We start from the raw sequence: 72,089 nt of genomic DNA, 5'->3' as shown, positions 1-72,089 counted from the left end.
AGCATTACATAGTCTGCATGATTCATAAAATTGTCAAATGTCATCTTAATCCAAATTCAAGACTTGTAATTGAAAATGCTAAAGACATACAAGTCAAAGCTCACTAATATGATTATCTTACAAGATAAGATGTAATGCAAATGCAACAACAATAAGGTAGAATATGTACAGAGACAACTCCCCCTCACACAATGCTATAGGGATGACACACTCTAAGCTCTCCCCTCAGAAAAGTAAATCTTGTTGCATCTAGAGGCTTGGCAAAGATATCGACAAGCTGGTGTTGGGTGTCTATGTATCTCAAATCAATGTCTCCCTTCTCATTGCATGACTTCCGGTCACTTTAGACTCTCTCACAGGAACTTTTATCTTAAGATGTGGAGCTCTCTTGGGTTGTAGTGTGGGTTTCTTCTTGATGGGTTATGGTGTGGCATTGATCTTGGACTTTTCAACTTCTGGGGTAGTAGGTGAGGTGAAAACAGTATTACCAATCCTATTATAAGCCACCCTCTTAAAACTCAACCCCAAAGCTAAACTCGCCTTATCTGCGCACATTTTGGTCTTGGCCAAAATTAAATTCATTTTGCCCTTGCCTTCTGAGCACTTCTCCACAAGAGAAAAGAGTTACTCATTCTCAGCCATGAGCTTCTGAACTTCCCTTCTAACCTAGCTGAGTTTGTCCTTAAGGATGATACAGGTGGAATAGTTTGACTGCACATCCTTAGAACTCTCAGCACTCTTTAATATAAACTCTAGCTCCTTAATGCGCTTGACTTTCACTTCAATATCATTTGTGAGCAAAGGGCGGTTCTTGCAAGAACATAAGAGAGTAGGTCTAGAATCCTCCTCAAGGAGCTTCTTCTCAGCAATTTCAAGATGACTGGTGACTTGAGCATGCAAAGTCTGAATCTTAGCAAGCTCACTCATGACCACAAAACAACTATCACATTCCTTATCCTTCGCCTAGACCTAAGCAACTCAAGCTCAGATAAAGAACATTCTAGCCTAGACTTGAGTTCCCTAACCTTAAGAACCACTTTCTTGAGTAATCTATCCCGATTAACAAGAGCATCATTTAAGGTATCAACTTGAGCAGAAAACTGGTCTTAGGAAGTTGATACCTCAAAAGGATCAAGCTTGAGGCCATTGTCATTGTCATCCCCCGTGAAGCAAAAGGCCGGTGAAGTCCTTGTTCTTCTTCTTATGCCTCACGGGTGGCTGCTCCTCTTTTGAGCTGTCATCCTCGCTTGAGGACGTGTCGACATTGCAGAGCACTGCAACAAAAGCTTGTGAAGCCGTCTTGGTCGCCTTCTTGGCCATCTTGTTGCGGTTCTTGAAGAAGGGCTTCTTGTTCTTATTCTTGTCTTTATTACGGTCGAGGTTGTGATCTTCCTTTTTCTTGAGTTTGGAGCAGCCTGTCTTGAAATGAGTGGTGTCACCATACTCATAACAAGCACAAGAAACACCTCTCCTCTGGTCTCATCGGTTGTTATAAAAGCAAGTGAACTTCTTCACAATCAAGCAAGATCCTCATCATCAAATACGTCCGCATGCTCTTCAGTGATAGAGACTAAAGAAGACAAAGCAAATCTGCTAGCTGAAGGGTTAGAACAAAAAAGAACAACTCCAGCATAACTACAACCACTAGATCCTAAAACGAACACCATATTCTGATACAGGGGGTTTTCTAGACCTATCCTAGCCGTGTTGGCTATCTTTGTGGATTTTAGCTTTCTAAAGAGTTCATCACAAGTCAATATGTCATGACTGGATGACTCCACAATGCTTTCAAATACTACAGCGAAGAGCATTGAGAAGCTTGATTGCTCTCTCATGATCAGAGTAAGGCAAAACCCTAGTGGATCTAAGATTACTAACAATTCCATCAAATCTTGCAAACATAGCATCCAAAGACTCTCTGGGGCTCTGCACAAACATCTGATATTCCTGATTTTACGTGCTCTGGCATCGAGCCTTGATCTGGTTGGTGCCCTCATTAAAGATACTAAGAGTGATTAGATCTCTTTAGCAGTACGAATGTGCAGAACTCTATCAAACTTATTATGACTTAGTCTGGTGAACAATATATTTCTAGCATTGTTATTGGCTTCATATTGTTCAATCTAGTTTGAGAAATCTCATAGTTAGAGTCTACAACCTTCCATATAGCACTTTCTTGGCCTAAGAGATAAGCATTCATGTGCACCTTCCAGTACGAAAAATGATAACTTTTAAATAAATGGATCTTCCCATATCTCTCCATTATCGCCTACGGATCATAAAGCCGATTAAGGTCAACAAGTGATCAAACCATCTCTGATACTAATTGTAGGACCGAGAATGACGACTAGAGAGGGGTGAATGAGAGCCTTATCAACTTCTTGGATGGCTTTTTCATAATCTTTCACCCAATGCACCTCAAAACAACATGCGAAAGCAAAAACTCAAGAGAAACACATTGAATCAAAAGATCTTCTAAGAAAGTATGGCTCTCATAGATGGAATTGAGAACTAGGTTCCATTGAAAACTAATCTATGAGTCATCGCACACAAAAGCTTACAATTTGATAAACAAACACTTAGATCTAAGGAGATAGTCACCGGGTAAAGAAACTCTTTAAATTGATGATTTAGAGGCAAATGAATTTAACACAAATCCTGAATGTGAATTTTATGCCTCTAGCAACTAGAAGAAACACTTCAACATGGTGAAAAATTTCAGCTCTCAAACCAAAACAAAAATCACAATAAAAACTAAAACACACTCAATGAAATAAGGGAGTCAATAGAGGGAAACTAGAAGGAGATGAACATAAGCATAAAAGGCAATATGAACTTCATTACTTGCAAAGGACAACCCTATTTTCGACAGATTATAAAGTCTTTTGCATAAAAAAGCTCTTACCTAATACATAGGCTAAGCACTCATCTTCCTCTCCTAGAATTCTACCACATGACTCTCAAATGGTTAGCTCAAGTAACTCCACCAACACTTCCCTTCTATTTATAGGCCTAGAGAGATTCCTTGATCCTTAAGTTTTCTTGTTCCCAAAATACCCTTCACTTTCAATACACTCCTACCTACCATCGGAGGTATTTTGATCCAATCTTTTCTCTCCATCGAACGGTTGTGACAACTTCATGACTTAACTTCACCTCGACACAAGCTTCATGATGATGCCATATGCATTCCATCCTTCCACGATTTTGAGGCCAAATCGTGAAACCGTCTCGCACGCTTCTCAAAGCATAACTCAATATTGGTTGCGTATACCTTAAGCAAGCGATCCGATGTCGATGCGTGTACTCCATTTTGTGATCTTGACCGCCGGCAAGTCTCTTCCGCTTCCAATCCCTCGAGCCACATTGTCACTTGCACCAGCATCCATTTCGTTTAACTTTGTCAACACGTCGTCTTCATCCGCATTCTCACACTTTGCTTGCTCTCTATGTGTACAATTAGGATCATCCTTGACTCCGTGTGACCTCCTTGATCGTCCAGCACCAAGCACCCCGCTAAGCCCCGATCATCCCGCCGTCAACCGCTAAGTTGCATCCATCACCTACACATCATAAGACAGGCAAATATGTATCTCCAACTCTATTATAGATTAGTCAAAATCAAAATCCTCAGTTGAAAGCACATCACAGAACAATCGTAAACACCAAATGATCTGACGTGTATTGCCCTTTGATCACCGAACCATCCAGTGTGTGTAATACTTCCTTCACTGACACACTCCTGGAAAACCCTTTGGTCTGCACACCTTTAATCGTCGGACCATCCGACGTGTATATCCTCACTAGACAAGTTTTGCATCCTCTTTGAAAAAATTAGTCCAGCGTGCACATTCTCTATCGTCGGACCATCTAGCGTATAGAATCACACTAGACACGCTTTGCAATCTCTCTGGAAAAATTAGTCCGACATGATGTGCTTCCTATTGCTGAAATATTCGGTGTTTCAATAAAAAAAATTCTACTGACTCAAAAACCATTCAACGTGAAATCTCCCTAAGCACCGAACCATCCGACATATTTATTTCACTGGATGCCAGAATATTCAGTAAGGCAATTTTTATTGAACTAAGAGTTGGAAATCCCAACTCTATTTTTTTTAACACCTTTGGTTAGTTATTATCATAATTATAATACATAGATATGCTCATACAATCTTAAAATCATCAAACCAAATTAATATATTATCAATTACTCATTATATATAAATTTAAATATATTTTAATTTGGTTTCTCAGTTAGGGATGAGAATGGCGCCTTTTGTGGTGCTGGTGCAGCTTGGTATGAGCATGCTATGAGTGCTCTATCGATGGAGATATCATGGAGGCGTTTGCATGTTGGGATGGCTTGCGGTTTGCCATTCAGAGAGGTGCTCGGCATATTATTCTAGAAACGGACAGCCAAATGCTGGGCGATCTATGGGGAAAGCCGATGTATCAACGCTCAGAAATTTCTTCAATCATCAACGATATCGGGGAGATTAGCGGGACGTGTTTATCTTCTGAACTTAGGTTTGTTAGTAACATTTGTAATAGGGTTGTGCACACTTGCGCAAAGGCTTCACATTCATTGGTTAGAGGTGAGTGGCTGTTTGAGGCAGCTCTACCTGTATGCGATTGTCTGAATTTAGATTGTAATCCTGCTACTATCTAATCAATGAAGCTCCTTGATCTAAAAAAACAGGCAGTTGGAAGGTAGCATGCTTCCACCTAATCTGACTCGTAGGCAAATCGGAGCTGTCAATTCGACCTACTCAAACCTTATTTCATGAATTCGAGCCCAAAATCAGAATTCCAAACGTAAATCCGACTCTCAACTAGAAATTTTGAAGTCTTTCAACAGAAATCCCTAGCTTTCAACCCCCAAAAAAATCAAATCAGTTTTCTCTTCATAAATCAAAATTTCAGTAGTAGGTCTGAACTTTTGAGTCATAATTTCAGAAACTTTCATAATGGAAAACCTAGCTTTCGACAAAAAAAACGAGGATATTTTCAAACCAATATGCAGAACTTTGACCTAGATTTTAAAGAGAGAAGGAAAAAAAAATGACAAAGCCCGCATGGCAAGGCAACAACTACTTCCATCGAAGTACACGCGGAGCCTTTATGCTCCCCGTGGGGTACATATACTCTTGCGTCATTTGCGTGCATACTTCAAGTAATTCAAGTAAAGTGAATTTATCACATATCTTACGATAAATCTTTAAATATGCAAAAATAATTATAAAATATATCAATTACAAATTAAACTAATATATTTTTAATTTACCCTCCTAAAGTCGAGTGGGTGGCTCAAATTAAAGGTGGTCAAGTGGGCCGAGCTAAATGGGCCAGTATGAGGTATGGCTATTTCGGCCTGATCTAGATACGGCATGACACGACGGCTAATAGGTCAGGCCGGTACGGCACGACGGGTTGGGCCGTGTCTGGGTCGGAGCTGCAGCATGACGGGTCGACACGATACAGCCAATTTAAATGTTTCTATTTTTTAATATCTTATATAATTTGTTTAGATCTAATACCATATAGGATATGTGGTGTAGTGGTAGTGTGTTTGGTTTTTAAGCAGAAGGTCATGTATTCAATTTCGGGTGAAAGTAAGTTTTTATGATTTTTTTAATTTTTCATGAGTTGACGGGCTGACAGGCCAAAAATATCATCGGGCCTACCGTGCCGTGGACCGATATAGCACGACACAATCTTAAGTGAGCTGTGGCTAGACTGAATCACTAGCATGATATATTTAACTAACAGATCTGAACAAACCATATCTTAAACTCATATCATACCAGATAGGATCATCCATTTAACCACCTCTGGCTCGAATTCAGGGGCGAGTGCCTCATGAGGCTTACATACTTTTTTTTGTTGAAACTGTGAGTACGAAAGTGCCTAATCTTTTTTCTTGTCCTCCGTTTTGAAGGCCCAAATTTCCCACTATTTTGTACACTTGTTATTAACCGCTGTAATTGAAATAGAAAGACACCAAAGTAGCCCAAGTTGCACAAAAGCATTTGTGGATCAACATCGTATTATTGTCACCAATTTCTTTCTCTTTCGGGCTTGTCACCAATTCTTGGTTCTTTCTCTATCGGATTTGACCGTGCCATCTTTATTCATGGTAGATAGTTTACTGGTTCAATAGTCACATATTTCACGAGAGGTTCTTTTAAATTACCCGTTTCTTTATTATCTATTTCTTCGATTGCAAGAAGACACACATGTATGCATCTTAAATTCCATACAAGATCTATCATCAACTTTTAATTTATATTATTTCCTAAAAAAAGATTTCTACTGTATAGAGTAGATGGACTCTAACGACGTACATCATTTCACTCAACTTTATCAGTCAAGGTCAACTCCTGTGGTCATGTGCTGGATAATCACAGTTCACAACGCGGTGATAATAAGATGTTCCACGAACCAAATTGTTCCCATGACTTTCTCAAGATCGATCTAAAAATTCTATCAGAACATTCATGTGCCAAAAATCGTTCAAACCAAAGTGGACAATCATAAACAAATCTATGTACAGTCGAACTGCAGAACACTCCGAAACAACGGGGATCAGCAGATCCGTGTACCGGTCCGAGCCGAGCCTGTCAGAAGGAAACGGATCGGGTCGAAGCAAAGACCCGCCTCGTCTTGTCAAGATTCGTGCCGCTCGCTAGCCTCCCCATCGCCGGCGCCATCGATGCCTTGGCTGCCGCCGTGGCGTCGACCCCGCCGACGTCTATGCGCACCTCCGGTTGTGCTTGTGCCTCCACGGCAGCGGCGGCGGCCGGGTCCGGTGCCTCGACGTCGGCGCGGCAGAGCGGGCACGTGGCGTTCCCCCGGAACCAGGCGTCGATGCACTCCACGTGGAAACGGTGCCCGCACCGCGGCAGCGCGCGCGCCTTCTCCCCGGGCTCGAGCTCCGCGAGGCAGACCGCGCAGTCCCCGTCCCCGGCGCCCGCGGTGACCACCGGCAGCGCGCGGAGCACCGCGGGCTCGAGCCCGCGGGGCGACGATGCCGCCGCGCCGCCGCCGTCCCGGCTGTCATCGCCAGCGCCGGCGATGGCCAGGCTCCGGAGCAGCCTGCGCCGGCCGCCGCTGAGGCGCCGGCGCCGTGAACTGTTGTAGAGGTGAAGCGCGATGAGCGCCAGGAGCACGCCCGAGAACATCCCCGCCGTGGCGAGCAGTATCTTGCCCGCGACGACGTAGCTCGACGGCTCGGTCACCTGCTGCCCGGCGACGTGCGGACGCTGCGGGATAAGATCCCAGTGAGCATGGAGGGGACCATCTTCGAGCGGGATCGGCGGGTCCTGTGCCTTGGGATGCGGGCGGTGGTTGTCGTCGGCGCCCATGGGTTGGCCGTACTGAGCTCTGCAAGGACCACTATTTCGTCGAAGGTTTGGAGTGTGGTGCATTTGGTCAGTGCGGTTACTTATACGTGAACTTAGGACTAAATTGCCCTGCTAATAGAGGGAAAACCAGAGCAAAATGGAAGGGCAGTCGCGGGGTTTCACCATTGACTGGCCGTGACCGTGAGGGGCACGCTCGAGAGGCAGAAGTCCGTGCCCCAGCTGACTCGCTGACCTACGTCGACGGAAGACAGATGGACGGCCCTGATGCGTCGGTCAAGGTTGGAGTTGACTGCTACTCTACCAGCGTCCAGCGTTAGTGCTTAGCAGTAGCGGCGCATCCTCTCGTTGGAAGACGACTCCCACCACCATTGGAACGTGGGAATCGTTGCTGCCGCGACTTGGACCAGGGAAATTTTCGCGGGGCCGGACGGGGACAGGCAGCGCGTCGATGCGTGAATCAACCAGCGAAAGTTGGCGGAAACAACGCGCCCGTCGTCGTTACGCCAGGCACGGCGGCACCGGTGCCCTGTTCTAACCGAAGAAGCAGCGGAACTTCCCTTGATCCTATCCGAGGCTGACAGGCTTACGAGGAAATTGAGACCGAATCAAACGATGCGAGCTGCTGACGAGAGTAGGATTTTTTTTTTAGCCTATTTAAAATTAATATTTTATTAATAATACGTGAGAAACTAAATTTTTAAAAACTATTCTTTTAATCATACCAAAGAGATTGCCTATTTAAAACTAATATTTTCCTAACAGCATGTGGAAAACTAATTTTTCAAAACTAATCTTTTTATCACGCCAAATCTCATATGTGTCACGCCAATCTCTTTAATGTGATTAGGACGTCACGCTAGCATGGTGCCACGATAGCCAGCTGATATGGCAGCCTTGAGTCATGTCAGGAGTATTGGTGTGACTCAGGTGCAACGCCAATCCCCTTAACATGACTGAGGTGTACACAAAGGGTTGCATCGGTCTTTCCCTACCGCGCACTGTTTTTCTTCTTCGAGGTTCCTTTCTCACGTCTTCCCTCTCCTCCAAATCTTTCAACAAATTCAGCAATTTCGGATTCAAATCAAAAAAGATTTTACTAGAGAATACTCATCGAACGTAAATACTCCATTCAATTTTTATTTTTCCTGTACTTTTTGTTAGTATTGGGTACCTAGGGTTTGGAGATTAGGCGATGTGAAAATTAAAATTGGTAAGATTAACTATTGTTTGTTTGTTGTTATTTAATATTTAATGTAGCATGTTTATTATTCTTGTATAGGCACTATTTCACTCTTGTATACAGTGATACGAAATTTACCGTTCCTAATATAGTGTGTAGGATTAGGTAGTATTGAATGTATATTTTCTTTTTGGTGCCTATTGAAATAGTAATGATTTTGTATTCGTGCAGTTGTATGGTATGACTTTCAATTTATAGCGTAAGCAAAAGTTAGCACATATCGGCAAAAAGTATCTCGATGTTAGTTGCAATGATGCTTCCATTCCTCCTGCTCTCCCCCTCATATCGAGGAGAATCATTCACATGATTATTCTCTGACGTCAACTCCATAACAACATAGTGAGCTTTATCACCTCAGCCGGCATCAAAACTTTCACGTATGGTTACATCACTTATATCCACATCAATATACATAATTGACCAAATACGAGCAACAATTTTATCGAAACAAGACATGTTCCCAAATTTCAACACAGGCTCCCTCATCTTAACAAACTCTCCATTTGCATTAACCGTGTCACCACAAAATACACGAACAATCTGATCCATCTGCACAAACCATCCAAACATTTCACATATGCAAATTCTAGATATAATCAATTTTAATCCCTACGCCTCATCATTTTATCATAATAATGCAAAATTACTCATACATATAGAAGAACATGTATTGTTCATACACTAAAATATTTTTCGTTTATTAACAAGATTTTATTATCAATAAAATCAAGAAAGGTTTAGGGTTTTCTCTGAACTCCTTTCTCCCTTTCCCTGTTGCTACCATCACCACTCGCGGGTACTGTTCATGGACATGAGCATAACCATAAACGGTACCACACGTCTTCACCAGCATAGCCGCTGCCACCTCCTCCTGTGTCCTAACCCTAGCACGATCTCAATCCCCTCCCACAAGTTAGCGCCCACTACGGATATGCTATTCTATTTCTCTTGGCATCAACTGCCATCCCATTCTCCTGTCGCCTATCTCAGGTGGACACATCTCATCCTCTCCTCCACTGCGAGTGTCACCATCTTATGAAGCATGTGGACAGTAAAGGTAACAGCAAGTAGGTGTGGAAACGGATCGAATACGCATAGAATCGAATTCGGATAGTACGATTTACCATATTTTAATCCAAATATGAATACGGATCCAGATACTCTCGGATGCGAATACAAAATGGATAGTCCGAATTCGAATTCGCACTCGGATATCTACTCAATCTTCGAAATTCATGTCTGGAATTTAAATTTTTGATAAAATTTGAATGAAATTTGGTAAAACTTGACTAAAATTTGTTCTAATTTGATTGGGATAGAATTTTAGAAATTTGGTTCGAAATTCATGTCGAAATTTTAAACTTTTGGCCAAATTTGACTGAAAAATTTGACTAAAATTTGATCAAATATGACTGAAATTTGTTCCAATTTGATTGGGCCGGAATTTCGCTTACCTCTAAAATTTCTAAAACTTTAGTAAAATTTGGTTCCCTGGTTGGCAGATACGGATACGAATCGGATATATCTCGAATTCGGATATCCACGTTTGCATCTAAATCTCGAAAACGAATTTGGATGTATCCATTTTAGTATCCATTTCAGAAACGAATACGGATACGGATATCCATATTCATGTTTTAATGGATACGGATATCGGATAATTCGGATACACATCCTTACGGTGACTATGAGATTCTGCGGTGATTGGAGTTAGCTGACACATCCTTCTTCTCTCACTCACTTCGCAGATTGAAGTGCCTAGAAAACACAGAAGGCCAGCCAACACTGCTCCTACTTGAGAGATTCTGATGGAATAAACTAGGTGTACTTTGCCAATGGTGATAGATAAGTTTTTTTAAAAATAAAATTGTTTCTATTTATATTTAATACAGCTTTTCAAGCTGGACAAACAATTTAGCTCTTGTTAAGTTCTTTTTTGTGAAATTGAGTATTTTGTTGTTCCAGGTGTTATGATGCAGAACAACAACTTGAAGAGAGGCAGAGGCACCCAAGTAACAGTGCACACACACATACGCTCCAACCGGTATCTAAACCCTTTTTATTTTCAGTATAGAACAGAGCAAATATTTGCTAACATATAACCTGATTGTCGCTATTTAGGTTGATATTGTCGGGGTGCCCAAAGATACAAAAGATAGAGATTTGCTAACATATAACCTAGAAAGTGAGCTTTTTGACACCAGGCAGGCATTCCTCAGTCTTTGTCGAGGAAACCAATATCAATTTGACACCCTTCGTCGTGCAAAGCATTCATCAATGATGGTTTTGTACCACCTACATAATCCATCTGCACCAGCATTTGTCTCTACATGCAGTTTCTGCTATCATGACATTGAAACTGGTCATGGTTGGCAGTGCCAAGTTTGCTCAGATTTCGACGTATGCAATGCTTGTTACCAAAATGGAACAGTTAATCATCCTCATAAGTTAACAAACCATCCATCAGCTGCAAATCGTGATGCCCAAAGCATGGAAGCTCGGCAATTACGTCTACAACAAGTAAGCATTCTTTTTTCAGTTGTTACCACTAGTAATTTGCTCTTGTTCCACCATTGTTGAAAGGTGGGACTTTCCTATTTAGTTGAATAAGAAAATGTGCATGTTAAAGCTTATGTTATGGAAACATAGGGTTTAACATGCATATTTTAGACCCTATGTTAAGTTGTATGATACACTGTCATGAGAAACTTTCCAAGTTATGGTGAAACTATCTCATAATATCTTGTGCCTCAAGGATGCATAAACAATTCCCCTAAAAAAAGGATGCATAAACAAGGTAACCTCCTCCCAGACTCGCTTCTGGAAACGGCAAATTTTATTAGTCACAGCGATCCTAGCCAATGACCTGTAGCGGCCAGTTTCCCACCACACCTGTTAGGTCCAGTTTTAAATGGAACCCTGACCTGCATCAGATGATTCGATCCATTTGTTCTCAAATAGGCAGGCGTTAAGTTACTGCATTTTATTTTCGGCGCTGCTAGCGTCCGGATGTCCGATGGGAAAACCTTCCATCGGACACTCCAACGGTCTTTTGCAATATCAAAAAATAACGTATGCAATATCTAGAGTAAACATCGGAAACATACATAAAAAATAGCACAATGCAAGCATAGGAAGGATTAATTAAGCAGGAAAATTCCCACCGCAACATCATGACATATTTCACGCAATATTTTTCATATGAAAACTCATGTTACAAATGCAACATTGAAAAATAATGTATGCAACATCGGAAGTCAACATCGAAAACACACACCAAAAAATAGCACACTGCAAGCATCAGAAGAATTAATTAAGGAGAAAAAATTTCACCGCAATATCACGATATGTTGCACGCAATATTTTTCATATGAAAGCTCATGTTACAAATACAACATCAAAAAATAATGTATGCAACATCGAAAGTCAACATCTACAACATCGGGAGACAATGCTTGCAACATCGAAAACATACACCAAAATAGTCAAATTTGGAGAATTTTCATTTAAAATTGTAAGAGATTTTTAGTGGGAACCGGTTAAAATGGATTCTCTGTTATTTATTTTATTAGTAAAAAATCGGTGTGATTTTAAGAGCTATAAAGTCACTTTTTAGATTTATAAAAGAGGAGAGAAGAAATAAATTTTTAAAGCAAAAGCTAATTAAGCTGCCAGCGAAGTGAAGCTTCAGGGTGAGGCGTCCGATATCCAAGCCGCTTCGGACGCCCGTACGCGAGCATTATCGTTTTATTTAAGCTGGAACTGGAAAACACGAGCAATTTCGTGGGATTCGGTACTCTCAAACATTCAACATAAAACCATGTGCTAATAACGATCAAATGATCAGATGATGCACAATAGTGGAGGCATAAGGAAACTTGTGAACTATTATTTTTTTAGGCTACTAAGCGTAAATTAGTTCTTGTATGACCTAGCTTATGAAGACTAGGGTTTCAGTCAGCAGCCTTTTGTGGAGGGAAAAAAACTGTCCATATGCTCCACTTGCTAGAATCCCTTCAGTAAATAGTATGATCCTAATGTGCCTTTTTCTTTAATGATGACGCAGAAGGAAATGCTTGATCTTCTGTTACATGCCTCGACATGCCACTCTGCTAGTTGTCAGTATCCTGACTGCCGGAAATTCAAGAGACTATTTCATCATGGTATGCAGTGCCAAACACGAGCTGCAGGATGGTGTGCCTTTTGCAAAGGAATGTGGCACATGCTTCAACTCCATGCCCGAGCTTGCAAAGATTCAGATTTTAACGTGCCGAGGTGCAGGTGTGTTGGCGCGTGGCTCTTAGCTTTGTTATATCGCCTTGGCTTTCTTGTGCATAGGCATACCATTTCCATGCTCATGCATAGCATTACCATCTCTGGAATTAACACCTGATTACCTGTGGAAACCATACAGGGATCTCAAAGAGCATCTTAGAGGGTTGCAACAGCAGTCTGATTCCAGGAGGAGGGCTGCCGTAATTGAAATGATGAGGCAAAGAGGAATCGAAGTCCCTGCAAATGACTTAGAAGCTGTTTGGTTGGGGCGTTTTTGGACGTATTTACATTGTTAAAAAAACCATTTCCGTGAGATGTTTTATTGGGGGGTGGACACAGGGTAGTTGGGGCGAAGTGGAGCTGGCGAGGGTGGAGGGAGGCAGGAGTGACGACACCAATGGGGCAACGAGTATGACTTTCTGTTTGAGAAGACTAGACGGCTGTTGAAATGTGGGTGCCCGCGCGGATTGGCATTTTTGTTGTTTATTTTCGTCACGTTTCATGTATTACCTCCACGAGGATTGTTGGATGCGTATAATACCTATAGCTGATTAATTGCTATTTGATCTAGAAGCATACGTGAATGAAACTGCTTATGGCTGCTATGTTATCCAGCAATTAAAACGTAACTCGGCCCTCGGCCGTCGCATCAATGCATTCAGCTTGCTCATGGAGCAATGGAGGCGAGATATCCTGTCGTGTCCATCTCATATCAGACGAAGTTCCTCCCATTGCCGCATTCACCGTCAGCCACCTTCTCCACCACCTTGTCCTGGAGGTTCAGTGCGAACGTCCCGTTATGTTCGCTGCTCTCTCCCGTAGTGAAGAAGATGAGGCCACTCTTTTCGCAGACCCACTCTGTAATGCCGTTTGAATAACTATTTGCATAACTAGTATTTTTCGTCAAACGAATGTACAATATTATTATCGTGTACAAAAGTTATATTAGTTCTCCCTCACTGCAGCAAGAACATACCCGAATTAAAAAACTATTCCTAGATTACCTAACAGGTACAAAAATACCCTCGGCTTTGAACCTGGCTAGGACTCGAAACCCCACGAGGACCCACAAGTGCCAATGCGGTAGGAGATGGGGGCGTCAAGGGGGGCAGAACGGCGAGTGACGGTGCGGGGCAGCGGCGGCCGGGGGCGCCGAGACAGACGGGACCGCAGGACGGAGATAGAGAGGATTGAAAGAGATAGCCAAGAGGGAGAGGGCTAAAGTGAGGGAGAGATAACATATAGGAGATAATCTTCTTGATTAATCGATTATAATGGATGTTGTGTATTTCTTTATATAGACGATGATTCTAACAATCTAAACTAATAAATTTTATCTCTAAGGCTAATTTATAAATTTTATCTCTAACTAATCTGATCTGATCCTTACCAAATTGTTAGGGTAAACACCATCAAGAGGATAGTCAATGATGATGACTACTAAGATAAGGATTAGACTATAGATTAAAGGGTTGTCTGATAGAACCGAGAGATAGAGAGAGGACTAAGAGAGATAGCCGAGAGGTAGAGGGCTAAGTGAGGGAGAAAATGCATATAGAGGATAATCTTCTTGATTGATCGATTATAATGGATATTGTGCCCTCCTTTATATAGGAGTCAATTCTAACAATCTAAACTAACAAATATTATCTCTAAAATTAACTAATAGATCTTACCTCTAACTAATCTAATCTGATATGATTATTAACAGTCAATCTAACTAATCTTATCTCTAACCAATTTGATATCATGCTACAGTGATACAGTTTATTGTTCATACGAGTGAACTGAGCCTACCATTTAATCTCTCCTCCCAAGGCATCTTATCCTCGAGCTATAGTGACAGCTATGATGGTAGCCTTTGATCGCCTAGGTTGTCCTAACCTTTGAACTTGTCAGAAGGGTGGAGTGCTGCTACAACCACATTAGACATCGTCATAGCACCCAATGTACAGTCTTTTGTAGATGGGACCACCCCATGCGACACCACGACCAATAAGAACACCGTCCCCTGCTCACGGTTCAAAAAATCGACGGTAACCACTCAAAAACTACGATAACTGATCTTCTTGGTCCAGTCCGATTTCAGGAACCGAACGGTAACCGAATTTAAATTAAAAAAAATCAAAAAATAAAAAAATTCAAAAAAATCTTTTAAAAAACTAGATACAATTCTAAGACCTTCTGTGAAAAAAAAATTCAAAAATAATATCGTTTGCATCATATTCTATAGGGAGGAAGTTTGAAAAAAATTGAAGCGTGCGACTCAGTTATTAACTCATGTTAAGAAAAAGTTCTTGTGTAAACCGTATTTTAAGAGAATCTTTAAAATTGATTTCACTTTATTTTAGAGTTTTATTGATTTCTCTATAATTTTTACACAGTTCACAAGCATAAAGTGAATATGTTAAGAAACAACACTGTAATTAATTTTTTCATGTCTACTATTATTTTTCCTACGTAAATCATAGTATAAATAAGCTAATGAAAGTGGTTTCACTAATTTTTTAGGTGTGATGGGTCAGTTATGAATTAATCTAGTCGTAACACATTTACACAATCATGCATGTTACAATAACTAATTCATGAGTTTATGTATTTTTAAAAGACGTAGGATCATGTAAGAAGACTAACAAAATTAGTTTCATGATTTTTGGATTAGCAAAAAGTAAACTATGCATTTAACTTGGTTTAACAAATAAAATTTCTCACAGAAAATTTTGAACTTTTTATGAGTATAAATACTTTTATCGTGTAGATCATGTTACAAGGAAGCCAACAAAATTTGTTTCACTTGATTTGAAGCTCAGATAAATTAGTTATTGAATTTACAAGATTGAGATAATTTTTGAATTTTTTGTTGAACTTCACTGAAAATCGAGAAAACCGCTTGATAAATCGAGAAAACCGAGCGGTTACCAAGAAAACCGAGCGGTTACCGATAATGCGGAAAATTCGAGAAAACCGCTCGATAAATCGCAAAAACCGCTCGGTAACCGGTCCACCGAACGGCTAAAATCGCGATTTTTTTCCAAATTTCAAATTTTCCCAAATAAATTTTCTCCGAATTTTTTTAAATTTTTAACCGGTAACCACGGTTATCGCCGATTTTCAGTTACCGCCGGAGCTCGGTAAGATCGAAACAGTTGCTAACACCGCCTCCTTACATAACAGTTTGTGTCACACAATCATAATCTAAAGTGAACATACCCTCATTTAAATTATTACTGAAAGTTCAGTACAAGTTACTTCTCTCTTGAGCTGTACAGCTTATGGAGCACTATAAACGAGTACAACTGAAACGATATCAGGTTGATATGCAGTGGATATCTCTCTCAAAAAAAGAGAAAATGTCCTGATTAGAAAAGGCACTATAAACAAGTGGCATTCTCCTTCTCCAACATTACGATGCTTCGTGGTTCCTCGTTTGTTAATTGAAAAGTCAGAAATATATATAGGTTAAATAGTAATACTATACACAAATATACCAGCATTTATTTTCCTTTGTGATTCTTGCGGACCCGGATTCTCTGCATTAATACATCATTAACTCAGAGGAACACTGTGTTGTACAGTAAAACGAGTCTGGTGCTACAGTGATACGATTTGGTTAATTATCTACTTCTGTAGCAACAGTAATTGGTTCCATGCACAGGCATTCCGGTACTGTAGCACGGTACTGTAGATACATTGTAGCATACGAATCTGATGCATCCGTCATGAAATCAACGGCTCAGATCAATCCTAAATGCATTTTACTGTACCTATAGTAGCAACTGCAGAGGATCCCTATCCGATTCTTGCTGCATTTTGGCAAACAGATGGCTGCAGTCGCCTCTTTGCTTGCAATACGAGGCGGAAAACCGGCCCAAAATGAACATCGTCCTCAAGGCTTTGCGCCCGTTACTGCACAGGACGTCAAGCAATGTCCCCACCCCCACTCCCCAACGCCGGTGAAGCATCTGGAGCATGAGGCGTCGTCTTCTGTAATACCACAAATGCATTGTTGTTAATAATATGCGCAAAATTCTAATTCCAGATTCTATACAAAGATATATTTTATAAACTATAACAGATGAATAAATTTCTAACCCTAGCAGCAAGCAACAGTAAAAAAATCCATCAAACTCATCAAGAACTCAGAGTCGGGTTGATGAAAGGATGAAATTGACGATGTGTCGATACGCTACCATACAAATCGTAGATAAAGCAGTGCAGAGCGGTCGCGCAGGTTCGCTGCCCAGAAACCTTATTGCCATCCCTCGTGCGGGCTTCACGACGGCAGAGGCTCGGAGATACTGCTCACCCTCCAACCTTGTGCACGCCAAGGAGAAGGGCCGGCGAGATCCGGCAGCACAGCACACAAAACAGTGATTTGGATGGATGAAGAAGAAAATGTGGAGCAGAGAGTTGTCTTCCCCTAAAAGCCTGGACGTTTTCAGGATTTATATGGAATTGGCTGCCCTCTTAGAGCCGTTTTCTTTCATAAATTTTCCACTAATTGGCTACCTTCATAACTGATCAATTACTCTCAGAATTAAGGCATTGATCGTGATTAAAATAATTAATTATGATATTGATCATAATTAAAAGGGAGAGCAGCAAAAAGACTTGCTATTTTGTGCTACCACGCCACGCCACGATCACGCTAAGTATATTCTCTCTTTCCCATTTTCTCTATTCCAAAAAAAGAGAGAACTCAAATATTTAAATTGATCTGTATCTCTTTACCTTGACAATATGATACTAAATCTTTTTGCTTTGTATTCTCATAAATAGGTTTTATATAGGCCACATTTCAACATGCATGTGGTGTGATCTTTTCAAATATTGTGTGTTGTAGCGAGTTCCAGTGTTTCACGTGGGCAACCTAGTGCTTATCGTAAGTTTTTCATCGCCATCCTTCGTCTGGCTTGTGCCATATTAGTTTCAATTCCTGTTTGTATGCGCCGGGCGACTCTTTAAAGTGAACTATGGCCTAGGGGTGGCTGTGAACGCATCTTGTTCAGTCACTCTTTTTTTTTTTTTTTGCAACGGGCGGGGAGCTTCTCCCGCACTCTTAAGAAAGGAGTGCCGACCTAGGCTCAAACGCGGGCGAGCGGGCGTACTGGTACATGCAACCAGCCAGCTTTGCCAACCAAGCTACGCTCGGTTCTCTCAATCACTCATGTAACGCACAATTTGACATGTGAGTTGCCGGTGAAACCATGTCCATTGCATTTTGTAAGTAGCAAATCATAATACCAGAGATCATCAAATGAGTTACTCGGACTGACCGGGTACGGGTCTGGCTCTGTACGGTCTGAATGACTCAACTACTGTAACAGGTTGTGCCGTGTCGATCCGCGTGTCTCCTCTCGACCCACGGCACGGCTCATCGATTATCGTGTTGTACCGGACGTGTTCAGGTATGATTGCGGTCTGGTGGGCATGATAGATACGACGGGCACAACGCCACGGGCGGCCTAACGGCACACGTACAGCCCGTCGGCACAGCCGACCTGATAAAATAAAAAATTGCTACAAAATTTAAAAAAATATATAAAATAGATACAAAATAGATAAAAATTTAAAAATATATAGAAAATAGAAAATAGTCAGACCCACACGTGTCGAGCCGGATCGTACTTAGACTAGATCATGACCGTGCCGACCCGACTTAACCGGCCCAATAAACAGGAACCATTTAAACATCTCTACATCGTACTATTTCCAGTTTGTTGTCCATCTCGGCGGAAGATTGCGCTGAGTGTCAGGGTTTTTTTTTTTTCTTTCCAATTCATCATCTCTCACTCAGAAGCACTATTTCCTTCTTGCAGTTGCAGACCTGTAGCCTTTTTTGTTGTTTCCTTGTCACGCATATGCTACCTGTGGGTATGCTAATCCCATTATCATCCTGACAGGACGGTCCTGTACTTTGTAAGGTTAAAGGCTTTGAATGAAAATCCTGGAGGTTGAAGGTCAGAAGCTCTTCAATCTTAAGGGCATGGATGTAAAAAAGCGAAGGTTTTTAATTGAAACATTGGACTCCCCTTCCTGCCTTGCTGGGCTGGAAATCTCGACTGGGCCTAAACCTTAAGGTTACTACCAACAAAACAGACTGTGTCAAAGAATAAAGGCTATCTTTTTTTTCCTTTTCTTTTTTGAGGATTTTTTTTCCATTTTCGAGGGGAGTAAAAATGTATGTACAGCTATAATGTGTAATTTAGTCCACGGAATACAGAAAATCTGTTGACCCTCTATACACCGTTGCAATTACTCAGCCCACTGCAGAGCTGACATATGGATGAAGGAGCTATAACACCAGAAGGTGATAAAGGAAAACGACCATGATATCTAAATACGCTATGTATGTAAATACGCTAAGTGACAATGATTATTGCGTAAGCTAAAACGTAAGTACTAGAAGGAAGGGCTACAATATGATCAAACCAAAGAGATTTTCATTAAATTTGTACACAACCCTTTACAAAATTGACGCGTCACATCACTGTGATTATATGTTTCACACGAGAGGATATCATCTATACATCACTGTGGTGCAGGAAACGAGTTGACACTCTTGCATTACCACTGTGTAGGACCTGTTTAGAACCAGGGAGGAAGCCCAATGAGACCACCCTGGTACACTAGTTTTTTACTAGCCGTAGGTTTATATCTAACCCTTTATGCATCTTCTTGCATAATCATCATTGTATCATGTTTTATGTGGTTGATTTTAATTCAAGAGTTGAACCCATTTCAAAAATGATGCTCCCTCCGTTTTTTAATAACCGGCAATTTTGATTTTTGATTTCATGCTTTGACCATTGATTTCTAGCAAATACATATGCAAATAGCTCTAAGAATGTAATATCCATAAAGTACTTCTGCTGACAAATCTAACAATACCATATCCATTTTACTTCAGTAAATATTTTGTAACTAATTGTTAGTCAAAGTATGATCATAAAAGTCAAAATTGTTAGTTATTAAATAACAGACGGAGTATGTTACTAATCAATGCGCGTTTTCACTATACAGGTATATTTATATCTATGAGTGAAAATATTTTAGAGGTAGTTAGAAAGACCCTAAAATCATTTGAGAAACAAGAAGAAAAAAGAAAAGGAAGAAACACGAAAAATATACTGCCCGCAGTCTGATCATCAGAACTCAGAGCGTCATTTAAAACCACCGACTAATGCTCGTTAATTTATTAGACTTGTGATACAGTACATATAATATATGATGCATCGTATAAGAACAGACATACCCTTCAAATTTCCTTTATCCTCAAAGACAAAGCAAACCCAAAGGTTTGTTTAAAATAAGAACCTAACGGAGAAACAATCCTGGCGCAGTACAGAGACTTGTTTCGATTCCCTTCACGTAAAGCCAACATCACCCATTCAAGCAGCAGATTGGGGCAAATCATTGGCTCGAGACGCAGGCCCGCATCTTGCCTCAGATCGTGGTATCTTGCAAGGAATGATCTCCGCACCAAATTTCGGATATTCGTGCACTCCTTCATGAGATCCCCTAATCCCATCTGTCCACATCGTCATCAATATTGTAATCGAGTGTTCAAATTTAAATCAACTTGTCTTACGCTTCTCAACTTACGCCATCCTCAGAAAGCTGAAAGGAACTTCAGGCCGATTAACAAAGACGGACGCAATTTCTGTTTGTATTTGTGACGGTAATAGCCTTCCGATCCCGTCGGCGCTGCTTAGATAAGTAAGAGGGTTTAAAACTTTTTACGTCGTTTTCTGGAATGAAGCATCTTTTAAAGAGTTATCTAGCTTAGGAATGTCCAAAATCTAAAATTAGATAATACATGTGACCGTATTTATTGAAATAGATATCACATTATTGTATTTATAATTTTAGCATCCGTATTCGACAACTTATTTATCAAAAACTGACTTTCGGTATACCGTATGTCCAAAAATACGGGTCTGACCATATTCGACATCTCATATGTCGAAAATTAGGTGTATTCGGCACATGAGATGTCGAATATGGACTACAGTACCGTATTCGGCACCTCACCTGATTTTCGGCATATGAGGTGCCGAATATGCGCTACTGTCATATTTGTCACCTTGTGTACCGAATACATATGATTTTTTGACATATGAAGTACCGAATATAGGCTATAGTGCTACATTTAGCACATCGATCTTATGCTAAATATGGCTGGGTTCACGTTTTTTTGGCGTATAGTGTACCGAAAGTCAGCTTATTTGGTAAATAAGGTGCCGAATATGGATACTAAAATTGTAAATATGATAATATGTTATCTATTTTGATAAATACGATCACGTATGTTATATAATTTAGATTTTAACCGTTTAGAGACCACTATTCAAATCCTATCAAAACGTATGATATAGAAAAGGGAAGTTTCCTGTTATAGTCCCTCGTGGAAAAAAAACAATAGTTTGCTCTCATACCACCTCTCTTCCTTTTTTTTTCCATAGATCATCGAAGCACTAAGTAGTAAACATAGCTCTGCAGCGTTATGTATATTTTGTTCCTACAACTAGGAGCAGACCATCCATATAAGCAAGATGGGTGGCCGCCCCAGCTACTGACAGGTAGAGTACCCCTAAGAAGAAATGCAAGCGTGACTGGGCAACGAGTAAAAGATGAAAGGTGAGCGTGAGTGAAGGTGGAGTTTTTTTTATATATTTTTTCAAGTTTAAATTTAAATAAATAGATTCCCGGCGAAAAGATTTGCAAAAGTAGGCGTCCACCGCCCTCTCAGAGGGCTGCAGCCCTCTCAGAGGGCGGGTACGGGTGCTAACCGCCCCCTGAGAGGGCGGTTAGGCCCTGGGGGGGCGGTTAGCCCCTATCTGCCCTCTGAGAGGGCGGTTAGGGGCTTTTTTTCATGTAAAATTAATTTTTTTCATTTTATCCTATAAAAATGTATTATTTTTCAATTGAAGGAAAAAAAAGAAGGGGTGTAAGGAAATTAAGAAATTAAATTTGGAGTAGGTTATGTAATAACGGGAGGAAAAAATCAGTAATTAGTAGTTGCAGCATTTTACGTGGGTATGGGGTGCGAACGAGGACAAACATAGTATTGAACACATGGTGAAAACATTACAATACACTGTAACCGCGACGACACGATGAGGAAACAAAGGTGGCATATACGGTTCGCACTAAGACATTATTAATGCGCCGATCCTAATCATAACATGCATTAGGGAAGGAAAGTATGTCGGGTTACATTAGGTACTCTCTACTGCGTGCATCTAGGATACTTTCCCTTTCGGAGGGCATCGGGACCTGCCGCCTTAGCACGGCGGGCTCTCTTCCGCTTCCTTTCCCTCTCAGCCTTTCGAGCCTGAGCCACGGTACGGTCGTGCGCCGCCTTCCTCATGCGCTCTTCTTCCTCCCGCTTGAGACGAAGTTCCTCTTGCTGTTGCTCGTACTCCCGACGTACGTACGCTTCCCTTCTCCACCTCATGTTCATGTCGACCCACAGCTTCTGTGAGTCATTTTGCTCATTGTCGAGCCACTGAATAAAATCACAGAGCGGTGGAGGGGACTGAACAAATGGAACAAGATGAGCGGTTAGTAAAAGAGGGTGGGTAATCGGAAGAGATGAGGCGGACATCTGTTACCGTACCGGTCGATAACCAGTTGTTGCATTGCGAGACTTGTCATACTCGTAGTTGGCACACATGAAGAAGCGTAGTCCATAGGTGTATGAGATGTCCTGCGACTCGCGGAGCTTACAAAGGTCACCACAGAAGCACATTGGTGGTTAGAGATCTTCAGGTACGGTAGTCCCCCAATGTTTTTTTGGTGGGCTCGATGGAGCTGAGGAAGACATTGCACTTGAGATATTTGAGAAATGAGCGATGCTTCTCCGTAAGGAGGTTTGGCTACTTATAGTTGGGGGAGGCAGGAGCATTGGATTCGCTCTTAAAGAAAGGAATTAGAGCATGGGCGTAGCTGGCGGGAGGAGCATCGGATTCCATCTTGAAGAATAGGACAGTTTTGTCGTTGCCCATAGTCAGAGATTCCACGTTTATTGGTACCCGTGTTGTCATTTACTGATTTGAAAACGATGGGTAGTGTTGTCACATCTTGTTTAAAGCCTGCGGCAGGAGGCATGTGTTGTCAAGTCATGATTAAAGTTTAGTGGTGTGGTCACTTGTTCATTGAACGTGTCTGAATATGAAATGCATTTACGAAATGCTAAGTCGACCATACAAAGTGAACGTGTCTTAATACATATGAGCACATCACGAAGCGAATACGCATATGTTAGTTACAAAAAATGTAAAATACTACTCATGCCTCCCTCGTTGCCGTCGTCCGTGCGCCCCATCGTGGTCCCGATGCCGTTGGTTAACCCTCACGTGACCCCTGAAGTAGGTGAGGGGGTCAGGTGGGCCGACGTGTCTGCTAGGCCTAGTAGGGACCACCGGTGTCGAGGGCTCGTCATGCGTGGGCTGGGTCCGAAGCGGTGCACTGGAAACCTGGGACCGCTGAAGGACGTCGTAGTCAAGTGTGCCCCCGAAGAAGTCACGGACGATGTCGTATGCGGTGTCGGGTCCAGGCTCATCCTCCTGACTAGGGTAGGAGGACTGTGAAGGCTCGGCAGGCGTCCATGTATACTGGCTGGAGGGGCCTGTGAACAAATAATCACGTTAGATACGAACAATATGGTATTGAAAGTAGTAGTAAAAAATGTATAATTGTACCTGCGTGGTACGACGGTGCAGCAGAAGAAGGCCACGCTGACGTGCCGTAGTACGTTGCCGGGGGGGTAGGGTGTGGGGCCGCCGAACACGGACCGGCCTCGTCACCGAAGTAATCTGAGCACAGTTGTAACTTATTTTGCTGAAAGTACTAGAAATTAGGAAGAAGGGTTCTCGGAGTACCTGACTGTGGATGTACAGGGCTCAATCTGCGAGGCTGCGTCGAGACTTGTGCAGACGGACCTAATGAATGTTTAATAACAATAAGTAAAGGATATTGATCAATAATTTTCAAAAGTATAATTCGTACCATGTTGCTCGGACCCTCCAAGACGTGATAGAAGGGGTCGTGTGGGTGCCGACACTGAAGAACGTCGGTGCACGTCTGACGGCCGAGACGACTCGGTGTGTGCACCACTCGTCCTGGGAGGCGGCCCTGCTACATCTGTGGTAGATCGGCAGGAGGTGAGTTTCAGGGCGCGCGTCGTCTTGCAGAAAACCCGTCTAATGAAGCTCGCAACATCCGACGCACTTAGGTGATGCCCTTGCCAGACGCGGTCCATGGCAGCAGCTGCATCCCTATTTACATCATAAATGATATCTGTCTGCGAATACGAACAATAGTGAACAATTAAAGTATACGGTCATGTTCATTCAATATGTAATACGGACTTCAAAAAATGACTTACTGCTAAAGCGGCGTCCTCCTCCCAATGCACCGGGTATGTCTCCGTTGTCGATGCGACGTGGCCCCGGACATCATCAGGGGTGTAGGTGACACGAGTCCGCGTACGAGGTACGTACCACCGTAGGTACTCCCTAAAGTTTCCCTCGGTGTGGGGACGCGCCTCATCAACGACGTCCTGTAGCGCTTGGGCCCATGTTGCCACGTAAGGGGCCAAGCGGTCCGCCCAGAGGTGGCCAGCTGGCTGGCCTTTCAGCGTGTACCTGCATTGAAACCACGGTAAATGTAAGGCAAACTGAAACGAAGGTTGCTCAAACTAAAATTTATCAAATGTACCTGTGGACGTGCAAGGGGACTGTACGGATGGGGACGAGCGGGAATGCCTGGTGATGGCCAAACTGCCGCATGATGCGCTGCGGTGAGTACTCTTCGACGTAGATGTCGAAGATAAGGGGCGCCTTGGTGAGCCAGTACTCCTCGTCACGGGTGCACAAGGGTGACAATCCCGACCCTGCACATGTATGAACGGCCCGAACGTTGTATGGCTCCCATACCACATCGTTAGGACGTAGCCTGTCAAACTGGGTACGAAAATGCTCGTACGCGCTGCGAGGCTGCTCGTGGGCCTAGTGTGGCTGAGTGACAAACATCAATACAGATATTTAGAGAGTAACGTAGTACGAACAAAGCTGTTAATGTAAATTACGTACCCGTCGACGACACCACAGCGAGGCCATTGTCGGCGCGTCCTCTTCCATCTCGCCGTACCACTCCTTTGGGTACGGGGAGCGATCCACCACCGGCCTACCTATGGCGAAATGCTTGTACGACCATAGCTGAAGAAGAAGTGGACACCCGGCAAAAGTGGCTAGCGCCTCCTTCTTCATGCATGCGTCGCAGAGCGCCCGATACGTCGCAGCAAGTACAGCTGATGCCCAGCTGAACTGCGGTACATCCTCTGCATGCGCGTCCGCTATCGATCGGGCGTACGGCACAAGGGTCCTCGTAACCAGGTGGCCTTGGCTACTAGTGAACATCACCCACCCAAACAACCAAAGGAGGTAGGCCTCCAAATGTCTCGAGACCGCGTATGCGTTGGCTTGTGGGTGGATGTACGTCGGCTGCATATATGACTGGTGTCAGAAATAATCATTACGACATAATTTGTTAGAAATCGATAGGTTGCATGTTACCATATCTGGAACTGTAGGATCCACTTCTTCGTTGGCCCTCGTGCATCGGCTAAGAACTTAGGCACGTACGGGGGTGCATCCGCCTTTCGCTCCACCGGCCCAAATCGCTGATGCATGTCGTTCATCCAGTCAGCCTGCATATCGATCACCCCAACCGCAGCTTCCGCGCAAGGAAGGCCTAAGAGGTAGGAGACGTCCTGCAGGGTCGGGGTCATCTCTCCGCACGGTAGGTGGAACGTATGTGTCTCCGGCCTCCAACGGTCGACCAGTGCTGCTATCAGCGACCGATCGAAGTAGAAACGACGGGCCGCAACCTCGGGGTCCTCCGTCGTTCGGGCCTCGACCAACCGGCAAAGCGGTAGGAGTCCGGCCGCTCCCAACCTATAAGTATTGCAATACATCAATAATATGTAACAACAGCAGCGAAATGATATGTAACACCATCAGCTTTTCTAAGTACCTGTGGGTCCAGCGCTCGTCTACCGTCAGCAGCTCTCTAGGGCCTCGTGGGCGAAACACTCCTAGGTCCATTTGGTGCTCGGCGGATAAGAAGCTGCGATGCTTCTTGTCCACGGCAGGGTCCAAAAGCTCTGGGGTCGAAGGCTGAGCCATCTCTGCATTTGAAAGACATGTACATTAGTACATTGAGAAATAAATACAAGAACAACAAACTTCGAATGCAAATTAACCGTACGCGAAATTAACACATATTAATACAAAGTACAAAACTAGCTGACCTAGACAACAGGTGCATCACCGCCTGCACTTTTGGGACAATATTTGTAAGTGTGACCTACTTCATTGCACTGACTGCATCGCTGCATCCTAGGGCCAGCCTCGGATTCATCCATATCGTTACGAATTCGCCGAGATTGTCTTCGGCCCGGTGCGTTCTTTATCTTTCCCAAATCAGGCACATATATTCTTGAAGGCCCTAGGTTACTTGTAAAAGTGTCAACAATGCCGTAACCATACAGCTCCTGGTTCCAGGTGTTCAGTACTTGATCTTTCATGAAATATTGTGACACATATTGCCTTGGAAGCATATGGTGCTCCGCGCACGCAGCTATGACATGTGTACAAGGTTTGTGGAGTAATTGTGGCTTCTGACAACTACATATGCATGTCCCACTCTTTAGCACACACTCTTGAACATGCCGCTCACGTCTACCCCCCCTCCGACCCTTATCCCGACACAGGACACTGAACCTGTGCTCTGCTGTGCCCTCTTGATTTGCGCGATGCATGTGGGCCTTCCTATTTGCCTTCTCCATGTACTCACATAGCATCCGGCCATAAAGCATACGATTGTCCTCCATTACAACCTTAGCAGCTGCAAACCGATCAATGAAGTACTTGCAGGTGCCATGCAAAATGCCTTCTACAATTCCAACTAGTGGTAGGGACCTCATTCCTCGCATGACCCAGTTATAAACCTCTGCAAGGTTTGTAGTCATTACTCCATACCTGGCACCACCACTGTCGTACAGCAGAGCCCATTTTTCATTGGGCTCATTGCGTATCCACTGTGAAAAGCTCCTAATAGATGAGCCAGATCTCCGTACAATCTGCGGAGTATCGGTTGGGAGCCGACCGAGAGCTATTAGTTCCTCACGGTTAGGTGCGGCCTCCGCAGTTTGTTTAAGAGTCAGTTCATCAAGTCTTGCCCATAATGCATTGAACTTACGTTGTTGGTTCTGACTGCACAACTTCTTGAAGAGCTTCATTAACTCTTTGTTTTTAAACTGTCTGTAGAAGTTCGCACCCATATGTCGCATGCACCACCTGCTTTTGAGATCTGGCCACTGTACTGGTACACCCCGTCGCACGCTACCGTGTTGCATATCCAGCAAAGCCTGCAACAATCCTGCATGTCTATCATGAATGAGACACACACCTGGTCGGTCAAGAACAATTGCATGCTTCACCCGCTCTAGGAACCAATACCAGCTGTCCCCATTCTCACTCTCCACGAACGCAAACCCTAGTGGCAGCACTTGGTTGTTACCGTCGACCCCTATTGCAGACAATATTTGCCCTTTGTACTTCCCAGTTAGGAATGTTCCATCTAGGCATATGATGGGTCGGTAATATCTAAATGCTTTGATAGTTGCACCGAATGCAAAGAAAGCACGCTGCAACACTCTTTTTCCGTTGTACTCCATATCAGTAGAGGAGTAATGCTTGATATCATAGTAGCTGCCTGGATTTCTTGCACAAATTATGGCTAATTGACGAGGTAGATTGTGATACGAATCTTCATATGTACCGAACCTAATCTCAATAGCCTTTTGTTTCGCCCTCCATGCCTTCGCATAATTTATTGTGTACTAGAACCTTTGCTCAATAGCACGGATTATTGATCGTGGCTCATACCTTAGGTTGTCCACAATCTCTCCGTACATAATATTTGCAATGAAAGTAGAAGACAGGTTCCGATGGGCGAACTCTATTTCCTCAATATGACAATTATGTTCCTTAACTATTGAGCATTGCCAGTAGTCTGCCCATTTCCCTCTAAATGCGTGCACCCGCCAAGGGCACTCAGGAACCAAGCACTTCACATCGTACTCTCTTTTACTCGATTTAACAACCTTGAATTGCCTACGAAGAGACAACGACCAGAATTTCACAGCATCGATAACTGCCTCTTTTGTAGGGTACATAGCACCTTGTGACACCTCATTCTCATGGTATGGCCACGGTGTCTGGTCAGCCTCGCTAACCACCAACTTCGAAAATTCTTGATCCCGCCACTCCGCAGGAACTGCAGCATTACCCTCCTCATCAGAAGAATCCCCATCGGCAAGGCCTTCCTCCAACTCTTCATCCTCCAAATCCATATCTTCAATGATGCTAGGGATGTGCTCCCCTTCATCAGCTACACCCATCGGCTCCAGGTCTGGAACATCACCAACCTCCTCTCTGGACCCTATATTAGCCGCCTCTGACTCATCTTCCACTGCCTCACTTGGTCCTGCTACTGCTTCTTCAGAGTTCACCTCATTTTGATCTTTCAGGTACGCCGCAGCTAATAAAACAAGCGGCATGCCACGTTCACAGCATATATCTACATACTGCTTCCAAGTTGATGTGGCTTCGATGGGAACAAGCTCACTAAAGTATCCATGACTAGCACGGCTCAGAACACCTTTCAACTTCAGCTCATATTGCTGCGGATCCAGTTGGAAAAACCGCATGAGCCATTTGCACACCCCCACAATAGTCCTCTCATTAGCCTTACTAAGCCCCTTCATAACATGGCGAAATCCAGAGAGATCTACACCGTTGGGACCGTACATAATTTCACCCTCACCATAATATATCTGAAAAATTAATTTATCTCCCATTCCTGGAAACACCCGCAAACATAACACATGTTAAGACAACAAACTATATTTCTGATTATCGGATAAAATAGTTTTTAAATGCTACCCTAGGTTCGCAAATTATCATCTACTGTTGACTCATACGTCTGCATGTACAAGTAATATACTATAAACTATATACTACAAACAACATGCTAAAAATAATATACTACAAATAATATACTACAGGTAACAAATTGAAAATAATGTACTAAAAATAATATTCTATATTCAACTATTATCGTGCAATTTTCTAACTAAATTTTACAATTTTCTAAACCCTAGATCTAACTATCTAAAATCTATGTCATATACTACTACTGCACTAATTAACAACAATAAAAAGGATAAAAAGATTGACCTGAAATTTTTTTCCAAATCTGCAGCCCAAATGCAGCAGGGCTTCGCCGATCTCTCTTCCTCCCCTCTCCTCTCCTCTCTTCTCCTCTCTCTTCTCAACTTTTCTTGTTTTCCGATTTTTCTGGTTTTTTCTCCAATTTTTGGGGTTTTTATAGACTCAGGGCGCAGGGGGCCGGCGCGGGGCGGTGGGTGGGAGGAGCCCTTACCGCCCTCTCAGGGGGCGGTAAGCTGTGGGGCCCGGGCGGTTAGGCCTACCGCCCTCTCAGGGGGCGGTTAGCACCCGTACCCGCCCTCTGAGAGGGCTGCAGCCCTCTGAGAGGGCGGTGGGCGCATACTTTTGCAAATCTTTTCGCCGGGAATCTATTTATTTAAATTTAAACTTGAAAAAATATATAAATAAAAAAACTCAGTGAAGGTGTATGGCCATATGGGCTTGGTGGGCCGGAGAAAATAGAAGTAGGTAAATGGGCTAGATCATCCCCCGAAATCGATTATTGATCCCCTCTGTTCTCTCATCTCACCGCTCGCTCGGTGTTGCCTAGTCTGAAAGCTGTGCTTATGCGCTCGTCTGCTTTGCTCTAGCACCCTATCACCTATCAGCGGCCCCAAATCGACATACTGGTGCCGCACCACAGGCGTGTAGTGGTGTCCTGCCTTCCCAATGCGATTACGCCTTTTGACTCTTGATGGAGTGGGAGTGGGATGAGATCTTCAGAGGCACCATACTTGTTGACGGTGCTATCGGGTGTGGCCAGGGCCACTTGTAGCGGTTCCATGGCTGCTTTAGCTCTAGCGGAAGTCGGCATCAGTCAAGGCTGAGGTGCCACTAGAACCACCCCTATTGGGAGCAGCAACAGAGAGATTGGCAGGGTAGTGGGGATTGGTAAGAAGAAAACAAAAACAAACAGTATTGTTTCTATGTTTGTGCAAACATCAATATTTAATTGAAAATCTTAGCAATTTAGCATTCAACAGAGTGTAACAATTACTTTTTTAAAAGATTTGAAGAACTATTTTACAACTTTTGATGTATTTTGAATTATGTGCTGCAAAAATTGTTTTTTACTCGTAATATGAGAGGTGTCATCTTAAATCTTCTTTTATATCATTCATTTTGCGTTTACACTCTAATCTATACGATTGCAATATGGATATAGTGCATATGTTGTATGTTCGTACTTTTGATTTAGTTTGTCTCTCGAGTCCGTCATACCTAAAATTTCTATCTGGATCTGCCACCGCCTACAACCTCACCTCCCTCGCTTCACCTTCTTCATGGATCCTCTTTCTCCTTAACCCTCTCCACCCTGCAGCAGCAAATCCACTTAGGGCTAGCTCCTTATCCCTGCCCCTCAAACATACTTGAGAGCCACCCAAGTCCTCCTCTCCTTATAGTCTTAAGGAAGAAGACGAGAAGAAAAAAATGAAGAAGAAGAGAGAAAAAAAAGGGAAAGGAGAAGAATATAGAAAAAACTCTGTACCTCTTGACTTTAGATCGTCACTGTATCCTCCGTCGCCTCTTCTCCGCTACCATGGTTGTGGGATTATAAGATCTTTATCCTACATCACTAGTGCCAAACTACGAATACTGTCCTTGGCTTTCTTATTTGGTTATTTAGATAATCATAACAGAGTTGTCTTCTAGTTCTATCCAATCACCTCTAAGTATCCATGCCAGTCTACTTCAATAGCCTCTAAGTTAATAGTGAATATTGAGAACACGCGTGGTGTTGTGCACGTTTCTGGTTTAGATTTGATTCTTGATCGGATCTGAGTGTTTTATTTGGATTTTTTTAGTAAGGTATATATATATATATATATATGCGTGTATAATGGTACTGTGTGAGAATACGCATTGGAGATCTTAAACTTTCCGATTCTTTCTCAGTGTGTAGATACGTATGCATGTGTGATTTGTGTGGAGTACGTACCCTTAAAAAAAAAACAAAGGTGAATACCGCACTCCATGAACATGGAGAGAGGGGCAAGATAGTCCAAAAGGTTGCGTAAAATCCTACAGGGGTTGAGCACAACGATGTGGCCACGACACTTGCCACGTCACACCGCGTGGCCCACAAACTCCAACAAGCACGTCTATCTGTCAGTCTACGCGCCCCCTAGTCCGGACTCCTGAGCCTACCTTGCCATCAACACACAAATCCGACTTCAGATCAGAGAGAAACAAATCCAAGCGAAAAAAGAAGAAGAGAGAAAACGAACCAAATTTGGCAGGCGCACGCCTCGATCTCCTTCCCCTTCCTTCCACGGTGCCGTTGCCACCCACCGGTCATCGGGAACTCACCGTCCTTTCCTCAAACCACCCCTCCCCTTCCGAACCATTCATGTAAACTACCCCGAAGAACCTATGACCGGGGAGCGATTCGGGGACGACGAGCAACACGGGGACCGGTACGTCAGGATGCCGCCGGAGCCGGAGGAGGGACCCGCGTCGTCGGCGTCGTTCCGGCTGCCGGAGTCGGCGCGGGTGTTCGACGAGCTGCCGCGGGCCAGGATCGTCGGGGTCTCGCGCCCCGACGCCGGGGACATCACGCCCATGCTACTCTCCTACACCATTGAGGTCCACTACAAGCAGGTCCGTCCGCGGACGCCTCCTCCTCCTCCTCCCCCCCCCCCCCCCGGCAAAAAAAATCCGGATTCGTCTGGCCTCGCTCCTCTAGTTGGCCGGCCATGAATGCGTGATCCGGCTCTCTGCGTTTGGTTGGGCGGCGCCTGCACTAGTGCTTAGCATTTGGCGCCTTGGCAGTTGAGAATTGCTGCGTGAATTGAGCGTTTGGGTGATTTTTTTTTTCTCCGACGGGCTCCGATTAGTTTTGCTAGTTGGTCTCGGAAGGTTCGATTTTCCCCTTATGGGTGTCGGGAATTGAGTTGCTCGTTCGATTTGGACGTTCTGTGAGAAATTTTTGTGGTTGAATTCGTGGTGTTCCGATGTAATGCGAATGTCGAAGTTTATTAAGTAATACTTTGCAGGTCATACTCCCTTCCCTGAAAGAACTTATGCGGCTTATGGTTGGGAGAAAAGTGTCTTTGTGTTTAGGGACAGCAGTGGTGTGAGGGGGTGACTCAATGATTGCATGAATTTGGTTTATGGCGCTATGTTTACCTGATTGGTGGGTCTGAATTTTTGGCACCTGGGGGTTTCCATTTGATGCAAAATGCTGGAAAACTCCGCGTTGCTGTTTAGATTCCACGTCTGTTGGTGTTAAGGTGTTTTTTATGTCCTTCAGCCAATTTGAAGTTCATGTCTAGGTCCATTTTCTCGGCTATTTTAATGCAGTAAAAGAGGTTGGGTGGTCGTCTTATGCCATTTAATACTTAATTAATAGGATACTAGGTATTTGTATGGCCCACTGACATTAAAAACATTTCTTAGGTTTGGTGCTTTTTGTCTCAGTTTTTCTAGACCATTTGGTGTTGCTTTCGCTAACCTTCATCTATTTCCTTTCATTCTTTTAAGCCCTGCAATTCCCCAAGATATGAACTTTAAAATCCATGAGATAATATTCACTAGTTCTTCTATCAGTTTAGGTGGCTTCTACATAAGAAGGCCTCAGAAGTGCTATATCTACATTTTGCATTGAAGAGGCGTGCATTTCTTGAAGAATTCCATGAGAAGCAGGAACAGGTTGGTTACATAATCATCACGATTTTTTAAAGCTGTATTTAACATGTGTACTTTATGGTTAAGCTCTAAATGCTAATTGGTGCACATTTCAAATATCTGTCACAGCTGAAGAACTCATGCACCTTTTTTCTTTTCACAAAAGTATTTAATTTATAACCATCTTAGAATCGCTTCTGGTATTTGTTTGCATTTCACCAGGTTTCTGTCATTTTCACTTGCTTGGGCCAACACATGCAGATTCGTTACTGAGCTGTATAGTATTCTATGCCTTACAATACCGTAGCCATGCAAGTATGCCTTCTAAATGAAGGTTTTTACTGATCAATCTGATTCTATCTCTTTATTTGACTGTCAATTTTACTTGTCACGATACCATCGTTTTGTGCGGAAGCTTCATTTTTAAGCATGAACCACGAAACTAATCTCCATTTTTTTAATTAAAGGTCAAAGAATGGCTTCAAAATTTGGGAATTGGGGAGCATATGCCTGTTGTACACGATGATGATGAAGCAGATGATGTGCATGTTCCATCACAACATGATGAACACTCTATAAAAAATAGGTAAAGTGGTGTCCTTATTAAAGATATTCACCTCTTTGAGCTAAAAGAAAAAAAATGGAAGCTTCAGCAATGAAATCTTGTAAACAATTTATTGATGCACCTGGAGCAGTTGAGTGACTTCCCATATGTTTTCACATGCATCTAGTAAGAAACTTACTTAAACTGTTTTTGCAGAAATGTTCCTTCAAGTGCTGTTTTGCCTGTTATTCGACCAGCTCTTGGCCGTCAGCAGTCTGTTTCTGATCGTGCAAAGGTTGCCATGCAAGAATACCTGAACCATTTCTTGGGGAACTTGGATATTGTCAACTCAAGAGAGGTAACAAAGGTCCTTTTTCTATATAAAACATCATGCTAGCTTGATACTAATATGTAAACATCACCAAACATTGTGTATGTCAATTAGAATGGATCATCCTGTTGCTCATCATTTTATTTTGGACTGTGACATCTGTTAAAGTGCAGGTGTGCAAATTTTTGGAAGTCTCGCTGTTATCATTTATGCTGGAGTATGGGCCAAAGCTAAAGGAAGATTATGTTACAGTAAGGCACTTGCCAAAAATTGAAATGGACAGTAAAGAGAGATGCTGTTCATCCAGCTGTTTTAGTTTCTGCAATAGTAACTGGCAAAAGGTACTGAGCAATATTCAATGATTTTATTTTGTCTTATTAACGTGATGCCCTTGTTTATGAACTGTGAAATCGATCACTTCTTGATAGGTTTGGGCTGTACTGAAGCCAGGATTCTTGGCTTTACTCCAAGATCCCTTTGATCCTAAGCTGTTGGACATAGTTATCTTTGATGTGTCACCTTACACTGATATAAATGGAGAAGGACAAATCACTCTAGCAAAGGAGATCAAGGAACGTAATCCATTGCATTTTGGATTTGAGGTATTTCTTTTCCTTATATGACTTGCTTGCTCTAGCAGGTTGACACATCACTCCAACCAAACAAGTAAAAAAATTCTGAGTGCCTCCCCATTGAACTCGAGAATTAATAGACTAAATGGGTTCTTTAGCCTAACTTATTACCTTTTGCTAAGCTCAAGTTCAATCAAAACAATATATTGTCAGTTGGGTTTAGTTGCTTACATAAGAAGTGTCTGTTCTTTCATGGAAAAAATTCTGTAGAAACCACCTCTTTGGTGGAATCGTGAAAGCCCCTCACAAAAGGTTGTCTAGAAGTTTTAACAAATCATACATGCAGAGTAGGTGGTGTTACACAAGCATGCAAAATTTCAAGGTCAAACTCAACTCTGTTTGGATGATATGAAATTGACAAACAAAATGAATAGTGATCAAATAGTACAAATCCTTTTTTTCTGTCTATTTCTTCACACAGTTTATTAATTTCATATGCATGTCTGAGTTCTTCACACAGTTTATTAATTTCATATTTCTTCACACAGTTTATTAATTTCATATGCAAGGTCTTCAAATTTTGCATGCTTGTGTAAGATTACCTACACTACATGTGTGACTTCTATATTGTTTTTAGGAGGAGTTTTTATGATTCCACCAAAGAGGTGGTTTCCACTGAATATTTACCCAAGTTAATGGTACAAAGATCTTGGATCTTATAACACACTTTAACCCAAGCTGCCCTTTACGACTTCCATAAGTTTGATTATTTGTTTTCTACAATAACTAAGACTGATTCTTAATAATGGTGCGTTTGGTAGGGATTCAGATTCTTCTATAAACGTTTTAGTTCCAGATTCTCTTGGAAATGTTTTCTGGTGAATCAGAATCACCTCTGGAACTCGTTTGGCTAGCTGTCTGGATTCAGTTTCTTGAAAGAGAGGAATGTTGTGCAATTGACTATTTTGCCCTTGTGCTGATATGGTGTTTGTTTGCTTTATTTGTAATAACAACATTAGAAATGAGTGGTCACAAAATACATGGTTTCAATACAATATTATAAATACACAGTTCCAATATAATATTACAAAATACAGGGTTCTAATACAATATTATAAATACATGGTTCCAATACAATATTACAATATGACAATCGAGCTATCTTCTAGATTGTATTATTGCTCTTGCAAGATTGTCACGGAACCTATCCATATTAATGTCACTTGGATCGGATGTCGACGCATCGGACGCATTATGAGATGGTGCATGCTATGCATATATTTGTGGTATCGTAGGCATATAGTCGGGATCGTCATCACATCGTCGAAAATCTACGTCAAGTAATGAATGATTTTCACGAATGAAATTATGGAGGCACATGGTAGCAGCCACAATCCCCTTTTGCTTGGGCATTGGATAACTCGGCATCTTGAGAAGAATTCTCCACTTCATCTTCCATACACCAAAGGTGCGCTCAACGACATTACGAAGACTTGAGTGCAAATAGTTGAATAGCTCTTGCTCACCACTTGGAGCAGAACCCCTTCTCCAATCAGGAACATGGTACCTTTGACCCTTGTATGATGATAAGTAGCCTGGTCTGTTTGGGTAACCGGCATCGACAACGTAATATTTTCCTATTGGAGGATGTGGGAAAGCTTGGGTATCATGTTGAATAGCATGAAAGAGCACACTTGTGTCGTGCATGGACCCAGACTGACCAATAGAAGTATAGGTGAAACACATGTCAAAATCAACCACTGCCATCACATTTTGGGTTGGACTTCCTGTTCTTCCAATGTATCTAACATAATCTCGTGCTGGTGGTATAGCTAAGACGTGTGTTCCGTCAATGGCTCCAATACAGTCCATAAAATGTGGCCACATCCTTTGATCCCTAGTAATCCTACTGTGCACATTATTGAAGTTACGATCTTGAGGTCGTATGTAATCCTTAGCCATCCTAACCATGCACTGCAATACCTCATCAAACTTTCTACTTATTGTCTCCCCTGAGTGCTTGAATGTATTTTGAACAGAACTGTTTGATCTATTTTGACCACAAATACATAGAAAGATAGCAAGTGCTTCCATAGAACTAATATGGATGGTTGATTGTAGTCCATAATTTCTCACCAAAATGTCATGCAATGTATGAAACAACCAATCATTCATCCTGAACATCCTATGACTTTCTCCCGGTGTGTTCAATGTTTCCATAAGCCATGCATATCCACTCAATTGTGAGGTTCTTGGTGGATTCTTGTCATGATAGGTCATGTAATAATTGTGCATGAAAGTAACAACATGAAACAAATTGGATTGTATCTCTTGGTAATGACGTATTACCTCTAAAGCATTAACATCTTCATCATCAGAGTCATTCCCACTCCTTTCACTTCCAGAACCAGACATCTGTATAATATCACACATTTAACAAGTTAATGGCTAAGGTACAACATACATAAATCACAACACAAGATTCAACATTACAAATGCAAGCCTAAGGTACGATAAACATAAGTCACAACACAAGGTTCAACATTACAAGTGCAAGCCTAAGGTACGACAAACATAAAGATACAATCTTCATGCTACAATAGCATGTATCACATGTTGCCATACTTGACAAAGTGCTTCATCGAGAGCCACTGAAAACGGTCTAATGGGGCGTCTATAGTCATAAACATCCCCCTTTCAGCTCTCTTGGTGAATAGCTCTGTAGCAATGAAGAACTCCTTTGTACCAGGAGATGCACCACACTCCTTCACAAGGGCCATGACATCCTTGATGGAACACCTCGAGCTTTCATCCCTTTTTGCCAGTGACTCAACAGACACTGCGGACTTCTCATTCAAAGACACAATTTTAGTAATTTGCTCTTGTATCCACTGTCCACCACTTGTCCTAGGTCTTTTTCCCTTGTCCATGGCACCACAAGCTCTCTTTCCTTTGGCCTTCACAAGGGGTGTTATTTCTTCTGCCTCGCTGTCATCATCAGACTCTGCAAGCTCATCACCACCATCTGATCCATCTTGAGGCATAACACCGGATGAAGCACAAAAATGGTCATCACCAATATTTCTAAGATCCTAAAACATAACCTTTAGCTCTTCTTCATTTTGAAGTGGCTTATCTTTGAACTTCCCGCTACCTGGAATTTCCTATCAACATAAATGGTAAATTTTAGACAATGAAATGTGGGTTGAAGCATGCTAAGAACAATGAAATTACAATTTGCAAACTTACTTTTCTAATCTTCTTCCACCATTCCTCACTCATTTTCACCGTTCCCTTGTTCTCATCCCAACCTAATCCAGTTTGTGTCAACAGTTTCTTCCAGGCACCATACTCCCGTTTCAGTTTAGCCCATTTGTTCTTAAATTGGGATCTTTTGTATAAAAGACTGGTCCTCTTTTGAAACTTTTCAATCACATTGTTGTACCCAACATTGTTCAAATGGGTACTCGAATGATTCCCACACCTCACTTGTTCAGCAAACAACTCACAAACAATCATAGTGTTCTCATCAGACCATTCTGCCATCTACTCGAAAGAAGAAAAAATTCAGAAAGTACTTGAAAGTATGCACAAGTGAACACTGTCCAAATCATTCAGAGATGCACAAAGTGAATGAGAGCAGCAAAATGAGAGCAATGCACAAGTGAATGAGAGCAGCAAATTGAGAGCAATGCACAAGTGAATACTGAACAATTATACTGAACTGCACACACAAACCGGTTGCAATAATCAGACCCCCTGAACTGCACATCATTGCCATTGCATTTCTGCTCTCTTTCGAATGCGCTAGATGTAAGGAAGGGAGGAACAACAAGGACGGCTCACCTTTACGACGCGAGTGATAGCACCGACGGCGGTGGCACAAGCAGCAGGCTGGTGTCAGCGTGGTCCACGGCCTCCTGGCGAACTGGACGGCATTGCCGGCTACCTGGCACACATTGCAAATCGGTATGAACGTAGATCTAATGATTCACGGGTAGGGAGTCCTACAACATCTAATGATTCACAAGGAAGGACAGTGAGAACGGCTCACGGACCTTGAAGCGCGGCGACGATGGCTGTGGTGCGGGCGGCGAGTGGGCGTCAGCGGACTCGAGGAGATGGACGGCGCAGCCTTAGGCACGGGCGACAGACGACGCAACCTTGGGCACGAGCTGCGGGTGGCATGGGCGGCGGTGGTGCCAGTGACGGCCAGACGAGTGGGCGGCGGCGACCAGGCGGATGGGGATCAGAGTGAGATTCGTTCGGGGCGAGGAGGGAGCGGTAGGGAACGGGCAAAGATGCACGGGCGTTTTGGACCGTTGGCCGGTGGCATTTGTGCGTAAATTGGCTTGAAGTCCAAGGGGCTGTTCAAACTTGTCCAGTTGGAAACGGTGAGAAACGGCCTCCCAACCATTTCGGCGTTTCAGCGTGGTTCCATGGAATGTTTTAGCCAGAAACGTTTCCAATGCTACCGTTTGGCTTGCTCTTCTCCCGATTCTGCCGTGAATCCGGATCGATCCGCGGAGCCAAACGGGGCCTAAGTCTAAGCCACTCAAAGCAAGCACCAAGGTTCAGTTAACTCAATGTTCTGTTCTATAGGGCATTTTGTGAAGCACCACAATAGATGCGAAAGTCCACAATTGTCGAAGTAATACCTTGTTTGTGAGAGATATTACATTTTGGCTAGTATGAGAATCTTCTTGCAGTATGTGAAGTGTGTAAAATGTTTTAGACTAATAATTAGTTACGCTATTGTAAATCTTTCTTTTTCTGAGCTGTCATGAAAAATTCAGCCAGCAGATTCCAATCACCCTTTTTGGGTAAAAGTTCATTAATATAATATGCTATAAATTAGCATTAAAGACTTTGGTTAACCTATCGGCACTTCAGAACAAGCTAATCTATTTTCTCCTTTGTCATGATTGAAGAAGGCTTGCCCTCGAGCATTATTGTCTGCGACTATGTTGTATCTAAGTCCAATGCTTAGAAGCTTTGAGTTTTAATCCCCTTTTCTTTTTTAATGTGACAAATACATTAATTAATAGTAATTAGACCAGGAGGCTATATTACCCCCATGTACTTCATCTGTATCATCATAAATTCCTTTAAAGAATATACAACTGACAAATTGTGGTGTTGTCTTGTGAGAAACCTTCTCTATAGTTTAGACTGAACCAGTTCCAGAGTTTCATTGGTACTTGGTAGGATGCCGAGCTATCTTCACGGAGATGAATCTTTATGAACCATTGTAGACTTGTCTTTACTTCTTGAGAAACTAATTTTGCAATAGGTTGATTTCTCGCTTTTTTTTCTGTGTGCTCACCATTTTTTCTCTTGTTCCACTTTCCTTCCATGCACAGTTTATCTACACATTCTCCCTATTCAACAGCTAAAGGCCATGTTGCAAATAACCTGTCCATAGTTCTGTCCTAAGAAAAAAATATGACTAACACATTTATGTAGCTCAATTAGAAAAGATGATGAAAATTAACACCTGCTCTTAAATAGTGCTGGCCTTGATTTTTCCATGGGCAAGCAACATGGTAATACAATAGATATGACATTGGAGTTTTTGTTCTGATATTCTAAACGCTGTTGCTTGTGGAAGGTATCTTCTGGGGGGCGGACAATAAAGTTGCAAACAAGAAGTTCTGCTAAGGTAAAAGATTGGGTTACTGCAATAAATGCTGCTCGACGACCCCCAGAGGGCTGGTGTTGCCCCCACCGTTTTGGTTCATTTGCACCGCCTAGGGGCTTGAGTGAAGATGGTAGTGTGGTACAGTGGTTCATAGATGGGCGAGCTGCATTTGATGCTATTGCTTCTTCCATTGAAGAAGCCAAATCAGAGGTTAGTGTACTTCAAGAAGTGAGAATCTTTCTGCCGTTAAAGTCATTGCCATGTCATGGAAATAATTAAATGTTTAATGCAGATATTTATTACTGACTGGTGGCTCTGCCCAGAATTGTATCTTCGACGCCCTTTCCACTATCATGGATCCTCTAGGCTTGATATTCTTCTCGAATCAAAGGCAAAGCAAGGTGTACAGGTATTTAATTTTTATTTTTAATCAGAGAAACTGTCAGAACCTTGTTTGATTGTGAACTTCATGGTTGTTTGGATGAGCTTTCTTGTGGTGTTCTTTTTATACATCTCTTTTTTACATTCTACAGTTAATATTTTGCTGGACATGAACCTAGTAGCAATGCAAACGAGGAGCACTGAGCCATGAATTTGTGTGAGCTTGAGTACTTGTCTGAGGCAATTTGATTAGCACTAGAGTCTCCAATTATGCTCCCAAATGTTTTAGATACAGAATTGGCCATGGGTAGAAGCATAATTCTTTAAAGGAAGTGATGATATATTTCATTGCTCTACTAGAAACTGAACAGTTTGCTTATCATGAATGATCTTTTGTGAATAACATATTAGAATCAATCAGATCCTTAATGATCAGTAGTTAGTTACATCAACTGTAAGTCTAAGACAACTAAGAAATGTGATATTGTTTTGCAGATTTACATTCTTTTGTACAAGGAAGTTTCTCTCGCGTTGAAGATTAACAGCATGTACAGTAAACGAAAGCTACTTAACATTCATGAGAATGTTAAAGTTCTGCGCTACCCAGATCATTTCTCAACTGGCATATACTTATGGTACAATGGAACTTCTTTTTTCTCTATTACTAGCTGTAAGTTCTTGTAACTCACTCTTTGTCATGGCTTGAAGGTCTCACCATGAAAAAATTGTTGTCATTGATAATCAAGTATGCTATATTGGAGGCCTTGATTTGTGCTTTGGTCGCTATGATTCTCCTGAGCATAAAGTTGAGGATTTTCCTGCTTCAACATGGCCAGGAAAGGATTACTACAATCCTAGGTAGTTTTGTTGTTCAGTTTTTTTTTTCCAGATTTCCGACATACATGGTTCCGGTTAACTCTGTAGTTTGCATGCTGATCTTATTGTTGTTTTTTTTACCTTGTGTCAGGGAATCTGAGCCAAATTCTTGGGAGGACACAATGAAAGATGAGCTTGATCGTACTAAATATCCTCGCATGCCTTGGCATGATGTTCAGTGTGCACTTTATGGTCCAGCATGTAGAGATGTCGCAAGGCATTTTGTACAGAGATGGAACTATGCAAAGGTCAGTTTACTGGCTTTAGGAGTATATTTCATGTGTATCATTGCTCAAGTTGACAATCTTACGTATTGCAGAGGAATAAAGCACCAAATGAGCAAGCAATTCCATTATTAATGCCTCATCATCACATGGTAATTCCTCATTACATGGGTACAAGCAAAGAAACAAATGGGGAGACAGAGAGTAAACAGAACTATGATAAGGGTACTAAAGTTAATAGGCTAAACTCCTTGACAACACCAGCATCATGCCAGGACATTCCATTGCTTCTACCGCACGATCCTGACCACCATGCATTGCCGAATGGAGATTTAGGTCTGAATGGTATGGACATCAATAATGGTCTTTCAGATCACTCAAATAAAACCAATTGGAACCAACCACTGTCCAACCGGAAGGCCAAACAAGATCTTTCAGTACAAGATTTGCAGATGAAAGGATTTGTGGACAATGTTGGTTCCCCTGAGGTTTCACTGTCTACACACTATGACACCTCAAAACCAAATATACGACACATAGATAAGGAGTGGTGGGAGACACAAGAACGAGGAGATCAAGTTGCCTCTGTGCTTGATGTTGGAGAAGTTGGTCCCCGAGCAACATGTCGTTGCCAGGTCAGTTCGTTCCATGCACTGGTGATTAAACTGATAGAATAATGTCTTGATTCCTATATTGTTTGCTTATGGTATCCGACGGTTTACGACTCAGCCATCCAAGAGTTCGTGTTGTACTTGTACCACATGCAGCTCAGAGCAATTCATTATTACACACGTCACCCTAAGCAATGGCGGTTCAAGGAAACTTGAATCCTTTATCTGAAGATAGATATAGCATAAGAAATCCCCTATTTGAAGAGAACAAAGTTACGCTCGTCAAAATCAAAACTCAAGCTGAATTCAACATTGTAACTTGTTTGTTTGACGAACAGATAAACACAGTAATCAAGACATTTATGGACATATCTTTGTCAATGCATGTTGCAATTTTTGTTTCATGGTGCCATCTCACCATGAACATCTTGATGAAAAATCTCGAACTAACCTGATTTGTTTATGGAGATCATTTGCTTGTGCTCTGTTACATATAATTTTTGCATGCGAAAATTGGAGGCTTTTTTGCTCAAATAATTGGTGGCATATAATCCTCAAAACTTCATAAATGATCAGATTTCAAGTTTCATTGAATAATGGAAATAGCATGAGCATCTATTCGATAATGGAGGTAACTGGAGCATCTTGAAGTTCCATTTGCACTTCTCTCTTTCCAAAGAAATCCCTTGACTCAAATTATGACATGCAGCATTTTTCTAAATTAGCTTGCATAAAAACTCGACCAATCTAGGAGGAACAAGGTGGCGTTGTTAATACAAAGAAATAGGCACCCATATTTGCGTCAAAGAGGACTCAAACCTGGGTGGTCTAGGTGTACATCTACACCCTCAACCAACTGCGCTAGGCTCAATACCTAAAATTGTGTTGCATGATCTGTTGTGGTAGTCTCAAATTGGATTGAAGTGAGCAGAGATTATATTATTGTTCTTTTAGCTTGCTTGTATACCATGTAACAACAAAAAATATTGTAACTGTTTTAAATATATCTAACTAATTAAAAATTTCTTTCATTTAGGTTGTTAGAAGTGTTGGCCCGTGGTCCGCAGGAACAACTCAAATTGAAGGAAGTATCCACAATGCCTATTTTTCTCTCATTGAAAAGGCAGAACATTTTGTTTACATCGAGGTGTGTATTTTTTATTTTAATTTTGCAATTCTAAATATTCAAGTTTCAACATAACAGTTGATATTTGAAACTAGCTTCGGTCATATGTTTGAGAATCCTCTGCTGCCGGTTTGAGGAAAAAAAAAATGTTTGAGAATCTATTGAGAACTGAAGTTTCTATATGCCCATCATTACAGTATAGAATGGTTTCACTTGTATAATACATTTCTTTGTGCTGGCCTTTGCAGAATCAGTTTTTCATATCAGGTCTTTCAGGAGATGACACAATTAAGAATCGTGTATTAGAAGCATTATACAGGCGTATACTTAGAGCAGAAAAGGAGAAAAAGTGCTTCCGAGTTATTATCGTCATACCACTTTTGCCTGGTTTTCAGGTAATTTACTGCTGTAGAGATTACACATAGTTCGGTGCTTCATGGTGGCTGGGTCGTTACATATTTACTTTCAGGGTGGCATTGATGATGGTGGAGCTGCATCCGTGAGGGCAATTATGCACTGGCAATATCGGACTATTTGTAGAGGGCCTAATTCAATACTCAAGAATCTATATGATGTGGTTGGCATGAAGGCACATGATTATATCTCATTTTATGGGCTTAGAGCACATGGCAGACTAGGTGATGGGGGTCCTTTGGTCACCAATCAGGTAAAAACATTTCTGTTTCGAGGTGTTCTGTTACACTCACTAGGTTATGGCTTTTAGGCATATGGTTAATTTATATACTTTCCTTCCTTTCTTTACCTAACAATATAAATGTTACAGATATATTTACACAGTAAATTGATGATTATTGACGACCGCATGACACTAATTGGCTCAGCTAACATAAATGATAGAAGCTTGCTTGGATCAAGGGATTCTGAGGTATGACTTTCTGAATTATGACTTTTGTACCCTTCTGTATATTTTTGCATGCTACTCTGTGAATTCTTTGACCAAATAAAGGAATGCTCCTTAAGTTTTACAATAATATGCTCAACTTTCATTCAGACAAAATAATTGTCGATTTTTTAGGGCAATATTTTAAAAAGGACCTTCCTGAAAAGAGGAATATTCCTAATGTTTTATAGTCAGGAAAATTCTGATGTAAATTATTGTTAGAGTAATTTTCGCAACACTACAGATATTTTGACAAAATTATCGCAAAACTATAAATTTAGGCAATAAGTTCACAAAACTACAGATTTAGCTACCCAACTTCTGTCGTATCTTCATCATCGAATGCAACGCATCGGGGTTCGGATGGGCACCGTGCTTCACCAAGGGCAAGGGTCGATGGTGTTCTTTAGCCGTGTCATGGCGTCTCGGCACGCGGGACTGGTGGCGTACGAGCGGGAACTCATCGGCCTCACTCAAGCCGTGAAGCATTGGCGGTTGTACCTTTGGGGTCGCCGTTTTTTTGTTAGGATGGATTATTACAATTTGAAATTCCTCCTCGACCAATGCTCGTTAATCATCCCTCAATGCCAGTGGATTAGCAAAATATGGGGTTCGACTTCGAGTGGAGTACAAGCTGGGGCATGCCAATGTGGTGGTCGACGCCCTGTCTCGGCGTGGTGTAGAGAGCGTGATGTTAGGTAACAAGTAGGCTACGATAGTATAAAATAAAATTTTCTACCCAGTTCAATTAGGAAACCATGCTAGTAGGAGATTATAGATCGTTGTTACTAGACGCGCAACGCAACGAAATAAGAGTTGGAGCAGACCGGTCCAACATCGTGCACGTTGATGTAGGGAAGTAGTCAAACTCAGCATGGCGATTGTCCCTTCCACGTGATCTCCTTGAGTAGATATAGGTGATTGACTTCCTTGTGGGGTGTGTTCTGACTTCCTACTCGAAACATAACTCGAATCGGTAGTTGTCGAGTTCAACTTGTCAAGCTGATTAGCGTCATAGTTATAACATTGTCTCTAGAATATCCACACGTCCTCGGGTGGAACGACGAGCGTCGGTGTGCTAGCACCGCACGTATGACTATGGTTTTAGGAGGCCGGGTGGAGGGGCACGACTAGGGTTTGAAGTGGCTGAACCGTACACGCCCTCACCTCACGCCTCCCTCTATATAGATCCCACTAATGGGCTTCCACGTTGGTGGCCCATTAAGATTTTAATCCCTCACAGATCACAATCCAATCAAGCCTACTAACGGATCCAATCTGTATATATTGTTCCAACCTATTAAGTGTGTGTCCTGTTAGGTTGAAATAAACAGCACAACTCGGAAACCCTTTTCCGAACCAAAATCAATAGCGGTCCTTAGCAGGGTATATTGACTCCCGAATATACACAAAGATCATAAACATTGATATACATATGCACCAATCCCCTTGTCTCATGATAACAGTTAAGCTCAAGGCGAGACGCGTGTCATCTTTGTGATAGCTCGACTATTCACTCAATGTTGCAGTAGATTACTAAACTCATGATTAACTCTTTAATCATATTGGTATGGCCATACACATTCTAATCCAACCACATTGAGGGGTAAAGATATCTCTCTCGTTATATAGGAGGGGCAAATTCCATCTTAATCGCTCACACCCCACAATATGTTTCATGGTAAATTCGAAAACTACTTTTATGACTATCTAGTTATAGAGTAGTGTTTGACAACCCTAAAGTATGCCATTACACGTTCTGGGAATCAATGACGATCTTAACTCTAAGAATCCTGTAGCTACACTATTTGAGATTACAACGAATGACATATCATATAACAATCTCAGTAGTATCTCAAGGTGGGTGTATCCAATACCATATTCTCTAATATGTGTCCATACTATTGATTTGATATCTTCATATCTATGATCTGTGAAAAATAATTATCAATTAATATATGTGCTAGTCTATGAATCATTATTGTGCTAATCTGTGAATCATTATTGTTCCACATAATGATATAAGACTACATATCATTTACAATAACATCACAATAAAACAAATAGCTTCACAACGAAGTTACATATATGGTAATCAATGTCAATGATAATTATACAATGAATCGAATAACACATTATTCAAAAGTACATAAATATAGACGTGATATAATCATCATTATGATTGCCTCTAGGGTATATTATCAACACGCGATGGCATTTGCTCTATCGACATTGGTGTTTGATGTCTTCAGCATGCTTCGTCATAAGGTGGAAGCTGATGCCGGCCTCCTGCAGCTCACCAACTATGTGCCAACCGCAAGGGTCCTTCTTGGGCGTTCCATGATGGCTTGATTAAGGTCGGGCGTCGAGTCTTCATCTCGACATTCTCACCAACCATGCCGCAACTCCTTGCCCAGGCGTACGGCATGGGCCTTGAGGGGGTCTAGTGCACCTTGCAACGCCTTCAGATTCCCGGTGACAAGACTTTGGTACAGGACTATGTGCAAGATTGCACAGTATACTAGCGTAACAAGACCAACCACTTGCATCCAGTCGGCCTACTGCACTCTTCTGATCCCAGTGCAGATATGGAGCGATGTTTCCATGGACTTCATAAACGGCCTTCTCTGCGTGAATAACAATACAGTCATCCTCACTGTGGTAGATCGCCTCTCAAAGTTTGCTCACTTTATTCCTTTGGGCCACCTGTATACGGCCAACTTTGTGGCTTGCACATTCTTTGACGAGGTGGTCCGTCTCCATGGCCTGTCGGAATCCATCGTCAGCGACCTTGGCACAGTCTTCACCAGCCACTTGTGGAAGGAGTTGTTCCTATTGTCAGGGACGCAGCTGAACATGAGTTTAACATTTCATCCGTGAAGTGACGACGAATCCAAGGTAACAATAAGGTGATTGTGATGTATCTTCGTTGCATGACCCGTGACCTTCTCATGCAGTGGCTTCGTTGGCTTCCGTGGGCTGAATATTGATACAACACAGCATATCACTCGGCCCTTCGTGACACACCATTCCAGGTTGTGTATGGTCGACCTCCCTGTCGCTGCTTATGTATGAGAAGGGTGATGCTCGGGTGCTGACCATTGAACAGTCACTTGTGGAGCGAGACGAGTTTCTTCGTGATATGCACGAACACTTCCTTCAAGCTCAAGAACATGCCAAGTTGTATTATGACTCCAAGCACACAGAGGTGCCCTTCCGAGAGGGAGATTGGGTCTGGCTAAAGCTCCTTAATCATCCAGCAACATCATTGTCATTGCATCTCAAGGCAAGCTTGATCCAAGGTTCTACGGCCCATTCCAGGTGGTGGTTCGCATTGGTGGTGTGGCCTATCGTCTTCGTCTTCCGACAGGAGCCAAAATACATGATGTTTTCCGTGTGGGTGTCCTCAAGAAGTTTCATGGCTAGCCCCCTCTGGAGCCGCCACAACTGTGAGGAATCATCCAAACAGTATTCTAATTAATCATCAGGAGGATCATTATTTATAATCCAACTTCGACGATTAACCAGAATCCTGTTCCGGTAGTCTCGGTATGTGTTTTGTACCTAAGGATTGAAACACATGCCTTCAACATAGTACATCACAACATAGCTTAATAAAGAGTAAGTAATAAACATTTATATTAAAAAATTAAGCATGCAACTGATTCCAACAATTTATAACAAAAACAAGCTAGGAGGAGATAAAAACCCCTCAACTCCTAACTTATCTAAAGATCTACGCAGCGGAAAGAATAAACTAGACAACAAAACAGAGTGGAGCCACATGCCCTTAGGCTCCACTCCAAAAGCTCAAGCTTCGGAGTAGGATGCACTACTCTGCCCGCCACCCTGATCGACAGGCACAAAGTAGCGAACATCACCCCCTTCTCAGTAGCCGAAGTACCTGCATCAACTTAAGCGCAACACCCTGAGTACGAAGGTACCCGCAAGACTTACACAATATGGGTATATAATATCCCGACTCCAAGGATTATGCATTGAGCTGTTAGCAAGGATATAAATATGCGGTTAAGTTAATTAAAGCGGTAAGCAACCTAGACATATGTATGAGCAACTAATTTAACCAACATATATGAAATTACCCTACAACTACCAACTGATCATATGAAACTGTAACCACAATAGTATCAATGTATAACAAGTGTCATCTCGACCACCTCCCACATATCCGAACCACAAACCATATATCTGAACCATATAACCGAACCAACCACGAGAACTCTACGACTGAGTGCAAATGAAATAATAGCATGCTCATGACCGAGAGTGCGGCAATTTGAACTGTTTATACACCCTGCAGGGGATACTCCTGGACCCACACGACTCGGGGACCATACCCACCTACTAAAGTGCACACAAGGGGGTACCTGTGTCAACCTTTCCCAACCAGCTCCAACCGTGTGCGGCATGCATCGCTCGGCGCGGCGGTACTAGAACTACTCCCGGAGCAAACTAATACAACTTACAAGCTCGTCTGCTCACACCGTCGATGTTCAGGCCCCACAAAGCCATAGCTGCGAAGGTATTTGGCTCGCCTTACCGTTAGATCGGTATGTGGTGAGTAAGGTAAGTGCTAAAGCCAATTACCCCGACGATCAGCCTTAAACGATGCAAGCGGCCTACGGTGTCCGGTTCCCTTCCCGAACTACCCCTGGACTTTTCTTGAGGGCAGATGACACCCCTAACATCGCCCATATCTCATCTCATACTCACCATTCAACCAACTATAACAACCTCAACCATGTATTTGTGCGACAAAAGTAAATCCTATGCTCGCGAACAATGGAAAACGTCGTCGTTCGACTTTTACCGAAAGTCAAAAGACCTAAGCATGACTAAGCATATAAGTCGATCTTGCACCTAGACATAATATCATCTCAAAGCTACAAGGAATGTGGATGAACAAGTCATCAAGGTAGAAGAATGCAATTGACGTAGGTTCTACCCATTTGTTCCCAACATCGACTCCCTATACATGCAAACCTACACATAAGCATAATTTATCAATATTTAGACTTCAATCATTTCAACTGATAGGGTTTAATATGATAGATGTTTGCCTTGCTGTTCAGGTGGCTGTCCAAAGTTTTCCTTGATCTCCTGGATCACCGGCTCGACGTTATATAAAAAGAATAACGCGTGCAATGCCATGAGTATGAATAAAGTGCAACAATGCATGCCACAATGCTTAACAACATGCTAGAAGTATAAGATATAAGAATCAAAGCAATACTAAACGAAAACCGGAAAATAACAGTCATCCGGAGTATCTGGACTGGTTCAGAGTATCTGAACTCGGACCCTACGGGTGACCCTCCGGGAGAGGCGCTCTGTTACTGTTTTTTATTTATTTGACTGGCCCGGAATATCCGGGTGAATCTGGAGTATCCAGGCCATCCTCCGGGAAAGACTTTCGGTTAGCATTATTTTAATTTGACTCGGAACCTCCGGGTTGGTTCGGACTATCCGGGATATACCGGACACTCTGAGTGAGGTTCCGAACGGAGCTCTCGGCTACGCGATCACATAACTACCCGGAGTCTCCGGGCTTGTCCGGATAATCCGAGCTATACAGGCTTGATTTCTTCACGATTTTTTCACTTCGGTGTTTTGACTCACTTTACAAATCTGTGCTACACAAACGTGTATATGTCCTATCCAAAGGATCCTAAACCAAATTCGCACCCTAAACCCTAACCAATTTTGAACATAATTCATCGGATAAAATATGTTGAACCCGGAGTATCAGGGTGAGTCTGGAGTATCTGAGTCAGCCAGAAAAGCTATCCTCGAGTGGATTTTTGGTCGATTCGAGTTGCGATCTTTTAAGCCTAAAGAAACATGTTAGGGATAGTCTAAGGGTACTAGAACTTGTTCATCAACTACCAACACTACTCTAGAGCTCAGATTCAACCAAAACTCTATTTTTCTCCAAAAAGCTCAAGAATACCAAGAACTTCAAGAACTACTCGATTCCTCCACAAAAACGAAAATGGATTGGATGAATGAGTAGCTTATGAGCTAGAGAATGCAATGGTACCACATGCATACCTTGAATTCTCCACTTAGCTCGGATTTTAGAGGAAAAGAGAGAGTGAGTGCTTGAGCTTGAGTGAGAGGGGGAGGGAGAGCTGCAGCTTTGCTGCACTTGGTGAGGACGTGGTGGAGTAAGGGAGGAGAGAGAGAGCAGGTGGGTTGCTGCCTACTTGAGAGAGGGAGTGGGTGAGGAGTGGGGCCACATGTGGGGTCCACATGTTAGAGAGAATAGGTATCTCCAATGTATTTTCTATTATTTTCTCCCTTAACTTTCTCTCTTATCCAAATGATTATTAATGAAGTGCATTAGCGCTCCGGATTACCATTACGCAAAATTTAAGCATAATGCTTAAGAGGCATAATTTTGCTTAAATGCCTGATTAAGAAATTGGGACGTGACAACAACTGCCCCCGATGCTCAATGGACGCGCTATTCCTACGCCAACTCAGGTGGTGTGTAGCCGCTTCGCACGTGGTGTGTGCCAGATCCTAGTACGTTGGGCTGACATGGACGATAGTGACGCCACTTGGGAAGCAGCATTATGCGGCGTTTCAGTTCGAGGATGAGCTGTTTCCGAAGGAAGGAAGAGATGTTATGTGCGGGATCACATACCACATGAGGAAAGGAAAGGGTGCACATAAAGACAAGGAGGTAGCGGTGGCAGATTGAAGAGAGATTCAGTTTTGATGAGTTTGGAAAAAAAAATAGAGTTAGAAGTCAAGTCTAGACTGAGATAAGTAGGCAATTCGGATTAGGTCAGTATGGAAAGAGTTAAGAGTTGGTTTAGGTAAGATCGGAAAGAGTTAGATTCGATTTTGAAAAGAGATGGGTAGAGTTGGATTCGGTTCAGATTAGCTGAGATTGTTAGGGTCAGGCTCTATATATAAAGAGCAGTTGACATCCTTTTTTAGTTAAGAAATACATTAATCTATTCCTCATATCCTATTCTCTGTCTCTCACCTCCCTGCTGTTGCTGACACCATTGCCGATGCCATCCTGGCGTCATCACCACCACCACGGGCAGAAAATCAGCCAAGGAACAGCCGGAGACCTTCCACTCCTACCCAATCCAGTCACTTCCCCACGGACGTGACAATTATTTCCCCTGCCCTATATATGTTATCTCTCTTTCTTGCCCTCTTCTGCGCAACAAATAATAAAAAGTTTGCTGCTTGCTGCTGAAGTGTACATTTTTTCATGATCAACTGCAATTAGTTAAGATCCAATGACATGATTAGGTGGATTACTTAGGTAATCTTCTCCAGCACTTGCTGTTGACACTATAATGGGTTTTACTGTTCTTTTAGATTGGTATGATTATTGAAGATAAAGAGGTTGTCAGTTCTACAATGGATGGAAGACCTTGGGAAGCCGGGAAGTTATCCCTCAGCCTACGACTTTCTCTATGGGCAGAACACCTTGGTCTTCTTCCGGGAGAGGTTTGGACTATATTTTTCACTAGACTTTAACCATCAACCGATGCTTTATATTTCACTAGACTTCAACTATATATATAGTCAGTGTGAGGAAAAAGCATGATTTATAGTCTGCATTGTTGTCTTGTTTATTTATAGTCAGTGTGAGAATTATAGTAAGTGTATAGTCAGTGTGAGAGAATTTGAACAAACCACCAACCCGAGTGAAAACATTTCACCCCTCAGCACATCTGAACACATCCCCAATTGAACGCATTTTAACTCACAGCCCCTTAAATCTGTTTCAGTACAACCCCTTGTATAGAGCTCTTTGTGAGTTTGATTCCACTTATTGTGCATTCTCACTTTCAGGTTAATTGCATTATGGATCCTGTGGATGATTCAGCGTACAAAAACATCTGGATGGCCACTGCTAAGGTGAGTGTAACGGAGATATGTTATCTTGATGCACTATTTGTTTTGAAGTAGTCGAGTTGGAAACTGCACTGTCTCGTTTTAAACTAGCCGCTCAGCCTGGAACCATTTGATTATGACTATTCTGGCACTGCACCTGCCCATGAATGTCGCGATTTCACCAGCTGATAATTTTCCATTTGCATTTTATGTTCATATGATTGCTACATCTTGAGGGACCCGTATCCTCTGCAGTACTGCAACGGGTCCCATCTTGAGCACTTCTACCTTTTTCCCCTTCAAACTGAACAAACTGATGCTTGGCAGGAGAATACCATGATCTACCAACAAGTATTCTCATGTGTACCCAACGATCACATTCATTCAAGGTGCGGAATGCAGAAGCTCTCTCAGTTTTCTTCCATTTCAGTCGAAACATTGTGCTCACTGGTCTCTGAAATGATATCAACCTCTTGCAGGGCTCAATTTCGCCAAAGCTTTGCTCATCGGAAGGAGAAAATTGGTCACACAACCATTGACTTGGGTGTTGCCCTAGAAAAACCGGAATCTCAACAGAATGGAGACCTGGCAGGTACCGACCCTATGGAGAGGTTGCAAGCCGTTCGGGGTCACATTGTTTCTTTCCCTTTGGAGTTCATGTGCCAAGAGGACTTGAGACCGTTCTTCAGCGAAAGCGAGTTTTATACATCCCCACAAGTTTTCCATTAGCTTCCCCCCCCCCCCCCCCTTTTTTTTTTGGCAAGTCCTCCCATAGGATTAGTTGCACATGTTATAAGGGTTCTTATAGTTTTAGATGTACCTCAGGTCTGAACAAATAGGGAAAGAAAAGGAGGACGAACCATATCATTGCAAGCTGCAAGCATAGGAATATGGTGTCCAAGCCATGTATAGTTCGTTTGTTACAGTTAATTAGGGCAAGAATTGTTACACTGTTCGATTCATTCTTTCTCGATGCAAAATAAAAGGCTATTGAAGTTGAATACCTTATACACGCACATTGATTTTTTTTTTTGCAGTCATTTACTTTTAGAGGATTGATCGTGCTCAAATTAAGCGAAGTCATCTCTATTCACCTGCATCTTTGTTTTTTGGGGTTAGGAATTGATCCGCATCTAAGAAAATAGTTGGTACACCCGCGAACAAAAGAAAAAGAAAGAGTAAATTTTGCAAAACTAAAATTGTTTTGATAAAATTATCATAAAACTACATTTAAGTAATAGTTTCATAAAACTATAGATTTAGTGTCAATTTTATTACAAAATTATATATATATATATATATATATATTGATAAAATTGTCGTGAAACTATGTATTTAAACAATAGTTTCACAAAACTATAGAGTTAGTGTTAGTTTTATCGTAAAACTATAGTTTAAGCAATAATTTTACAAAACTATAGATTTAGCATCGATTTTATCGTAAAACTATATATTCTAGAGTAGTTATTCCTAGTCCTGTTACCATGACGATCGGACGTTGCTTGCAGTCTCACATCAGCTATCACCTCATGAAACGGACCGTCTGGGAGCTCATAAAACTATAGATATTTTGACAAAATTATCGCAAATCACAAATTATAGATTTAAGCAACAGTTTCACAAAACTATAAAATGAGCACCAATTTTATCGTAGAATTATAGATTCTACCAGAGACCTATTAGCTTGACGAATGGGCCCTGCTTGCAGTCACATAAACTCCTGGACGATCCGTTTCATAAGCTGTCAGCTGTTATGAGACTGCCAGAGGAGCTCGTCGTCATGGTAATGGGATTGGGAATAACTCCTTTAGAAAATCTAGTTTTGTGATAAAATCGATGCTAAATTTGTAGTTGTGTGAAATTATGGCTTAAATATGTAGTTTTACGGTAAAATCGGCATTAAATCTGTAGTTTTGTGAAATTATTATTTAAATCTGCAGTTTTACGATAATTTATCAAAATACCTGTAGTTTTGCGATATTAGCACTAAATCTGTGGTTTTATAAAAATAATACTTAAATATGTGGTTTCACGATAAGTTTATCCGAGTATTAGTTTTGAAAAATTTACTCAAAAAGGAAATAGCGGGCAAATTAAGTGGGCTAAACCCAGGTCGTCGGGCTCGTTTCCTTCCGGCCCACAGCAGAGACCTGAGCCGTCCATTGCTTGTTCACGCATTTGATTTTGTTTAGTACCACCTCGCCAGCCGAAGCGACGTGCAGCAGGCCACGGCTCTATAAGAGAGGCAGCGGCTGCACCGTGGCTCTTTTAACCCGTCCCTGCGGGGGGTGAGAGGCGACTCGTTGATGATCGTATGGAGACTGACGTGTCGCGCCGACACCCAACACCCGAACACATTTTGCCTAGGTGCGCGATGTCCCGCCCCTACTTCGGGTGGGCTCGCGCGCCAATTTTTGGAAGGTCCTGATACCCTCTGGGAAACGGGGCCTACACGACAGCTGCACATAGGATTTCTGAGTAGAGGACGCATGGTTAATAGTGAGCGAACGAACGACTGAAAGCGCCTGTTTTCTCGATTTCAATGACATTTCTCCCTCCTTTTTGGTTTCTTAAATCACCGCTTCTTAATTTTGTGGGCATTATGGATTTGTTTGGTTTGTGCCCAAATATGGCGTCATACATTCATAAGCCATGGGTGAATATGACTGAAAAAAGTAGGAAATTTTTAGTTCGTTTCTTTTACATTTACACATCACACTCGCATAACCCAAACTAAAATCTATTTTCACGGGTAAGGATAACAGCATATCTCTTGTATAATGCATAAGTCATCCATATTACTCTACAGTAGAATCTGTACAAGTGTTGTCTCGTCCTTTGAAAACTTCTCAATCAATATATCCATCATTTTCTTGTACATTGGCATGTAATGATCATTGATCATGGTATTGGACAGTCGGATCTTGCTGTAAAGATCTCGAGGGGTCTCATATATTCCAACAGAGCACTCGTCAGCAGCAACTGTATCATCCGGGTCAGCATCTGTAGGAGGCATGGAAACCATGTGCATGATTCTACCAGGTGGGTAGAATTGCTGCCTCTCCAAGCTATCTGACGAAAATGACTGCTTATCCTCTACATTTTTTAGGACAGCACTTTCTTCCTCCATAATTTCCTTGACTGCAGCTGCCTCTTCCTCTCGAGTCCGTGTCTCCACTTCAGCCTGCCAGTCCAAGTCCTTCTTGAACTCAAACCACAACTCACCCTCGGTTATTTCTTCTTCGGCATGCTCCCGAGGGGTTTCATGTTCACTCAAAAGAGCCTCCTCTTCTTCTGCTTCCCCATGGACCGAAACACTAGCTACGGTATACTGCAGGTCCTCAACGGTCTTGGTGCTACATTGTTCTACAACGAAGGATTCTGACTCCACTGTAGATGTTACATGGGTTTCTGTTGTCATATCATCCTTAGGACTTGCAGCTACTACACCTACACCTACACCTCGACGACGTGCACCCATGCATGACCATGAAGAAAATGCTGACTGACTTCTAGCAACAGCCTGTGCAACATTTTGTGCTTGTTTCATCACAACCTGCATTGACATACTTGTTAAGAAGTCTGCAAGAACTCTTTGGGTTTGGTGGATGAAATTTCTTAAGATTAACTGACACAAAGCTGTCATGCGATGCACATCTTTCGTGCAGTGAGTATTTAAATTTTGACCGGTATCCTTCAGCGCTTTTAGTTTAATCATTCGGATTTAACAGGATGTCGAGGATTTATTCAGTTGAAACAACCATATCCAAATTTAATATTGTATACAGAGAATGCTTAACCTGACAAAATAAAACCAATGAGGTGCAAGACGATCACCGTAGAACCAAAATTCCTACCAATAAAGCATTATGTACTGTGCTGCATTGCAATCTTAATTGATCCAAACAATACAGTTTGCCAGCTTCTGGTCAAATATTTACCTGGGTTTTGCTTGAAACAGGACGTAGAAATGCTCCAGCACCTGCAACCCTCTCTCTGGCACCAGAGAAAGATTGCAGGCGGGTTCCTATAGCAGTGGCTGACCGGTAAACAACATTTAGGAAACGTGTCTGTTGTATTTGATCTCTCAAATCATTCAACCATGAAGATGCTGTTACCTGGATGATGGATATGGCATGAGGACTGAGCAAGAGGCAGTGAAATTCAATGCTACTATTTTTTTTTTAAGAAATACACCATGGTGTCAAATTACATTTCTGCCCAAAGATAAAACATTACTTAAGGCAATAAATCAGCATGGAGATTAATAAAGGAGAAAATGAAGTTACCTCAGAACGGAGATCATCAATAGACGCAGTTGATACTGTGGGAACCAGATCAGCTCCATTTACAATCGTGGTCACAAAATGCTTGCCTGATTCTGCTAACTCCCATGTCATGCATGATGCTGACATAAAAAATTCAACTGTTAGTAGTTCCTAACTCAATGTATTGTGCGCAAATAACAGTTGATGTACCTGGTGCGAATGCTACACAAATTGTTGAAGAGAACTCCTTGTGTTCTCTAAGGATGTATGTCAGTAATGCAGCAGTACCACCACCCAATGAATGGCCAACAATCTAATAGAAGAAAGTCAGCTCTTTGAATGACAAAATAGTTGAGGAAGTATGATTGAGATAAAACGATGCAACAATCTCAATTCATCCATACTGTATCCTAAAGATTATAAGAACATGACCAGGCATGAACAATTTGGATCATAAAATGAAAATGACAAATGCACCTTGATTTGGTAGTCTGGGCATTGACTGACTGCTTCACAGAGGCATGGTGTTATACTTCTTGCAATCCAGCGAGCTGCTGCAACCATCCCACAATGTGCATAGCCTAACACTATTTTGCTGACACCACCTTCATCTAAAAGTGAGTGGTGAAATGGTACCACAGCCCCAGTAGCAGCGGTCAGAGTGTCTTTCATGCTATGAGTCCCTCGGATCAAAACAAGAAACGATTTGGTGCACTCATCACGTAGAATTGTATGAGCAGGCTTTAAAATCTGTAAAAGTAGGATGAATGAAAGAAATTAAAACGAAAAAATATAACCAACTATATTCCTATATTCACTAGAAACTAACCACGCCTTATCAAATGAAGATAACACTAAAATAGCTATCAATACTTACTCACCCCCGCCTTTGGCTCCTCAATAAGAACATCCTCTTGGGAAAATCCAGCTATTTCACAGAACACTGGAAATGGTTTCTTGGAGAAAAGAAAACATAAGTCGATTAATCGTCGCAGAACAATCAGCTCTTCCATGATTTCAGGTCCTTTCAATTCAATGCAATTGTTTCCAGCATATACACTGGCAACATGTAAATTTCCCTGAAAAGTCACACCAAGATTACAATGAATCATTAGTATATACACAGTACAGAATTTTATCGTCTGCCAATATCCTACTAAAGTTGCAGCGCTTAAGAATCAAGATTTGAAACGAATAAGTGAAAGGGAATAATACATAATCTCTGACATCCTTTAATGAGCTATGAAAATAGTTGATCAGCTTTGCATCCCTCAAACAAAAACTTTCATAGTCACGTTTATATATATTCAGAAACAAAAATTCACAAGCGATATAAAACAAACGTTTTATCACGTTTGTTTTATATCGCTTGTGAATTTTTGTTATATATATATATATATATATATATATATATATATATATCCTCAGGAGACCCATAGAAATAATTCTATTCAGGATTAGGTTTTGGTAATCTGAACACAAAATTTATCACCAAAAAAACTTGAAATTTGAAAGGTAGAATACAGGACAATGATCCCAACCGTAGTATTCAGAAACAAAAATTCACAAGCGATATAAAACAAATGAACCTTAATATAGCGAGTGCAACTGCATAACACTAGGATAGGCCCTAACTCCAGGACAAAACCCACAAACTTGATACCTCCAAATTTGCAATTTTTAGCGGCATGGAAGCCAATCAGCGCCGTATTCACCAAGCTTTTCGAGCATCTATCGACTTTCTACCAACCACTACAAGATTCCAGCCCAAATCTTATTCCTACCAGCAACGCAGCACACTATTGGGGTTGGGGAACACATTTTGAACAAAGGGGACTCCCATTTCAGATCCAGAACGCAAGCTTACAGCCGCATTCGAAACGAAGCCGCGCCATTTCCTTGGGATCCGAGCGGCAGGCAACCCGGTGGTTGGTTAGCGAGGAGGAGTCCCTGTCTCACCTGGCGGCGCATGAGGTACTTGATCCCGAAGGCGAGGTCCCCGATGGGCCACTTCCCGAGCGTCTCTGAGTAGGTGAACCGCAGCGTCTCCGCGAGCGTGCCCACCGCCTCAATCCACGTCGCCGGCGGCTGAGCCGGCCGGCGCGCCGCGCGCCCCCTCCGCCGCTTCCCCCCTCCGCCGCCCTCGTGGGCCAGCCGCCGGCTCAGCACGAAGTAGAGCACCATGGCCGCGCCCACCGCCGTCGCCATCGTCGCCGTCCCCATGGCCACGGCGGCGGCGCCGGATCCCGACGCGACCGGCGAGGAGAGGGGCCTCCCTGTGAGACGAAGGTTTTTTTTGTGGGGGCTAAACCGCAATTATTTCGCTTCGGTTTCTTCCCCGCCGCGGACACGCAGCCGGAGGCAATGGGTTGGGTTGGGTTGGTAATGTTAGCTTGTTCCGCCGCGTTTGCTGATGCTAACGATGAAGAATCCATGAATGCGTATGATTATAACGAAAACACAAATAATAGATATGGTAAAATTAACTATAAATTTAAGATATAAAAATATAAATGTGTTATAAGATCATACTAAATAAATATATAATAATGATACTGTAGTTTAATTTCAGTTAAAATCTGAAAAAAATAAGAAGATTATTTGTTAATTTTTTTCTAATTTATTTATTTATTTTTATTAATATTTATGAATAAAACGGTTATATCTGTAGCTCGTAACAAGATAATAAGATCAGAGGACGAGAGTGGATAACAAAAATAAATAAATTATTTAAATTTAATTTTTTTAATTAGATAAAAAACTGGGAAAAAATAACACGCGAACCAGCTCTGTTATATATAGTATAGATTAGTTCGATTAATTTTGGCTGTCCTAATCACTGTGACTTGGCACCGCTACCTCCCTCCATAGCTAGCGTCTACGCTAAAATCGGATATGCTTTGTCCCTTGGCCAATATTTTTTAGCAGCTTTTGCTTACGAGAGGATCCACTGGTACCCATCATTGATTCATAAAACATTGCTTCCACGGATCTATGCGTATGATTGCTAATCTTTTAGGTTCTAAAGAAAGAAATTTGTTTAAAATAATTTCGGTCTGATCAGTGGCCGAGACAAAAGATTAAACCACTTGGGGCTATTATGGACGTAGCTAATTCACGGGCGTATGCTGAGAAGCCAACTAGTAACTTTTTTTTCGAAAAGTTCTCTCCTTCCGTAATTTTCTTTTTTTAAAAGTTTTTCAGTAAATTTTTTTGAGATAAGTCATTAGAAAAAATATTAAGAAAAAGTTATCGAGGAAAAGTTATGGAGAAAAAAATTTGAGCACAAACTTTTTTCAACAAAAAATTTTTGACATAATTTTTTAAATAAAATTCCCAACATAAATTTATATGGACCAAAAAAGGCCCATCTAGACCTCCCCGCTCCCCTTTTAAGCAAAAATAATCTTATTAAACAATTGGAATAATTGAAGGGATCAGTGACGTCCTGAAAGAGAGTGAATTCGGACACGTAGAATTTATTCGGCTCCAAAAACTATACAAGATAAATCTATATCAATTTCTATCTAAATATGCTCTAGATTTATCTAATATATCTACTCTATCGATCAAAGTACTTACAACCTATCTAAGAAGGTAAATTGCAAGAATGCAAATGCAGAAACGTAAATAAGGTAGAGAGAGTAAACTCGGCATATGAGATTTTTATCCTGTGGTATCGATGACATGAATACCATACCTAATTCACGTTAGAGCTCTAATATGCTCCTGATCGGAACCCGATCACACTTCTTAAGCCACCAAGTCACAAAGACAATACCTCTACTTGGATGAGCCACCAAGCCATCAAAGCAAGATCTCACCACTAGCCTCTCTTTCGGTTTCTTGCCGCCATGATCACTTCGAAGCTTGAGCAAAGGCAAGGTCTTCGCGTCACTGTACAATCGCTTTGCCGCCACTCCACACCAAGTCGGAGGGTTAACAAGCTTACCAGCGAGTTACTAAGACTTCAAGGTGCCAGCGTACCACTTGGTACAAGGTTAAATCACTCCTTGATTTACTTTCTAGTCAGCAATCATCTAACAACACTCTCTCTAGTCCTATAAGCACTAAACACTCTCTAATTTTGTGCTTAATCATCTTAAATAATTACATTAAACACTTTGGTGGCTTGAATATTTTCTTAAGTGTGTATGAGCTTCCTCTAGACTCCAGCAGCATGCCACCCCTTCGAATGACTGAGTGAAGGGGTATTTATAGCATCAGACCGGCACACTAGCCGTTAACCCAATGGTTCAGAAGAGTTGTTAACACCAGATGATCTGGTAAAAATAATAGTACTATCACAGGATCATTCGGTGAGTACACTCTCACAAATTAGACGTTGCAACCCCACCCAAGTCTCTATGAACACTAGACACTCCGGTATATACTTCATCTCCATTACCGAACTATACGGTGAGTTATCCTGAGCCATCCGAGCCAGATGCATCCTCTCTGTGTAAATTGCTCTGGTGTTAGCATCCGGTGCACATCATTTTATTCACAGGATTATCTGATGCCTTGAACTTCGTTGTGCCTCTTTGCACTGTTTATTATCCGGTGTAGCCTTACTTCATTACCGGGCCTTCTGGCATGTTGATCTTCAATTCTCCACGGCTACAACCTTTCTGTTGGAAATACTCCGGTATGTATCTTCCTCTGATCACCGGACTTTCCGGTGGGTTGTTCCATTTAGCCTTCTGAACAGAAATACTCTGGTGTTGCTATGCTTTGATCACCAGACTATGCGATGAGGCTTTAGCCTTCATTCTTTAGCACGACACCTTCTCTGGAAGAATTGCTCTGGTGAGCACACTTGTTGATCACTGGACCTTCCGGTGAGGTCTTCTGTCCTCTCTCTCCCTTTACCAAATATGCTCCGATGAGTTTAACACCCAGAGCACCAGACTATCCAGTGAGACAAATCTTTTTGGAACTTCTCCAATTCAGTCCAACTTTACCTCGACTGCGGTGGTTTCGTCATGTATTGCATCCATGAGACCTACTAATATGTTAGTCCCAATGACTATGTTGTCATTAATCACCAAAATCACAATCATTGCCTACAACTCAAGTTGTTGACCCTCTGACTTGGTGTGGAGCGGTGGCAAGACACGTATACGGGGTTGTAGAGACCCTTGCCTTGGTGACTCAAGCTCCAAAGTGATCACGACGGTAAGTGACTGGAAGAAAGGCTAGTGGTGAGACCTTTCCTTAGTATCTTGATGGCTCATCGTGCTTGAGATCTTTTCTTGGTGACTTGGTAGTTCAAAAATTGTGACCGGAAGAGACTTGACGATCGGGAGCATATCATTTATGAAGCTCCAACGTGGATTAGGGGTGATATTCATGTCATCGATACTATGAGATAAAAATCCCTTGTGCTGAGTTTGTCTCTCTAACTTATTTACGTTTCCACATTTACATGCTTGAAATTTATCTTGCTAGAGTAGGTTATAATTCTCTTAAGTGGTAGAGTAGACATACTAGATAAATCTATAGTATATTTAGATAGAAATTGATATAAGTTTATGTTTTGAAGTTTTTGGAGCCAATTTATTTTAGGTTTCTAAGTGTGCTAATTCACCCCCTCGTAGGACGTCATCATTCCTCACAATTGGTATCAGAGCCTCGTGCTCTTGATAGATTAACATCCTAGAGTTGTGGCGTCCAGAGTTGAGATGGATACCCATAATGCTCCACTTTTCGATGGCACAAATTTCCGCCGTTAAAAAATTCTAATATCTTGTTATTTGCAAGCCAAGAGTCTAGATGTTTTGAGAGTCACCGAGGAAGGGATGAGGCAACACATCACTAATAAGGAGAGGCAATTAGATGCTTTCTCAAAGAGTATCCTTTTATCATTTTTAAATGTTGATGTATTTAATCGTGTTTATTCTCTCACAAATATACATGATATTTAGACTAGTCTCATTGAAATACATGAAGGCACAAATGATACGCACAATGTGAAATATCATGTATTTGTTACTAAGCTAAATAGCATTAAATAATTTGCCTATGAAAGTGCTAATGACATGTACTCATGTTTGAATATTCTTGTCAATGAGATAAATGGGCTAGGTTTGACGCTAATTGATGATGATCAAGTGGTGAGATGAATACTTCAAGCTTTTCTTCTAAAGTATAAGTTGATAGTCTCCATCATCTATGACAACAACGACATCAAGAAGATGACTCCAAGTCAAGTGCTCGACAAGATCACCATTCATAAAATGACCATGAACATAGGGGTGGAAGCCTTTTCCTCGTCCGACATGAAGAATCTTGCTCTCACAAATAAGAAAGTACCATGCCTACACATGAAGGCAAAGATGAGGAGACAAGAGTAAGAGTCAAGCTCAAGCGAAGATAATGGAGATAAAAATGAGGATGAAGAGAGCAATAAAGATGATGAGCAAAGTACATTAAGTGATGAAGAAATGGATCCTGAAGTCGCTAAGCTCATCTACCAAGTGGAGAAGAACATCAAGAATATCAATACCAAGATTGATAATCGAATCTCCATGAAATACTTGGTCAAAAATAATCGATCACATCAAGAAGGAGAAGAAGACCACAAGCAAGAGGGAGACAAGAGGAAGAGTCAAAGCATTTGCAAGTATGAGAAGATGAGTGAATGAAAATAAATATTCAAACTCAAATGATGAGAGCTTCACCACCCACTCCTCCAAGAGAAGCTCTTTCTCAAGCTTGTCATCACGCAAGTCATTATCACACAAGTGCCTTATGGCCAAAGTTATGAAAACCAATGTAAGTGATGATGAATCCGATGAGGATTCTCCCTCCTATGATGAACTCCTTCATTTGATCAATGAGCAACAAAAGGTCCTTAAGAAACAATCAAAAGAGCTTAAGAAATTCAATACACTTAATGATATTTATGCTACCTTTGTTTCTAATTATGAACAATTATCAAGCAAATTTAATTTGCTAAATAAGGAGCACGATGAGCTTAAGGCAACGTTTGAGTTTGAATCTCAATCTAAGTCCCATATGCAGCAATCTACCTTTCTATTTAATTTTAATCCTAAGGTAGATACTTCTACTTCTTGTAATGATTTAATTGATATATCATGCTCACCCTTTTGCAATGAGATATATGCTGAGAATATTCTTGTAAAACCATCTAATGAACTCATTATGCAAGAAAATAATGAGCTCAAGCAAGAAGTCGAAAAGCTCAAGAAGGACTTGACAAGATTAAAGTGCAAGAATCATGTTCAACCTCCTTAAGATAACTGTGCAACCATGGTGAAGAAGCTTACGGAAGGGTCCACCGTGACATGCTTCAAATGTCATCACAAAGACCACAAGTCATTCCAATGAAAGCAAGTAAAAAATGAGAAAAAGGAGAATAAGAAGATAATAAAACTCTCCAACATCTACATCAAGCCAAACTACAAAACTAAGACCAAGAATAACCACTATAAGCTCAAGAAGAAGAACAATGATAACATATGGTTGGGGAAAATAACTAGGGGTAGAACCAACCCAATTAGGTTCCTAAGGAAGTCATCACCAATATGAAAGGACGCCAATAGGTTTGGGTTCCAAAGAAGACGTGAAGCCCGAGACGACTATGTGATTTTAGAGACTTGGTTCACAAGATAAAGTAAATGTTCAATTGAAAAAGCTAAGTACATAATATTAGGTGCTTTGATGAAGATCATGATCATCATATACCCAAATCCCCATCCAAAGGTAAATAAAGCAAAGGTAATAGAGCTAGATGCAAAATCTTTTAATTATTGTAGCTTATTAGTCTTGTCTAGGTTTGCATATGCATATTTCAATTTATTGTAATGACTAGTTTAGGTTTTCATATGTAGGTTTTTTGTGTTTATCTCTAACCCATTAGCAACCTACATGATTTATTAGTTGTAGGTTCTTTTTATGACATTAGTTTCATAATTGATATCTTTTATGTGCCATGAACCAATTTATAGGACACCCTTCCCATTGTTATTAATAACAAGTGTATATGTCTCGCAAGTATTCAACACTTGTATGTACACATTTAGGGGGAGTATATCCTATGAGTTATGATTTTGAGACTAACACGTGTTGCTAGATGTATATTTTGTAGTATTGTGGAGAAATCAACACATCCCCGGAGGTATGCAATGCTTAAAGCTTCAATTGGCATCATTACAAATTCATTTCTACATTTAAGCGATCTCTATGCTTGATATGACTTAAACTTCCTACCTCTACTTATTGTCTAGATATGTATATATTACTAAATTTCTATAAGTGGTATTCAGAAGTAGATCTCATTATATGTATACCCACAGAAAAGAGGAGTTTAGATTATATCATATGAGTTTCATGAATTATGATCTTTGTTTGTCTTTTTCAATTGATATCAATGCCTCATTTTCTTACAATTAGTATATCTTTTCAATTGGTATCATTCATTGGATCATGATTTATGAAGCTTATTCCAATATGCTCTAACCCTCTTCCTTGAGTTCAACATATGTTTATAGCCTTTTTTGAGATTGTTGATAAAGGGGGAGAAGTTTGATAACAAAAGTAAGAAGCAAAGATATAAGATGTCTAGGAATACTGAAGTTGACAAAGGGGGAGAAGAAGAAGATACAAAAAGCAACATGAGACACCTAGGTTGATAAAGAGGGAGAAGCTCTTTTATGAGTCGAAAGAGAGATAGTGGAAATGAAGAAAGGGGGACTAAATGGTAAGAACATGCATTCAAAAAATGTGGTAATACTTTATGCTCTTTACGATTGATATCATTTATTATTTACCACTTGTTTAGCTTGTGTTGTCATCAATCACTAAAAAGGGGAGATTGTAGCGAAAATGACCCTATTAGGCCATGATTGTGATTTTGGTGATCAATGATAATATAGTCGTTGGGACTAACATGTTTGTTAAGAATATATGTTAGTAGGTCTCATGGATGCAATACATCAAGAAGCCACCACAGCTGGGACAAAGTTTGATTGAATTGGAGAAGTCCCAGGAGAATTGAACTCACCGGATGATCTGATGTAGAAGAGTTTGCACTCACCGGAGCATTGTGCACAGAGATCGATAGCCTCACTAGATAGTCCGGTGCTCTATGTACCAGAGTATTTCTGATAAAGGGGAAGAAGACTGATGACCTCACTAGATAGTCTGGTGATCTACACTTGTAACACCGGAGCATTTCTTGCAGAGAAGAATATGAGTACAGAAAATTGAAGATCAACCCACCGGAAGGTTTGGTGTTTGGTTTGTGCATACCGGAGTATATCATGGGAATATTTTTTTGCAGAGGCGACTGCAAGTGCTGAAGAATGAAGATCAGCTCACTGGATAGTCCATTGATTAGGTCCTGGTACTCCAACGAATACCAGCCTGGTGTCTAACCAATATGCTAAACCTTACCCACATTAGCCTCGTGGTTGGTATAGTAATTCTTGGGTTGTCGCTCCATGAACCGGTCCTTATATGTGATACTTGGGCAAAGACTTTCCAACTACCCAACAAGGAAATAATGAACAAAACCTAACATCTCTGCTCGAAACGTATCCACAAGCACACCACAAGAATCATCATCACCAAACCCATTCTTTGCCCAAGTCCTAGGGTTCCATGTTACTATATCAAATTCATCATTGCCATTGCATAACTCCATTAATCATGTATATGACACTTCCCAACATTCTGACAGCATGGCTAAGCAACTTTACCCACAAGACACCTAACCATAAACCACATAGGCTTCAAGGGATGATAAGGGAAAATCTAGGAAAAACCCTAACATAGGTGACTACCCATCATATTGATAGACACTGTATGTAATTTTGTAAAATAAAATATTTAAAGACATAGGTTCAAGATGATCAAGGACACTTACCTTTTACCCAATGCTACTCAGTGTTGTCGAAATCTTGGTCTTGAAGTCCCTCGACCTGCTCCGCAACGTTATCGACTAATCGCGAGAACTACCGACAAACAACACAAAGAAAACACTAAGAACAACATACCAAACATCATCAAAACACTTTAAAAAAATACTATGGTCGGATAGGGATGATTTTAGAAACATTTATACGCAAGAATCGCCTAAATCGGAGTTAAGATGAAAAGAGAACAGCTTTTGAGAGATGGATTAGACTAAAAAGTAAATGCTGATTTACCGGAACTATCTTCCTATAGGAAAAGTCTTTATTGCATAATCACTGTGTTAGGCTTGACAATATTATTGCGCAAGATTCAAGAAGTGTAGGGCAGACCAGACTTCGCTGACTAGGTTAAGGAGAATGATGTAGCGCTGACTTGGCATGCTATGCAAGTACCATCTTGGATTAAAGAAAGGATACACGGAGATCTAGTCTCGACCACCTATTATGGATCAAAAAGGCCGAAGGTTGCGCATCTAGGTTAAGGATACTACTGGTGACTCTATGTAGCGGTGGTGGTTCGGGTTTTGTCAAAGATGGCAATCGGACGCGTGGCCACAGACATCGATGTCAGGCTTCAGTGGTGTTTCAGTGAAACGAGGGAAGTATAGTGTAGAATACGGAAAGACTAACTCAGCGGTATGGTTGGTTTTGGAAGGGGTCATCCAAGGTAGCGGCAAAACAGTGATGACTGCTGCTAGGTTTGGTGGTGACCACGAACAGATGCAGGAACGAAGACGCTCACGTTCCCAGAGATTGGCTATAAAATTTGAGAAACCATTTGAACAGAGATGTTCATATATCCCGAGAACACAATGCTACAACGTAATTTTGGGTAGATCATCCACTGAGAGGAAGAACGATCAGCAGAGATGAGACATGTGATGGCTGCAACGTGCTATAGTTGGCAATGGTGTCTTGGTCGTGTCGCTGCACAAATGGGGATGTGCTCCTAGGGTCACATAGAGGACTCGATGGGACAATCCGTGACGCAGTTGGTGTATCCATACAGCTTTCGGATTGATGGGGAATGCGAATGCAAATCCGGTGCGCGGGCAGAACGCGTCCAGAAACCGGATAACGGGTATGTTGATCTTGAATTTCGATAGTTTGGCTGCCCTACTAGCTGACCTGGTTGGTGATGGCGTGGGGAACATCATGGGACATGCACTGGTGAAAGGGATTGGTGATTTGATCTCTGGTCAGTCGGGAACGTCGATGCCAATCGGCTATAGCGCAGCTGTCCGTGATGACGATGACCGTGGCGGCGTAGATCGGGCTTTGGCTGAGGCTAGAGCTTGGCTAGGGACTTAGTATGATGATAAAACAATACTAAGAGAGGAGAAGACAACGAGGTAGCGCGTCACGGGCGGCTGCGACGACGACTCCAGCAAACGGTGGCACACGGACAGGGCAGTAGCGACTTCTAGGGTTTGGTGGCATGGAATAGGGGTAGGAGAGGGCGTGCAACTCATATTTATAGGGCTAGGGATGGCTGGTTGAGGTGGAGTCCAAGCTGAACACAAATCGGATTCGAGTTCGAGTCGGTTACGGTTTTCTTTTTCGTAGCCCTCTATTCCGAGGATGATATCTCTATCGTCCAGACTCCAAATTGGATGTTTCTTGATTCTAAATTATAGTACTTGAAAAGATATACAACTTTTCTATTCATTGTAACTTTTGAAAACGCCATCTTGATTTCCAAAAATGCACCACAAGATAAACTGTTTGAACTCAGACTTATGTGCGCAGCACAGATTTCGGGGTCCATAACTCCTAGCTCCATTATACAAAAGAGGACTTCCATAGGTTCAAATTGAAGCTCTCGACGAGACCTACAACTTTGGTATTATCAAGATTTGCATTGCGACTGTTTTGAACTCCGAAGCTTCATGAGAAGATTATGCTATTCAGGACCATGCGAAAATTTGCAGATTTTGTGGATCCTTTGTTGGGCTATCTAGAAGACTTGACTAAGGGTTTGAACTTGAGCTAGATTGAGCCTAAAGATACTTTAGTTATATCTAGGGTTTAAAAAAAACTTTTTCATATAATTTTGAATAGGATTTGAATTTAAATTGAGCTTGGAGTGAATTTAAGAGAAACGAAAAATGAGGTTGAACAAGAATAGGAGTAGATAAGGAATTTGAATTTGGATTTGGGTAGAATTTGAGAAAGAGGAGAGATTGGTTTTAAAAAATGATTTGGATTGAATTGAACTGGAGAAGGATCAATTTTGATTAGGGATTGAATAGATGATGAATTCAAAGATTTTGAATTCCATCCATTAAGATCCTTAATTTATTCACTATTGAGTTTTGTAAAAACCTTTTTAAAATCTTTTTCACTCAAAACACCATAGAGAAAGAAAAAGAAAAAGAACTCTAATGCATTTACCTAGCTCCTAACAAAACTCAGCATGCAATGCGCACAAAATAATAACCTATATTGATTGATTGATTAAGAAAATAGGTTTTAAACCTATACTACTGTTGAAGCTCTTCAATAATTTTGGAAAATTTTAAAAAGTTGTAAATTCTGAAAATCAGGGTTTTACAAATCTACCCCCTTAAAGGAATCTTGCCCTTGAGATTCGTGCAGATCAAAAACGAGATAAGTGATCTTGATCTTCAAGTCTTCTTCTCGCTTTCTAAATTGCTTTTTGTTCTCAGTGTTAACCTCATTGCCCTGACAAACTCTGATCACTTTGCTTTTGACGGCTTTTGCAACTGTCTCGACAACTCTTGATTGATTACCCTGAGTATGTTGGATTTTCTCAGATATTCCATTCCTGGTATGTTCAACGGTTGTAGTTGTCTCTAATGTACTATTCAAACTTTTTTGACATGTGCCACATAGGACCATATACTTTGCTATACCACTCTTGTTTCCATACTATCGATTAGAATCCTTAAGATCATGATACATCTTAGTACTTCCTAATTCCTGAGAATTTCGTAGATTTAGCACTCTTGATAAGTTTCCTTTATTTTTTAATGATCTTCTCATCTGTTTATTGACCTTGGCAGGCCTTTTTATCCTTGAAGATTTAGTAAGCCATATCCTAATTTCGAGGAAAGAGTACTTGTTCTTAGCAATCACTTCTGTGGTCAAAGTGCAGCTTTTGGGTACTGTCCTTCCTTTAGCACACTTTATTACCTCATTACCTTTGCTGACTAGTAGTTTTCAATATCTGTCTTTAGGTTCTAAAACCAAGAGATTAGCTAGGAAGACTACCCCCTTGAAAAGGAGCAGACTTCTCTGACTTACGTTTTCAGTTCTTGAGAAGTAGATAGACTTATAGCCTTTGACCTGGAATATATCACTTTTTTTGGTGCCTACTGAGTTTCTGTGAGCTTGATGGGATCTCGTCGATGTTGGCTATCTTGAGTTACAACTTGAAAGTCGTGACAGTCTGAATGTTGAACTGAGATCTTCATATGGGATTTGGGGTTGATCCAGTTCCGTGCGGGGTGCTTCGTGGGACATATTTTGACCCAACACGTAGGTTCTCCACAGTGGACACACACCTTCTTATCGTCAGGTACAAGGATCCTTAGGGGACATCCATTGGCATATCGTCTTTCTTCTTCACAGCAAAAACACACCTTCCTTGTAGGGGTACTCTGCAAATTTTCTCTCAACCTATGAAACTTCCTGGTTGACAGAACAAAATGCTTGTTCAGGAGTGGAACATAACCAAGAACTGTTGTTTGCTTGATGGTCTTCAAAGGCTTTCTCCTCTTCTTGTTGTTGCCTTGCTTTCTACGCTAGTCTTTTGCACCTAGAGCTTCAATGATCTGTAGCAGACTTTCCATATTTTGAGCCATATTTTGAAAGATCTAAGTCTGTGTCTCCAAAAATTGTTCCTTGTTGAATTGAGGTGGCATCTACTGGATGTTGTTGTTATTGTTGTTGGTACCTTTACCAAGCTAATCTTTCTTTTTGTTCACTATCTGATTGGGATTGAGGAGGAAGGTTGGGGTAAGAGGAGAAATGACTAGAAGGAGAAAACTCAGCTATACTATTAACTATAGAGATATATAAGGAATGCTGCTGTTACTAGATGCTAAAGCATCTCACAACGCATTCCATCACTCAAACAGAAAAAACCAAATCACACAAGGCACACAACACAAACACACACTTCTAATATATCTCTAACGTTTACGAAGATTAGGGAAAATTCTCCTATGACTAAAAAAAAAAATTAATACCGGGAGCGGCGTGGAGGCAGATCTCCATGTCTTCAGTGTTGTGGTAGACGATTCTTCCTTGTCGTGATGGATTTTCATCTTTATCATATAAAATTTCACGCAAGGTAGGAGCTTCAAGAGAGATCTTCAAGTGCATCCTCCTCGAACAGAGTAACTGGGATGGTTCAACAACTAATAGTTTGACAAGGGGAGTTTTGGAAATTCATTTTTCTGAATAGATTGAAATAGGTAAGTAGAGAGAGAAACTGAGAGGTCAGAAAAGCACGGGGATGGGTTTTTCAAAATAGGCTTTTAAAATATAACCTTATGGCACGACGATTCTATCTAGGCTTGCGTCCTACGGTCAGTATGGCTCTGATACCACCTCTGTCACACCCGGTTTTAACGGCCAAAACCAGATGCGGCTTATGTGTGCCCAAGATGTTATTGCACAACACTGTGTCAGGCTTGACAACATTATTGCGCAAGATTCAACATTATTATCCCACCGTAAAAGAGTGTGATATCTTGGTGCCTCCCATTCTTAAGTGTGAACGTGAAGTACCTGCCGAGATGAAACAGTCGAGTTATTATTTTACGGCTGCTCGAGCTTACTACACTTATGCGAATTCTCATGTAAGTGCATAGTAACTGATTGATAGTAATCATGCTAATATATGGTAGTTGATTTGTTTTTCACAATTTGACATGAGTACATGAAATGCTTATTCTTCCTGTGAATTAATGGCCCAGAGAAGTATGGCATGAGGATCTGTCTATTCCCGTATTGGGATCATCATAGTAGTTCCTACCATATGTTCAAGCATTGGGTGCCTCCTCCACCTAACCCACAAAAAATGATGGAGGAGGAGGAAGCTAGTGATAGGTGTCAAAGGAACCCCTTCCCTTGTGCCATTGTGGTGTTCGTGCTGAGCTCCAGCGTCCACCGGAGGGGTTGACATATACTCCTTTTGTTCTATTGCTCGAGCTAGGACCATGTAAGTGGTGAACCATGCCACTCAAACTAATGATATTATGATCTTGTTATGATAATTTCAACATGTGTGTAGGATGAATGGACTGTGTGCAACTTTGAAGAGTTCATATATGGTCCGAAGCTGTTCTAACCGAAGGAGGAGGAATAGACAGAATACAAGTCATATGATGAGAAGATGACATGCGACATGAACGCATCGATAAAGTATCAATGTGGCATCTCGGCTCAAGAGGGTGTACTGTCATCTGAGCTTGGATATGGATACTTTTGTGGTGACACTGTTGGTGATGATTGGGTGAGTATGCGAATTTTGGTAGCTTTGGTGTTATTTTTTTTAAATTCTAACTTTTAGGTACTATGATGTAGGAGACATGAAAGTGCAATTGGGAGAACTTCATTGGTCGAAGTGAACTGTTGGAACATATCCGTCGGCTCGCACCCTCAGACAAGAAGAGGAGAATTCAAAAGATTGAAAATTAGACGAGTAGGTATGGTGTGCCATATCCATCGTAGGATGTTTTGAGATAAATTATTAGGAAGAAGAAAGTAGGTATTGTAACACCCTAAATTTCAAATTTTTGAATAGTTTAAAATTTTGCTAGAATTTAAATAGGAGTTGCAATTTTGTTCTATAGAGAGAAATTAATTTCTAACTTTAATTTGGCCATAGATTATATTTGTGTCGATGCATTCATGCCATCCTAGTTGCAATTGGTTTTTATGCGTGGAAATTTTTTGAAATCTCGCTAGATGGCGCTCGTTTAAAACCCTTTGTGAAAATCAGTTT

The 72,089-nt window shown here is 41.6% G+C and overlaps 4 protein-coding genes and 1 long non-coding RNA gene across 7 annotated transcripts; 2 read left to right on the top strand and 3 right to left on the bottom strand.

Moving 5' to 3' along the window:
* Window positions 1-6,268: 6,268 nt before the first annotated feature.
* On the bottom strand, window positions 6,269-7,442 carry LOC133900434 (E3 ubiquitin-protein ligase ATL41-like). Its single transcript, XM_062341583.1, has one exon. The coding sequence runs from the start codon at window positions 7,427-7,429 to the stop codon at window positions 6,623-6,625; it is 807 nt and encodes a 268-aa protein (XP_062197567.1). The 5' UTR covers window positions 7,430-7,442; the 3' UTR covers window positions 6,269-6,622.
* A 2,999-nt stretch (window positions 7,443-10,441) lies between these two features.
* LOC133903140 (histone acetyltransferase HAC1-like) lies at window positions 10,442-14,325 on the top strand. Its single transcript, XM_062344490.1, has 6 exons — window positions 10,442-10,455; window positions 10,572-10,650; window positions 10,728-11,126; window positions 12,673-12,887; window positions 13,021-13,143; window positions 14,283-14,325. The coding sequence occupies exons 1-6, from the start codon at window positions 10,442-10,444 to the stop codon at window positions 14,323-14,325; spliced, it is 873 nt and encodes a 290-aa protein (XP_062200474.1).
* Window positions 14,326-23,562: 9,237 nt separating this feature from the next.
* On the bottom strand, window positions 23,563-24,024 carry LOC133909886 (uncharacterized). The gene is made up of 3 exons (XR_009908452.1): window positions 23,895-24,024; window positions 23,768-23,827; window positions 23,563-23,701 (listed from the first exon to the last, which is right to left on the bottom strand). It is a non-coding gene; the product is annotated as an uncharacterized LOC133909886 (long non-coding RNA).
* A 7,289-nt stretch (window positions 24,025-31,313) lies between these two features.
* On the top strand, window positions 31,314-52,911 carry LOC133900424 (phospholipase D zeta 1-like). Of its 2 annotated transcripts, XM_062341574.1 has the most exons (20): window positions 31,314-31,783; window positions 32,732-32,833; window positions 33,277-33,395; window positions 33,570-33,711; window positions 33,858-34,025; window positions 34,113-34,286; window positions 39,868-40,107; window positions 40,190-40,306; window positions 40,774-40,913; window positions 40,987-41,136; window positions 41,246-41,402; window positions 41,474-42,013; window positions 43,026-43,136; window positions 43,364-43,510; window positions 43,585-43,782; window positions 43,900-44,001; window positions 51,382-51,513; window positions 51,862-51,927; window positions 52,231-52,292; window positions 52,383-52,911. In XM_062341574.1, the coding sequence occupies exons 1-20, from the start codon at window positions 31,556-31,558 to the stop codon at window positions 52,630-52,632; spliced, it is 3,345 nt and encodes a 1,114-aa protein (XP_062197558.1). In that variant the 5' UTR covers window positions 31,314-31,555; the 3' UTR covers window positions 52,633-52,911. The 2 variants fall into 2 exon arrangements, with proteins under 2 accessions (XP_062197558.1, XP_062197548.1); XM_062341564.1 differs by having other exon boundaries at window positions 52,231-52,911.
* A 1,649-nt stretch (window positions 52,912-54,560) lies between these two features.
* Window positions 54,561-58,583, bottom strand: LOC133900411 (uncharacterized). Of its 2 annotated transcripts, none has more exons than XM_062341545.1 (7): window positions 58,131-58,583; window positions 57,053-57,250; window positions 56,649-56,921; window positions 56,382-56,484; window positions 56,193-56,311; window positions 55,845-56,021; window positions 54,561-55,459 (listed from the first exon to the last, which is right to left on the bottom strand). In XM_062341545.1, the coding sequence occupies exons 1-7, from the start codon at window positions 58,392-58,394 to the stop codon at window positions 54,707-54,709; spliced, it is 1,887 nt and encodes a 628-aa protein (XP_062197529.1). In that variant the 5' UTR covers window positions 58,395-58,583; the 3' UTR covers window positions 54,561-54,706. The 2 variants fall into 2 exon arrangements, with proteins under 2 accessions (XP_062197529.1, XP_062197536.1); XM_062341552.1 differs by having other exon boundaries at window positions 58,039-58,273.
* Window positions 58,584-72,089: the final 13,506 nt, after the last annotated feature.

The sequence above is a fragment of the Phragmites australis genome, chromosome 2, assembly GCF_958298935.1.
Source record: "Phragmites australis chromosome 2, lpPhrAust1.1, whole genome shotgun sequence".
Classification (NCBI taxonomy): Eukaryota; Viridiplantae; Streptophyta; class Magnoliopsida; order Poales; family Poaceae; genus Phragmites; species Phragmites australis.
Note: the sequence above shows the minus strand (reverse complement) of the source record. Positions and strands in the feature narration are given on the sequence as shown.

Bases quoted from the DNA above. Each gene is read 5' to 3' on its own strand.
- LOC133903140 (XM_062344490.1), top strand. The intron at 10,651-10,727 runs GTATCTAAACCC...GTCGCTATTTAG, and splicing joins ACACACATACGCTCCAACCG to GTTGATATTGTCGGGGTGCC. The intron at 13,144-14,282 runs GTTGGGGCGTTT...CCAAATTGTTAG, and splicing joins AATGACTTAGAAGCTGTTTG to GGTAAACACCATCAAGAGGA.
- LOC133900424 (XM_062341564.1), top strand. From the start codon at position 31,556: ATGACCGGGGAGCGATTCGGGGACGACGAGCAACACGGGGACCGGTAC. The intron at 32,834-33,276 runs GTTGGTTACATA...TTTTAATTAAAG, and splicing joins TCCATGAGAAGCAGGAACAG to GTCAAAGAATGGCTTCAAAA. The intron at 51,514-51,861 runs GTTTGGACTATA...TCTCACTTTCAG, and splicing joins TTGGTCTTCTTCCGGGAGAG to GTTAATTGCATTATGGATCC.
- LOC133900411 (XM_062341545.1), bottom strand. From the start codon at position 58,394: ATGGGGACGGCGACGATGGCGACGGCGGTGGGCGCGGCCATGGTGCTC. The intron at 57,251-58,130 runs GTGAGACAGGGA...GTGACTTTTCAG, and splicing joins AGTACCTCATGCGCCGCCAG to GGAAATTTACATGTTGCCAG. The intron at 56,922-57,052 runs GTGAGTAAGTAT...CTACTTTTACAG, and splicing joins TTGAGGAGCCAAAGGCGGGG to ATTTTAAAGCCTGCTCATAC.
- LOC133900434 (XM_062341583.1), bottom strand. From the start codon at position 7,429: ATGCACCACACTCCAAACCTTCGACGAAATAGTGGTCCTTGCAGAGCT.